Source organism: Pituophis catenifer, unplaced genomic scaffold (assembly GCF_029215685.1).
Source record: "Pituophis catenifer annectens isolate HBS135680 unplaced genomic scaffold, rPitCat1.0.hap2 SCAF_12, whole genome shotgun sequence".
NCBI lineage: Eukaryota > Metazoa > Chordata > Lepidosauria > Squamata > Colubridae > Pituophis > Pituophis catenifer.
The window spans coordinates 3,193,663-3,265,458 of NW_027256892.1; the positions used below are offsets into that span (position 1 = coordinate 3,193,663).

At 41.8% G+C, this 71,796-nt stretch overlaps 2 protein-coding genes across 3 annotated transcripts; one reads left to right on the top strand and one right to left on the bottom strand.

Moving 5' to 3' along the window:
• The first annotated feature begins 29,289 nt into the window (after positions 1 to 29,289).
• On the top strand, positions 29,290 to 39,177 carry NEFM (neurofilament medium chain). Of its 2 annotated transcripts, XM_070952200.1 has the most exons (4): positions 29,290 to 30,378; positions 34,666 to 34,790; positions 37,031 to 37,650; positions 37,831 to 39,177. In XM_070952200.1, the coding sequence occupies exons 1-4, from the start codon at positions 29,290 to 29,292 to the stop codon at positions 38,739 to 38,741; spliced, it is 2,745 nt and encodes a 914-aa protein (XP_070808301.1). In that variant the 3' UTR covers positions 38,742 to 39,177. The 2 variants fall into 2 exon arrangements, with proteins under 2 accessions (XP_070808301.1, XP_070808300.1); XM_070952199.1 differs by having other exon boundaries at positions 37,031 to 39,177.
• Positions 39,178 to 49,936: 10,759 nt separating this feature from the next.
• On the bottom strand, positions 49,937 to 57,828 carry NEFL (neurofilament light chain). Its single transcript, XM_070952285.1, has 4 exons — positions 56,720 to 57,828; positions 53,262 to 53,386; positions 51,988 to 52,301; positions 49,937 to 50,509 (listed from the first exon to the last, which is right to left on the bottom strand). Exons 1-4 carry the CDS (start codon positions 57,791 to 57,793, stop codon positions 50,346 to 50,348), a joined length of 1,677 nt encoding a protein of 558 aa, XP_070808386.1. The 5' UTR covers positions 57,794 to 57,828; the 3' UTR covers positions 49,937 to 50,345.
• Positions 57,829 to 71,796: the final 13,968 nt, after the last annotated feature.

A 71,796-nucleotide genomic window follows, 5' to 3' on the forward strand; every position in this document is an offset into this window, starting at 1 on the left:
GCCCAAAGAATTAAGGATATAGAAGCACAAAATGATATAGCTATTCTTAGCAAGGTGAATTGGCTGAGCAAATACAAACGTACTTTTCACGCTATTTGAAGCTACAACTGCCATAACATCTTAGGGAGATATTTACGCAAGCGAGATTCGAACAGCTTGACACAATGGTCAGATATGGGAGATTCCATTTTATACCCTACAATGAGTGTCTCTGCATTTGCGGAGCGACAGAGGTAGAAGATCTAGCTTACATCTTATTTGACTGTTGCTTGTATAAGGTGGTGAGAAACAGGTACCTTGGTCTATATACCAAATGAATGACCCATTGGGATCCCCATTTCAAAACAACCTACTTTATGTGCAGCCAGAATCTGAAAATAACATTTAACACACCACAGTACTTAAACAAAATGGTTTGGTTGAGATCTGCATACGTGGGACTGATTGGGGTAGATTGTAAGGGTGACACCGAAATATAATTTTCTGTCATTTTGTTCTATTTTACATATTTAAGTATTAAATTATGTTGTATCTTATCCTTTAACTATTGTGTTTTACCCTACTCTTATTTTAAATTGTTTGTATAGGATTTTATTGGTGATATGTGTCTGAATCTTGTGCTTTGATATGGCCTATAGGCTAATCAATAAATCTATCATCTATCTATCTATCTATCTATCTATCTATCTATCTTTCTATCTATCTATCTATCTATCTATCTATCTATCTATTTATCTATCTTCAGAAAGAATAATGGAAGATCTATTTGTCAACAGGCAAGTGGGATAAACAAATGACAACATGTATATGATGACATCATCATACAAATGACTTTGGATGCAAAGACATACATTAATTCAGAAGATTTTAAAGACCAAAGTACAATTACACCAGAAGATTTTCTTTTGGAATTAATGGACAGGCCTCTAGAAAAGAGTCATGGTATGTTGTTTTTGTACCCGATAACTACAACATGATCATTATATGCTCAAAATTAAAATGGCTTGACACTATTTACAATGGAGGAATGGTTGGTGAAGAGGATGGTATTTCAGAGATGGCTAAATTGATTTCTTTGATTAGAGAAAAAAGACAACATCTACATTTATGGCTGTCTGGAAAGCCCTTGTAGACTTTTTGCATGAAAAAAGTAGAGTTACAATTTGTGGTTTTGATAATTAGAAAAAAAAATAGATATAGGAAAAGGTGAACGTTTTGTAATCATAGAGTGAGAAATAACTTTGTAATCATATTTGCTGGGATGGGAGTACCAGACCATCTTATTTGTCCCTTGAGAAACCTATATGCAGGTCAAGAAGCAACAGTGAGAATTGGACTCGGAACCACTGATTGGTTCAAAATTGGGAAAGGAGTTTGGCAAGGCTGTATACTGTCGCCCTGCCTATTTAACTTATATGCAGAGCACATCAAGAGAAAGGCAGGGCCTTTCTCAAAAGTTGGAATTAAGATTGCCGGGAGAAATACCAACAACCTCAGATATGCGGATAATACCACTCTAATGGCAGAAAGCAAAAAGGAACTAAAGAACCTCTTGATGCTCTTGATACTATGAATCAAATACAGATTGCATAGTGACAGTTGCAAATTAGCAAAGAGGAACTAAAGAGCCTCTTGATGCAGGTGAAGGAGGAGAGTGCAAAAGTTGGCTTGAAACTCAACATTAAGAAAACTAAGATGGCATCCAGCCCTCTTAATTCCTGGCAAATAGGTGGGGAAGAAATGGAGGTAGTGACAGATTTTATTTTCCTGGGCTCCAAGATCACTGCAGATGGGGACTACAGCCAAGAAATTAAAAGACACTTGCTCCTGTGGAGGAAAGCTATGGCAAAGTTAGACAGCATTCTAAAAAGCAGAGACATCACCCTGCCAACAAAAGTGCATATAATCAAGGCTATGGTGTTCCCAGTTGCAATGTATGGCTGTGAAAGTTGGACCCTAAGAAAGGCTGAGTGCCAAAGAATTGAGGCCTTTGAATGATGGTGCTGGAGAAGACTCCTGCAAGTCCCTTGGACTGCAAGGTGATCAAACTGATCAGTCCTAGAGGAGATCAACCCTGACTGCTCTTTAGAAGGCCAGATCCTGAAGAGGACACTCAAATACTTTGGCCACCTAATGAGAAGGAAGGACTCACTGGAGAAGAACCTAATGCTGGGAAAGAGTGAGGACAAAAGAAGAAGGGGACGACAGAAAACGAGGTGGCTGGATGGAATCACTGAAGCAGTAGACGTGAGCTTAAATGGACTCCAGAGGATGGTAGAGGACAGGAAGGCCTGGAGGAACGTTGTCCATGTGGTCGCGATGGATCGGACATTACTTCGCAACTAACAACAACAACAGTCTTTTCTCACACACAAAAAGCTCACAAATCTGGTTTTGGGAAGCTAATTTATTTTTAGAGGAGAACAAGTCAAAGGATGACTTCATTTTTAGTCCACAGACAGTGCCAAGAAAAGTTGTAGGTTACTGTAACATTATACGTATGCCTGCTTTTTGAGAAAGAAATTGGAAGGAAGCAAAAGGAGGTTCTACACAATCAACTTTGCCAACAACTTCTTCACACTGTAGTGAGAAGAAGACATTTTGAATTTCTCCATTCGAGAAAATGAGCAGATCAGTATGTAATATCAAAGAAGGAAGGAAGGAAGGAAGGAAGGAAGGAAGGAAGGAAGGAAGGAAGGAAGGAAGGAAGGAAGGAGGGAAGGATAAATAGCCACCTTCAAAGATTGCCTTCGGATGGATTTGAAGACATCATAGAAACAATGAAAATAAAATCCATCAGATCAGATGGATGTCAGATTGAGAAACATAATCTAATTTGTGTAATTTAAATGTAGTCTGGAGTCCCAGAAGGGAGGGGCTCCATTCCAGAGGACCAAGAGACATAGAAGTTTAGATAGTTTAGTTGAGCAGAAGAGTGTCAACATAGCTCTTCCATACAACTCTGAGAGTATATCTTTAACATAGTTGCTTTAGTTTGCCAAGATTTCTTAATAAGGAATCTGCTTAGAGGGAACTCTGCATGCCTGCCTTGGCTTTGGTGGACCAGAATAAAATGCAATTGAGTAATTTCTGGCTCTGTGTAAAATAGCCATGAAACTATTGTCCTTGCATGTTGTATAAACAAAAGCTATAACAAGGTTTATTTGTTTGAGCGTAACATGTTACGTGAATTCAGTAATTGCATTTGTTAACCTTAGGTTTAGCATTAACCCAGTGATGATGAATAGAGTCCCTCAACAATTGGCTCTTTGTTGAAGCCTTTCGTTGAATAATTATGTTATTTTGAAGAGAAACTGAGGGGGCTGAGAAAAACAAAGCCAGCTTTTGCCTTATTAAAGAAGTTGAAAGCTGGAACAGGAAAAGCCATATCAGCAGGTTGTACAAATGCCTTTTTAAGCATTTATGACTACAGTGGCAACAGCAACAGCAACTTTATTGAGCAAAAGTGAATAAAGAGTGCAAATTTACATTCCTAGATTTGCTCTTCTTTCCAAAGCTGTTTGTTGTAATAAATCAGTAATCAGTAATAAAACTGATGTCAATTTTATGGGATCTTTTTTTTTTTAGAAATAACTTCATTAAAATTTTAAACAAGAAAGATAAAAATTAACAAATTAATGTTTGGGAATAAAAAGAAAGAAAGACAAAAGTGCAGAAAAAAGGAAAGAATATAAATAAGTAACTTCCTTTTTTTTTTTTTTACAGCGGTTATAAATTCAACTCTTGTTCTATGGTTACAGCATGGCTTCCATTTTTTCTGTAGTCTATTTTTGTCTAATCATCAAAGCCATATATCTTGAGTGGTGCGGTGGCCTAGAGGTGGCGCTCTCGCCTCACACTCAGGAGGCTGTGAGTTCGATCCTAGGTAGAGGCAGATATTTCTCTCTCTCTCTGGGCACGATGAGAATATATCTGCTGAATATAACTCCACATTGATGACAGGAAGGGCATCCGGCCAGTAAACACTCAGCTCCATTCAGTTGCCCAGACTCCACCCCGCAACAGATTATGGGGTCATTAAAAGAAGAAGATGATGATGATGATAATCAAAACCACATATCATAAGTTCACTTTGCTTCTGTTTCATGCAAAAAGTCTATAAGGGGTCTCCAGACAGCATTAAACTTACTTAATGTCTTTCCTGTGATCCATTTGGCCACCTCAATAAATCCCATTGTCTCCATCATCCATTCCTTATTGTGTAATATCAAGTGTTTCCCCCTTTGTGCACATAATAATCTCACTGCGATTATTATGTACAGTATAAAAACAAAGTACCATGATTTTCTCCCCGACTGTTTATCGATCAATCCCAGTGGAAGAGCCTCTGGTTTCAATTGTATACTTTTCTGGATTAGTGTATATGGTTAAAAACTTTTTCAGCTTTCTCACATGTCCATCCAGCATGATAACATGTCCCCTCTTCTTGTTCACCTTTTCAACATAAACTCAAAGTACCTTTATACATTGTAGACAATTTTTCCAGTGACATATTCCAATGACATAGCGTTTTATAAAAATTCTTTTGAAGATAGCAATAGCAATAGCACTTAGACTTATATATTGCTTCACAGTTCTTTACAGCCCTCTCTAAGCAGTTTACAGAGTCGGCCTATTATCCCCAACAATCTGGGTCCTCATTTAACCCACCTCGGAAGGATGGAAGGCTGAGTCAACCTTGAGCCCTGTGAGATTCAATCTGCCAACCTGCTGGTAGCCGGTGATCAGCAGAAGTAGCCTGCAGTACTGCACTCTAACCACTATGCCGCCGTGGCTCTTTGACAGGTAGCATAGACCTCGCCAGGGTTATTTATGACCTGGAATTCCACCCTCCCTCTGCATATTAGGCACTTGGCAAGCCTGCATTTACAGCTGTTTGCAGCATCTCATAGTCAAATGTCCACGTTTTATGATGTCCATCTACTCATGATTCAAATTTCTTGTGATTTTAGCCCCATGTACTCCTATGTTTCCAACAGGGGAGTCCAACAAATTATTCACTTCCCACTTACAAAGAAACTTGCCCTGTGCCTCACAATTCATATTTAAGTTTTATTTTTCTTGGGATGTCAATAGACCATGTCATCATTTTCTGTAGAGCATTCTAAATGTTACTGCTGCAGGGATGGCTCCCTATTTGGCATTCATGCAGGTGGGTGTAAGTTCAAATGCTAAATATACCGTCAGCTGAATTTGCTTTTCATCTCTAGAGATCAATTCCAGAACTCGACACAAGAAAGCAATGATACATTCAAGTAGCATCAACAAATATCAGTCATAAGAAGCTTGCTTTTACATTCTTTTGAGGATAATTATTCACTGCAGATACCTTTCCTTTGTCCATATATTTAGAATTTAGAATAGAATAGAGCTGGAAGGGACCTTGGAGGTCTTCTAGTCCAGCCCCCTGCTCAAACAGGAGAGCCTATACCATCTCAGATAAATGACTGTCCAGACTCTTCTTAAAAACCTCTAATATGAATGTACATGGTATGCAAATGAATTCCTCAACCTATTAATGGTATCTCACAAGTTCTGTTTGACTGAATTCATCAGATGGAAGGCTTGAGCTGGTCAGAATCGAACTCTACACTATGGGCAGAATTAGCCTGCAATACTTCATTCTAACCACTACATCACCATGGCTCTTCAGATAGCAAACCAGATTTGTGGTATCATGCAAATGTCCAAAATGTCCATATTTTAATAAAATATTATATAGTTATAGTATCGAAACTTGGTGGAGGAATAGAAATACTTACACATTAGGCCTGTGAAAATATTAAAATGGTTTGATTCCAACACAATTAAATATCAGAATAGAATTTGGTTCCTAAACTACAGTTAGTTGCCACTCCAGTCTGACTTTCATGGAGCCATAGTGGTGACTGGTATTATTATTATTATTATTATATGAGGACCACTTGCAGATTTCTGAACCAAAATATGTACGTGAGCCTGAAAAATCTTCATAGAGCCTTTGACAACATTTTCAATTGATAAAGGTGGTCCCAGATATTATAGCATTAACTAGAGATTTAATATGGAGGGATATAGAGTTGAAAGAATTAAGGGAAATAGGTGATCCTACAGAAACATATTGGTTTTAAAAGGATATTTAAAAAATTGCTAAGAGGATTCAAAATCCCTTTTTTAAAAAATTGATAGAACTATGGAATAAATGGAGATACCAGTTAATGCCAGGAATTTCTCCTTTAACACTAGTGGTGGAAGTGGAGAAATTCCCTAAGATTGAATTGGAAGAATGGATTAGTAAACTAAAAGAAAATCAGATATATAAATGGGAAGATTGGAAGAACAAGATAAAGAATATAACACAACTAAAGAACATTTTCTCAGATATTAAATTAAATTGGTTGAATTTAATACAATTAGAAAAATGAATAAAATGAAAGAAAGATTTGAGGAGAAATATAGACAGTTAACAAAATTTGAAATGATTATAAAAGAATGTGAGATGAATGAAGAATATATATGTAAAGGAAAATATATAGAAAATTAACTGAATTAGAAGAGGGGGCAAAAGGTTTAAAATTAATTTGGGAATCAGATTTAGGAGAAATAAATGATAATGACTGGAAAAATATTTGGAATAGACCAGTATATAAGAATATGTCAGTTAGAGTTAAGGAAAAAGGATATAAAATGATATGAAGGTGGTACCTAACACCACATAAATTAAATCAAATAGATGTTAAATATACAAATATTTGTTGGAGGTGCGAGAAAGAGGTTGAACATATATATATGTGGTGGGATTGTGATAGTGCACAAAAATATTGGACATGGTGTTACGGGAAATTAGAGCACTTTTGAATTGCATTACTATTGCTGGTGGAAAAACAGGATATAAATGAAACAAAAAAGGAATTGATTGTAAATTTGATAATGGCAGCTAGATTAGCGATGGCTAAATATTGGGGATGAAATTGGGATATTCAAAGAAATGAGTGGTATAATGAAATTTGGAGTATGACAACAAATGATAAATTAAAAACATAAATTTTTAAAAGGAATAATTAAAATAAACAATTATAATGAAATATGGAGGGGAAGTTTATAAAAACAGTATTGGTGGAAGGCAAAGGGAATAAACCTACTCAAAAATATATGCTGTTTTGGAGGGGATAAGGGCACAATTTGAATATATTGTATATTTTTTAGTTGTTATAGAAGAAGAAATATGAGGGAAAAAATGGTCTTGAGGGGGCGGTGCTGTAATATTTGTATTTTTTTCCTTTTTTTCTATTTAGATTTATATATATTATGTTTGTATTATTTGTATTCAAAATTAAAAAAAACATTATTAAAAATGCCTGGTTTAGCTCAGCAGACAGAAGCACTGTAATTTAACACCAGCTGTCTGCAATTAAAGTAAGATCGAATCTCGCCAGGCTCAAGGCTGACTCAGCCTTCCATCCTTTCTAAGGTAGGTAAATTGAGGACCCAGTTTGTGGGGGCAATAAGCTGACTTTGTATAAATATACAAAAGTATGAAGGCTATTGCTTAACGCACTATAAGCCACCCTGAGTCTCCGGAGAAGGGTGGCATATAAATCAAATTTAAAAAAAAAAAGACAACATTTTCAATTGAGATGAAAAACAGCCTTTCGTTTGTAGCCTTGCTAAGAGTTCTCCCCTTGTGAACTAAATCTTATGAATTACCAGCTGGACTGTAGGTCATCAGCTTATTCAAAAGCAAGTATTTTTTCCCTCTATTGCAGGCTTGAATTATAAACCCAAGAGACCTTCAGGCAGTGATGGAGTAGCAGAAAGGCAAAATAGCAGAACAAGCTGGTTTAAGCAGCTCCGAGGAAGAAAAGAAAAAGAAAGAAAAGAAAAGCTATTATTAAATAAAGATGATGAGATATCCCACCCTTCCTATTCCCATCTCCTTCCTTCCTCCCTCTCTCCCTCCTTCCCTCCCACTTCCTTCCTTCCTGTTCCCATTTATCTCTCTCTGTTCTTCCTTCCTTCCTATTCCCAACCCCTTCCTTCCTTCCTTCCTTCCTTCCTCCCTCTCTCCCTCCTTCCCTCCCACTTCCTTCCTTCCTATTCCCAACCCCTTCCCTCCTTCCTTCCTTCCTTCCTTCCTTCCTTCCTTCCTTCCTCCCTCTCTCCCTCCTTCCCTCCCACTTCCTTCCTTCCTGTTCCCAATTTTCTCTCTCTGCCCTTCCTTCCTTCCTTCCTTCCTTCCTTCCTTCCTTCCTTCCTTCCTTCCTTCTCCCAACTCCTTCTCTTTCCTTTCTTCTTCCCTCCCTCCTTCCCTCCCATTTCCTTCCTTTCTGTTCCCATCTTTCTCCCTTCCTTCCTTCCATCTATCCTATTCCTATCTCCTTCCATCCTTCAATTCTTCTTCCCTCCTTCTCTCCTTCCCTCCCATTTCTTTCCTTTCTATTCCCATCTTTCTCCCTTGCTTCCTTCCTTCCATCTATCCTATTCCCATCTCCTGCCTTCCTTCAATTCTTCTTCCCTCCCTCCCTCCATGAAGGAGAAGAAAATGAAATGTAAAAGAGTAAAATTTATGATTTCATAACTACAAGGCTGATTTCATGGTTTACAGTTGGGCTCCAGCTGCACACGGTTACTGGTCCCTGACTGTAATAAGTCTTGGCTCTCGGGTGGAAATATGGCCTTAATTAGAAAGATGTTCAGCAGTCTGGTGCCAGGAACAAAGATTCATTTCTATAGTATCACTGCCCACTAATGGACAGTCAGATTCATTCATTTTCCACAAATCAATTAGACACTTCCTCTGGAAGAGCAATTAACCTAGATATAAATGAAATCTGAAGGAGGCTATATTTCCTAGCCTGGGTCTATCTTTAAGAAATATGATTTTTTTTTTTCCATATATAAAGCAATAGTTAGATGGAGAGATCGGAGGTTGAAAGATGGTATTATTAGGTATTATTAGATGACTGGTACTTGAATGATATATTCAAAGTCACATATGACATGTGACTTTGAACAACCAAATAATGAAGGTCGGCAGTTCAGCGGTTCGAATCCCTAGTGCCGCGTAACAGAGTGAGCTCCCGTTACTTGTCCCAGCTTCTGCCAACCTAGCAGTTCAAAAGCACATAAAAATGCAAGTAAAAAAATAGGGACCACCTTTGGTGGGAAGGTAACAGCGTTCCATGCGCCTTTGGCATTTAGTCATGCTGGCGACATGACCACGGAGACATCTTCAGACAGCACTGGCTCTTCGGCTTTGAAACGGAGATGAGCACCACCCCCTAGATTCGGGAATGGCTAGCACCTTTTATGCCTTAATATAAACAAGTGTATTAACTCTAGGATTAGTAATGGTGGCCTGACTAGAAGTTAGAATAGAGGTAGAAATCAGAAATAGGGAGAATATTAGTAGATATATTTTTATATAATAAAATATAAGTAATAAGTGATTAATTACTTATATAAATATAATAAACAAACAAACAAACAAACAAACAAATAAATAAATAAATAAATAAATAAATAAATAAATAAAATTAGATGGAAAGATTAGAGATTGAAAGATGGTATTACTATGTATGCTTAATAATATCATTGGCATTAAAATGAACATTAAAATATTGAATAACTACTCTAAAACAATCTTGTATATCAACACTGGGATTATATAAAACTGATTAATGTAACAACTACCATGTTTTCCCTTATATTTTTTTGGACCCCGAAATAAGCACTTGGCCTTATTTTCAGGGAGGTCTTATTATTTTGGGGCGCATGGAGGAAACCAGAGGAAATGGCGAGGACCAGTTGCACATGTGTTTAAATATTCTGGGGGAGGGCTTATTTTCAGGGGGAGCTTATTTTAGGGCATGCGCGCAAAAACCCAATTCGGCTTATTATTAGGGGATGTCTTATTTTCAGGGAAACAGGGTATTATTATTATTATTATTATTATTATTATTATTATTATCATCATCATCATCATCATCATCATCATCATCATCTTCATCATCATTGCTGTTTGTATCAAAATGAATTATACCCAGAGGCCACACAGTTTATATATTGATATTGATGTATATTTAAAAATAAAAATCCAATAAAACTTTTATAAAACAAGAAATATGGTTTTTTTTAATGGAGATCAGTATTCCATTTTATGTCTCCAGCCTCTTGCCTTCTTCTGAAATTCTGTTTTCCCTTGTAATAGGAGTTGTTACCTTCAACTAGGAGAACTGCACCTTTAGTAGGTCTCCTCTACCAATCGCCACTTAATTTGTCTGTGCAACCATAGGGAAACTGCAAAGTATTAGTAGCTGGGGACTGTAAAGAAATGGATTAGGATGGCGAAGGCCACAGTGGTTTGATGGGCAATATTATGCATAGAGGACAGCTGTTTTTTTTGTTTTGTTTTTTCTAACTTTGGGAGGTCCCCTCCCTGGTTTCTTTACTATGTTAAACTTATTTATTTATTTACTTATTTGTTTATTTATTTATTTATTTATTTATGAGATTTATATGCCGCCCTATCTCCAGCCGGACTCAGGGCAGCTCACAACAGTTAAAAAACATTTAATAAAAAGTTAAAAAATTAAATCCAACTCTCATAATTTAACAGTTAAAAGTACAATTAAGACTAACGAGTTAAAATTAAATTAGAATTAAAACCCCATCAGTCCAGGCTGGCCAAACAAAACAGCCACGTTTTCAGGTCGTGGCGGAAAGAACAGAGGTCGGGGGCCACCCGGAGCTCCAGAGGCAGTTGATTCCAAAGGGTAGGTGCGCTCACAGAGAAAGCCCTCCCCCTGAGGGTCGCCAGCCGACACTGTCTGGCCGATGGCACCCTGAGGAGGCCCTCTCTGTGGGAATACACCGGACGATGGGAAGCTGTTGGTCCCCCAAATATCCCAGGCCTAAACCATTTAACTGTCAGGCACAAAGGATCAGGACCATATGCAGTTCAGAAAGATTTATTGCTCAAGCCTGTAAGAAGAATCTAGTTAATTAAGTTCAGTACTAAATTGACACCAGATGAGGGTCAATAGAATTCAAGAGCATTGGACTTGGACCATTTGTGGCAATGTAAGGACTCTAAACTGATGATGCACTTAACTCCACCCACCAGCTCTGCTTGCTCTTTTCCTACATTGATATTTATGCTACCAATTTCTGGTGCTCCCTGTCTGAATCAGTGAAAACTAAGATCTAACAGTTTAGGAAAGGGGATCTGAAACAGCACACGGCAACAGGAAGGGCATCCGGCCAGTAAATACTCAGCTCCATTCAGTTGACCAGACTCCACCCCGCAAGGGATTATGGGATCGTTAAAAAGGAGATGAATGAATGATGAATGATCTTAAACAGCACATACAAAAAGGATTTGTTGGCTACAACTTGCCTACTCCTTCTTTTGAGATTAGTTACAAAGAGGAGAATGGATTGGTAGATTAGTGGGGAAAACTTCTACAAAAGTAATGATCAGGGTGAATAGGAGAGAGAGGAGAGGTTTCTGATTTGGATATGAATCCAGAATTAGGAAAGCTTGTAAAAGGGTTGTCCTACTTCTACACTCTTAACTTATTTAAATAATAGAATGCCTATCATTTTCTATTAATGCTGTTTAAATATCATTGGACCAAAACAATACAATATGAAAAGATTTATAACCACATAATAAAAAAGATTAATAACCACGTAATAAAAAAGATTTATAACCACATAATAAAACGGAGGGGCAAAAAGAGAACGCATAACTTTGTTCAGTCAAGGGCTGTACTTGGTAGCACTGCAGTCAAAGTACATTTGAGATAAAATAATTATTTACATTGATTATATTGATTCCCTACTGGTTGGACTCACATAAGATAGAAAATCATAAAAGCAGCTGAAACATCAAACTATATTATGGTTTAATCTTATAATTCACTCTATTTGCAAAGAGAACAATTAGGTTTCAAAAACTCCCAAACGCAGTCCTATTGTAGCCTCAGTTGTTGCAATGTACAGCTTATCCCTTCTGCACTTATATAAACTTATATAATGTATAAGAAGCTGTAATGATTAAGGCATCAGACTAGAAGCCAGGAGACTCTGAGTTCTAGTCCCATTTTAGGCATGAAGCCAGGATCTTGGGCCAGTCATTCTCTGTCAGCCTTAGGAAGCAGGCAATAGCAAGCCATTTAGGAGAAAATGGTAGGTGCACATTGAGTCAGGAGTCAATTTTGGCTTGAAGGCACTAAATTTATATGTATTTATATACGTTCTCTCCTTTTTTTATTACATTAAGTGGCACCATCCCAAGTTGGGAGAGCCATTGACATTTTGGAAGGTTACATAATGCACCTTTGAATTAACAGCTAAAGCATTTAAGATGTCTTTAAAAACCTTCAAAAATATCTCCGCAAGATGAGAGAGAGAGAGAGAGAGAGAGACAGAGACAGAGAGAGACAGAGACAGAGACAGAGAGACAGAGACAGAGACAGAGACAGAGACAGAGACAGAGACAGATAATAAATAGATATGAAGGAGGGAGGGAGGGGAGAGAAAGTAGATGATAGATAGATAGATAGATAGATAGATAGATAGATAGATAGATAGACAGACAGACAGACAGACAGACAGACAGACAGACAGAGGGTGGGAGGGAGGGAGGGAGGGAGGGAGAGAGAAAGTAGATGATAGATAGATAGATAGATAGATAGATAGATAGATAGATAGATAGATAGAAGATGATAGATGATAGATGATAGATGATTGATAGATAGATGATAGATAGATAGATAGATAGATAGATAGATAGATAGATAGATAGAGAGATAGAGAGATAGATAGAGAGATAGATAGAGAGATAGATAGAGAGATAGATAGATAAATAGATAGAAGATGATAGATGATAGATGATTGATAGATAGATGATAGATAGATAGATAGATAGATAGATAGATAGATAGATAGATAGATAGATAGATTGGAGGGTGGGTGGGAGGGAGGGAGAGGGAGAGAGAGAGGGAGAGGGAGAGGGAGAGGGAGAGGGAGAGAGAGAGAGAGGAGGGATGATAAATAGGCACATAGTAAGTTGCATCAATCTAAAAATGAAAGGACAGTTCTCTGTCTTTCAAATGATCCTGTCAATATTACTTGTCTTACTGCCAATATTAACAAAGCCAATTTTTTCTTGCTGACTGATGTTGGTGAATTAATGACCGTCTCAGCATTTTCATGCAGCACCTGCCAAGGTCATCCTCAGCCGTAAGGCAAGGCCTCTTATGGTGGCTGCAAGATCCTTTGCCACTCTTGAGATTATGGATAGGAAAAAATGGGAGAAGGCTACCTGATTTATCGTTTCAAGTAACATGGCCAACATTCTGACACATACCATATGCAAAAGAGTTCCAAATCTGTGTTAGACAAAAAAAATTAAATAGGCAGCCCGGGTTTTCGCAGCTGGCTAGATCAGACAAAAATGGAAGTGAGGTAATTTGTGACTCAGCATGTTGTAAGAAGAAGGATTCATGTTAAGCCATAACGAGGTTTAACATGGCACACGTCTTAATGACTGTGCCACAATTGTGTTTGCTCAAGTCAATCATAGCATGTTGCATGAATCCAGCCAAAGAATTAAACACCCTTGAATTGATCTTGATTCTTGAAGACTTCATGGATACATCCATACTGTGTTTCCCCAAAAATAAGACCCTGTCTTATATTTTTTGAACCCCAAAATAAGTGCTAGGCCTTATTTTTGGGGAGGTCTTTTTATTTTATTTTATTTTATTTTATTTTATTTTATTTTATTTTATTTTATTTTATTTTATTTTATTTTATTTTATTTTATTATTTTATTTTATTTTATTTTATTTTATTTTATTTTATTTTATTTTATTTTATTTTATTTTTATTTATTTATTTATTTATTTATTTATTTATTTATTAGTTCAATTTATATGCCACCCTCCTCCGAAGACTCAGGGCAGCTTACAATGCACTTATGGCAATAGCCTTCATTCTTTTGTATATACCTGCTTATTAGGGCTTTTGGCCCCCCCATAAGCGGTGTTTCTACAAAGTCAGCTTATTGCCCCCACAATCCGGGTCCTCAATTTACCTACCTTGGAAGGATGGAAGGCTGAGTCAACCATGAGCCTGGTGAGATTTGAACTCGCACTAATTGCAGGCAGCTGGCAGCTAAGGGCTACATAACAGCACTTAGTCTGCTGCACCACCAAGGCTCTTCTTTTGGGGCGCGTGGAGCAAGATGGGGCTCCTCTTGCCATTTTACCCGATTTCCAGCTCTGCGTTTAAATATTTTCAGGGAGGGCTTATTTTCAGGGGGCGAGGCTTATTTTAGCGCATGCGCTCAAAAGCCCGATTGGGCTTATTATCAGGGGATGTCTTATTTTCGGGGAAACAAGATATCATTTTCTTTTTTAATTAAAAGGAAGTGAGTTCCCATTGCCTTCTTACAGGCTGTTTCTGGACTTTCCTATTTTAATTTACAGTCTGGCAATTTTTGATCCGAGTACCAGGCAGTCCTTCTGCCTAGCACTTTTGATCAGCCAAGGTCAGGCAGGGGTGGCCACTTACTGAAGCTCTGCCAAAAGAAACGCCTCACCTCCTTGACAATGTCTTTTCATTCCCAATATTAAATAATCCTTCAGTCATCATGGTAATTGGTTTCAGTATGAGAAAGGGGGAAAGAGAGCATTAGACTTAATGTTATTGTTTCAGCTGGATCCTCATTGCTCCATCACTATGGAATGGAAGGCAATGAATGGCCCTCCACCATCTCCAAAAGGAAAGAGGGCATTGTGAACAAACCTTGGTGACCGTTTGCCCAACGTATCGACTGAACCCAGAAAATGAGTTACTTCAATAATTTGGTTAAGTGTATTTCCTGGACGTCTTAAATGAAACTATCTGGTACAAGCCACACTGAGGTCAGGGGCATCAGAGCACCATCACTCAACTGCCAAAAATTACGTCAAGTCAGCTTGTGTGAATTACATTTGCATGAAGACATCGTGATGCACGTGACCTCCCTGTGGATGTAGCTATAGGACAGTGGTCAGCAACCTGCGGCTCTGGAGCCGCATGTGGCTCTTTCATCCCTCTGCTGCGTCTCTCTGTTGCTGGTTGGTGCCACAATTTGGAGAGGCTTCCGGTTAAGGGGAGGAAAGCATGGCATTCCAGAAGGAGACTCTATGGCAAGGGGTGGGTTTTCTGGTCAGCTCCACAATTGATAGGGCTTTTGGTTAGGACAAGTAGAGGAAAAAGAACACCACTAGGAGGAGACTGTATGGTGGGGGAACCGGACTTCCGGTCAGCTCCAGAATTGAACGGGGTGGGGGTTCCGGTTAAGACCTTTGTGGTTCTTTGAGGGTTTAAGGTTGCCGATCCCTGCTATAGGAGATGAGCAGGCTAAGCCTGAGGGTGGAATTAAATGCCTCATCAGTTTAGAATCATTGCACAACAAGAAGAAACCCAAGTCCAGCCTCCTGTGAATTCCGCTGACTTTTTTCTATTTTACTTTGACTTGACCATTAGAAGACCAGATTCTTGCGTCTAGGTGGTTGAATAAACTCTTAATGCTTTGAACTCAACTCCTGTTCCCGATTTATTGCCCGACAGCAGCCCTGTTTTCCAATGAAAACTCCATGCATGTACTTGCATGCAACATTTCAACTCAAGTATGAAAGGATAAACTTGTGTTCTGGAATCACAATACCATCCTTTTGGCATCGTGGTGGCTAGTAATGGACAGCTCTGTTGCAGGAGCCTTTATTTTTAACTCTGAAATGATTTTATGACAGTGATATGGCAGGCAGCACTGTTCCTCCTTCATGCTTATTCACTTTCCCTAGCAGCAAATATTCCTGATCGCTCTCTCTCTCTCTCTCTCTCTCTCTCTCTCTCTCTCTCTCTTTTTTTTTTTTTTAAGAGCCATACGGGAGAAAATACATTCGGTCTTTCACTCAGATTCCATTGAAATGTGGGAGGGTAAGGCATACGTGGATTGACGGAGAGATAACTGTGCAGTGAATTAGAAGTTGCCCAAATGGCTACTTCACGCAGGGCATCATCAGCAGAATCCCCCATCAAAGTTGTGTTCTGTTGCTTTCCCACTTTAGGATGGATGGAGAATGCAGACAGTTCTATCAATCTGAGTAAAAAATGCACCCTGATGCATTTTTTCTGTGTATCAAAGATGACTCTATTCTTCTTCTTCTTCATAGTAGGACTAACTTGGAGCGTGAGAAAGAAGCGGAAAACTGTCCTGAACCAAGCAATGAATTTGCAAACTTCTCTCTCCCTCTCTTTCTCCTTCTCTCTCTCTTTTCCCCCATTTACGTACGTATGTATGTATGTATGTATGTATGTATGTATGTATGTATGTAATTTATATGCCGCCCTTCTCCCGAAGGACTCAGGGCGGCTTACAAGAAAAGAGACAAAAAAATTACATAAACATCAAAGTCAATTTAAAGTTAGTTACAATTAATTAAAAATTTCATTAAAAATTATTAAAAATCACCCCTACGGATTCAGCCCATTTGGTGAAAAAGCCACGTCTTCAATTCACGGCGGAAGGAGAGGAGGTCAGAGGTTGTCCTGAGGCTGGTGGGCAGCCCATTCCAGAGGGTCAGTGCTCCCACAGAGAACGCTCTCCCCCTGGGGGCCGCCAGCCGACATTGTCTGGCTGACGGCACCCTGAGGAGACCCGCTCTGTGTGTTTCCCCCCTCTTCCCCCTCTCTTTCTCCCTTTCTCCCTCTCTCTTTCCCCATTTCCCTCCCTCTCTCTCCCTCTCTCTCTTCCCCCATTTCCCTCCCTCCCTCCCTCTCCCTCTCCCTCTCTTTTTCCCCCATTTCCCTCCCCCCCTCTCTCTCTTCCCCCATTTCCCTCCCTCTCCCTCCCTCTCTCTTTTCCCCCATTTCCCTCCCCCTCTCTCCCTCTCTCTTCCCCCATTTCCCTCCCTCCCTCCCTCCCTCTCCCTCTCTTTTTCCCCCATTTCCCTCCCCCTCTCTCCCTCTCTCTCTTCCCCATTTCCCTCCCTCCCTCCCTCTCCCTCTCTCTCTTTTTCCCCCATTTCCCTCCCCCTCTCTCCATCTCTCTCTCCAATGCTATTTCCTTCTCTTTCCTTCCCTTCCCCCCTTATTAAATTGTGCAGTTTTTTTGCTAAACACTATATGTTGTTGCATATCTTCACCACCAGAGGACACTTTAGACATGTCTTTGCAAGGACGAGAATTATTTTCTGTTCAGCTCCTTCAGTTTTTGGTACCAGCCAATAGTTTAATCTGCCCTGACATCGTAGATTTTAGATCATTTCAGCTGCATGCTGTCCCACGATCTTGATTACTCCCTTTTTTTCATTTTGCAAATGGACAAATACCTGCAAATGCAAAACAAACAAGCATACCTGGGGGGAGGAGGGAGAGCAAGCCTAGCTAGAAAGCTCCTTAGATTTCTGCATCAAACGAAAGCATCATAATCAATTTGATTAGGTGAATCCAATCTTGGCAATGCTCCAAGGGTTATATTAATAACCCTAATATATCTCTGAGGCATGATAAGGACATTTTGCATTTTAGAACAATCCAAGAGGTAAAACTTACCGCAAACCGTTGTTGTAAAGATAAAAAAAAGAAAATCATGTTTCGGGGTATAGCTGGTTTCAAATATAATAGGTTAGAGATAAGGAAGCATATGGATAGGGAGATATTTTCTACTGACCGATGTCTGAACTGAATTTGAATTTCCTGTTCCAAATTTCACTTACTTGAAGTAGCAACCAACTTCAGAAGACTTACAAGAACTTGGCTGCAAGAACAATGTCCACAAGTTGTCAGCCAATAGCGTAGTGTTTGGTCATTATAGTTTCACCACCATCAGCAGTCTAGATGTGATGATCTTAAGCTTCAGATAACTCACCCTATCTTCATGCTGTTGGCCTACAGCAACTTAACACAAGCTTATGGTTTATACAATGTCAGATTGCTTGCCCAACACTACCTCCACCAACAGTTAAGGAATTTCATAGCAAGTCCTTCACACTATTCAATAAATGAAAATGGACATATGGGGATTGAACCTGGATTGTTCTACTTATAGAGCAATTTTTACTGCTTAACTAAGTCTCCCTTTGTTGTGGCTCCGTTGCCTGAGCCTGGGCTATCGACAGATGCAGACTCTGAGAGTGAGGGGGAGGAGTTGGCAAGGCCTCCCTCTCCAGGACCCTCCTCTCTGGCAATGCCTCTGGAGGACACCGAAGGCCAAATGATAGGCTCAGAGCCAAGCATGTCTCCGCAGCCACAGGTGGACAGCAATGAAGAAGATAAGTGCTGGCTGGACCCGCAACAGAGGCGCAGGGAGAAGCGTGCACAGCAGAAGGGAAGGCGTGCCAGAGATTAGCTGAGTCACTGGACCACATCCCACAGGGTATAAATGTGGGTGTAGTGGCTGGTTCAGTTTGTGACGAGCAAAAACTGGAAACACTCCATGATCTCTGCGTTACTGGACTTTGCCTGCTTTATCGGACTGCATTTGGATTAATCCTTGTATTGTTGAAACTCTGCCTGTTTTATTGGAATGCTTGCAGTCTAATCTTTGTTTTGTGTGAGTAAAGTCTGAATTGACAGCTAGCCACTGGATTGCTGCCAGCTTTATCTTCAAAGAGTTTTGTCATGTGGCTTATTAACTCCGGGCCATCTGTGGGGGTGCGTGAGTGGAACGGGGACAGAACACCCTTCCTCTGCCAGCTTCTCCAATGTGGGGCTCACCAATGTATCGGATTATGTCTATCACTATTCCAAGCCAGCAAATATGATTGACAGGATACCAACAGATAATGGGGGCTCTGCCCTAGGATTAGGAGGTCCTATGGTATACGTCAGGGGTCAGCAACCTGCGGCTCTGGAGCTGCATGTGGTTCTTTCACCTCTCTGCTGTGGCTCCCCGTCACTCAAAATTTGCGTCAATATGCCAATGTGCAACACCCACTAGCATGTGATTTATTGAGGTTTTCAACCCCCGGTAGGCCAACCATGGATAAATCCAAGAAAAGAAAAGTTTCAGAAGAAAATAGAAGATTCAATTCAACTACATATGCTAGTTTTGTGGCCGCTCAAGAAATAGTCAGGCACAGGGAGGGTTTTGTGGCTCCCGGTGTTTTCTTTTCTGTGGGAAATGGGTCCAAATGGCTCTTTGAGTGTTTAAGGTTGCAGACCCCTGGTATAAATTCTCCTGCTTGAGCTGGGGGCTGGACTAGAAGACCTCCAAGGTCCCTTCCAACTCTTTTCTGATTGATTGAAGGACTCTATGTTGGGGAAAGTTTTTCTAAACTATAGTTCTGCTTCCCTGCAGCATCGACTTGTACAATATTTGCCCAACATATATTTTTCATTCTTTTTTTTTTCATATTTTTTTATGTTAAATATATATCATATATTTCAATTTTTCTTCAGGAGCTCAAGGCAGATATTCGTTGAGTTTCCATCACTGGGGATACCCGCGCCAGAATCTCCCCAGTCTCTTCAACATCTTCACAATTACATGGCTGCACACGAAGACCTGCTCAGATAAATAGCAGAAGTAAAAAAAAATATATTCTAATCCCAAATCAGTCAACATAATAACAACTGCACAAGATCATCCACAAATCAGAGGATAAAACGTTGATGCTAGGACTGTGCAGACATCAATGGAGAAAGTCAATTCAACATGGGGGTTTGATGGAATCATCTCATTGAAGCAAGCTCATGAAATGAGCAGAACCTTTTGAAGACCAAAATAATTTGCATGACTTGAAAGCTCTTTGGAAATTTGATTTCATTTCTTTTCTGCTGTTTGTGGTATTCTTATGATAGGCTAATGGGGTCTAGGGGGCATAAAATTTAGTATTTTATGTACCCAGAGGTCTCAGGAGACAAAATCAGTTTTGATCCTATTCCATTTGTTTAAACTTGGTCAAATAAACCGTTTCATTGTCTAAAAAGTTTGGGGTTCGACATTCACCTACCCTATCTTAAAACCTCTATAATTAGGGTAGATATGCAAAGGTGCTTTTTTTTTTTCAAGAGGCAACTGGACTTTCTGGAAGGACTTTCTCCAGAAAGTCCAGTTGCCTCTTGAAAACAAAGCACCTTTGGGACAACCATGACCTGGAGGACAGAGAACCCCCATAGATAGATCTGCAAGTTTAATTATTTTGTCTCTATTCTTTAAACAGAAAAGGATACCAAATTTAGGATCTCAGTATTGGTGACTATAGACCAGGGGTGACATGCTCCTGGTTCGGACCGGATTGCCCGATTGGTAGAGATGGCTGTAGGTAGTTCGGAGAACTGGTAGCAAAAATCCCTGTGCCCCACCCCACCTCACCCATGCCCAGCTGAGCCACACAATCATCAGAGGCTTTTTTTTAAAAAAATTTAAAAGCATTTTTTCTACAACCTCTTCGGCCGAAAAAAATGCTTTTAAAAGTAAAAAAAAAGCTTCTGTTGATCACACGGCTCAGCTGGGATCGTCAAAGGCTTTTAAAAGCATTTTTTCTACAACCTCTTCATGCCAGCTGAGTCACCTAATCAGCAGAGGCTTTTTTCTTTTAAAAGCCTCTGACGATCCTAGCTGAGTTGCCTAATCGGCAGAGGCTTTTTTTCTTTTAAAAGGCTCTGACGATCCCAGCTGAGTTGCCTGATCGGCAGAGGCTTTTAAAAGAAAAAAAGCCTCTGCCGATTAGGCAACTCAGCTGGGATCGTCAGAGCCTTTTGAAAGCATTTTTTACAACCTCTGCGCCAAAGAGGTTGTAGAAAAAATGTCTTTAAAAGTAAAAAAAAAAAATTGGCCACACCCACCCAGTCACATTACCCCCACCACCAAGCCACGCCCACAGAACCGGTAGTAACAAATTTTAGATTTCACCACTGCTATAGCCTTCCAGAAGAAGAAATGGCAGAAGACATCTCCACAAAAAGTGGAACTGACAATCATGGAGGAACAAAGAGCTAGGAAGTAGCTATTTGATGATTCCTCTCTGGACAAAGAGAGAGTTTGAGATCACCCACAAGTGCTCCAGACAGTTGTTCCTTGTGTGGAGATTACAAGACAGCAGTCTCCAGTGGGTTTAGAGATCTGGGATACAAGGAAATAGCCATCTTGCTGAAAGGACATTAAGTTTGCATTCTTTATTTTCTAATCACTTTCGGAAATTGCTTGTTAGCTGCATTTCCTCTATTAAAAACCTCTGTATCAACAAATTTGATAACACTGGGTGAGTCTCCTTCAGTTCTTAATTAAATTTAGTTTTAACTACAACAACTTTATTAAAATGTTCGGAGGAATAAACAGTTAAACCTTTGATGTTAGAAAGTTAAACATGGACTAAGGCTCCAGATAAACGTAATAAGATAAGGCTTTAAAATTGGATAGTAGAGGGAAGTAAAGATTACAAGGAGAAGAACACATAATTTCAAGTTACAATTACAGAGCGAAGCAAAATCTTCTAATGCTGAATATAATTAAGGATATTTTTGAATAATGAATTCAGAAGTTAATTTTAAAAGTGTCAACAGTGACATCTGTCTTGATGGAGAGACTGTGTAAAAGACGTTATGGAAGAGGAGCAAATTTTATCTGACAAGTTCAAGATTGAGTTGAAAGTGAATTTACAAAGGACAGGCTACAAGAATAACATGGAAAAAGATATTACATTGAATATACAAAAAAAATCGACTGATGACTTAATGATTGAAAGGAATGTCTATGGAGATTCTCAGTCATCCAGGTCATGATTGCCTCAACAGTGCTTTTTCAAAAGGCAACTGGACTATGTTTTTTCCATTGAAGAAGATGTTTCTCTTCTCATTCAAGAAGCTTCATCAGTTCTGATTGGATGGTTGGGTTGCCAGTTGCCTTTTGAAAAAGCAACTTTGAGAATTAAAGGGGATATATGAACAATAAACCAAGAGAGTGACCTAAATAATTTTCTTATATTGAATTTACAAAAGGGACTTGTTGAAGTTATGAAGAATCTTGTGAGAAGGAACCAAGAGGAAATGTTCTGCAACTTTATTTTATTGGACTAAAAGCTAACCTTTAATAGTCTTTTGTTGACATCAAGACTGAAATGATTATTTTATAGATTTGTTTATAGGTTAGAGATGGATTATGGGAAGAAGATATCTGCTGTATTTAAGAACAGGTGATAAAGGCAGGATGCAAATAAATAAATAAATAAATAAATAAATAAATAAATAAATAAATAAATAAATAAATAAATAAATAAATAAATAGTTACCATAATTATTTTCACTTTTGCTGAATGTGAGAAATCACTTCTATATATTTCTTTTGTTCTCTTTAGTTTTTTACTTTTCTTTCTCTCTCTCTCTTTTTTCTTTCCTTTCCTGCATCTTCTATTTTATCTTTATATTCTAATACCTTTTAAAATTTGAATTAATTTTTACTGTTGCAATTATAATTTTTAATCTTTATTTACTATTTATTTAGCTCCACTTTTTTCAACTTGGCGGTCCCTGGGTCTGTTACTGTACACTGTCTGCAAAACCAGTCAAACAAATTAATTAAGAAAACAGCCACAATCACGATCTAAACCACCTTTTTTATATATAATTATAATGTGCTTCTTCCTTGGTGGGGTCTGTAGAATGTACTGCAATGACTGATGCAATATTATTATACTAGACAGCATCAGAGTGGAGAAATTTATTTTCAAATATTAAAGTAGCATTGTCACTACATATGTATATCACAATTTGACTGCACAAAAGAGCTTTTGATTTTCAAAATAATGGCCCTACAATCATGGCCATTATCCCTTCTTTGATTTTTATATAATCAAATAATTGAGGTGGACCCTGAGCACAGAAATACATAATCCTGCCAATATTCTAAAGTTGACATGGGCAATGACTGCAGAGAGAAATGTTACAATCCCTTCCATCGCAAGTCTTGGGGTAGCATGAAGGAGTTGAAGGAACAACTCAACTGCATGAATATTGGAAAACAATTATGTAGAAGTTAGAGTTGACTAATTCAAAGGATGAGGGGAATTTTGAAATGTCACTTTTTTGTGTGTGGACTTACCCAAGTTCTCAAAGAAATTAATGCCTTTGTACACAAAATTCTACACTTTGGGAGTTTTGAAAATGCATCCAACAAAAAATAGTTTATTTTTAAGGAAAAATGTGCACAAAGGAAGCATATTTTAGGAGAATTTTGTTCCCTTGTCATTGTGCAATGAAAAGTGACCATATTACCTGGAGAAACATTGGAATTGTATTCTAATACATCCAGAGGTTGAGGAAAGTTGTTAAAAGAAAATGGGAAAATGAAACCAAGATGGCTTCTTCTGGATCGATAGATTGGATCCATTTTAACAGTTCAGTCCTATACATCTCAAGTAGATCCTTCTGAGTTAAGTGAGTTTTATTTTTGAGATGTGAGTCTGCAGAATTATTCATGGTTAAAATAGCTCCGTAGAAATCAATGCGTCTTGATCATGATTAACTTTCATCTTATTAAGTTCAGCAGCCTTCCTTTAAATAATATTTTATTAAACACAGTTGAAGTAATAGTCAACTATAAAATATTCTCGATCTTCAAGAGGAATTTTCTGCAAACCTGCATAGTTTTTTTAAAGTCCCATTGTAGTCAATGGAATATCTGCAGCTCGACTGTATGCAGAAGCAGAGATGAGATGAGATGAAACAGAATGGAGAAGAAAGTTAAAAGATATGTGAACACTGACTACCAATTTATTTACTACTAATTTATTTTAATCTACACATCACCTTCATTGAAATGTAAGAACCAGAAATATTTGTCCATTCAGTTGCCAGAATTCTTGAGAATTAAATCCTTGGAAATGAATATCTGGTTATTATTATTTTTTTTCCATTGAAACAGTTCAATTGCACACATACATTCCCCTTTACTAATAAATCATAATTCACTTACTTGGAAGCAGCTTTATTGCTTTCCGTAACATCACTCTAAAGAAGGAAGAATAGAAACAGCAGGCAGTGATATTTTCAAATAATGTGGTTTTTTTTTAAAGGAGAGATGGAATGCCAGAATATTTGCATTGAAATCATTAGACAAGAAAAGGCTTCAGGTATTAATTAAATAAAACCATGTTAGATAAGCATTATTTAATGAATAAGCTGGATAGATGCTGAGGAATACAGACCTCACACTAATTAATGAAAAAAGAAAATCTTACAATATTGCTTTCCATAATCTACTATTAAGGTTCCACCCTCTTTTGCTATACAATGCTTCTTCTTCTGCATTTTTAGACTAACTAATGTCCAGAATAACAGTCCATTGTTCAAAATCATGGCATTTTTTAATTACCTAAAACAACTTAGACCTAATCATAGAACTAACTGCAACATTTTTTTTAAAAAAAAGGTGCATTTATCTACCAGTAAACCAAAAATATTATGCTTTATGTCACTTTGAACTAATATTATAAACTCAGGAAGCCTAAAATCCACACTCACTGGGGATGGGGTTGTTATTAACATGAAAATTACATCTAATTTTGAATATTCTAGCAAGTAAATATCTGGTATTATTGTTGCCTTAAATGAGATTTGATGATGAATGGTGATTTTAATAAGAACTTTGTCTTAATAAAAATTCATACCCATACATTTTTATTTAGTGGAATTTAATGCTATATAATAAACTTGCATATAACACCTATCCTATCCCAAACAATGTGTGCTTACACCAGGGTAAATAGCACAAGTTTTAATGGGATGGGATTGTAAACTGAGGCAGCATTATGCTTGATCTTCTGTGTCGTGCAGAGACAGAAATAGAAAGAGAGAAAGGCAAATTAAAGAGTTAGGTTTTCCCACTTGGTGCTAGAACAAGACACCCTTCTGCCTAGAGCAAAATTCAAATTATCAGAGGCAGTTCTCTGCCTCTTTTATTTAGGTTAACACTTTGAGAAATCTTGCTACATCTCCCTGGCATTCAAATTTTTTGTCTTTGATCGCTCGTCCTCCCTCCCTGAGTAACCTTTAGGGAGGTCGTTTTCCCCTGCTGCATGGCAGGAGGAACCAATGCATTGCAAAAGAAGCTGGAAAAGATGATGAACTTTGAATGAATGAGAAAGGCTGCATGCTTTTTTAAAATAATTTCTTCCGGTCACACACAGTCCAGGAGGTTAAACCAGAAGTCTAAGCATGCAGAGGTATCATCTCAGGAAACCTCTCAGTGTCTCCTGCCCCAGTTTTCCTTTTACAAAGACTGCAGTGCTGCAGTTCTATGGCACCGCCATATTTATGAGCCAACAATGGTCTGATGTCTTTGCCCATGGCTTTCAAAGTTGTCTCTTGCTCTTCCAACCCTGGATAAGGTGAGGAATAACACTATAAAGCAAAAAAAAAAAGTCTTTTTTTTTTTTTTTTGCTTTGCATCAAGTAAAAGTGGTGGGGACAATTAGCAAAGTTCACAATCATATAGCAAGTTTATTGGCTCTATTAAACCCAGAACAGAAGGTTTTTTGGGGGGGTGGGGGTGGGGGGGTAGCTGCATTCTGTTGTACATTTAGTTGGGAGTGGGACTTCTTGTATGCAGTAGAACTTACTTCATAATTAAAAAATACCTGAATCATTTCAACATGTGAAATTGTTTTCTCCTTTGAGCCTTTTGGAGGTTAACAAAACCTTTTAATTTGTTTCAAGATGGTGATAGCTTACTTCCCCTAGATATAGCTTATGTTTAGATTGTCACTCCATTTAAAAAAAAAAAAAAAAAAAAACTCTGGAGAATGATTCCATCGAATGCAAAGAAATGACTCTGAAAAAAACTGAGTGCTGATTTTTGCCTAACCTATTACCATTTGCAAGTGCTGCAGACAACTTCTGCAGGGGAAAAAAAAAATAAACCCTACTTAAATTTAGTGGAACTTACTATCAGAGGGAGCATGGATAAAATTTCCAACCCAAATGGGGGAAGATGTTTGTACATGACTAAGAAATGTGGACAGGTGATTGATGCATAGATGGCATTCATGGAACAGGTGGGGACAGATATAAAAATGATTCAGCATTTTTTTTCCCCAAGTATTATTATCCTGTCAAATGTGCAACCTGCTGTGCTGAATTACTCCCTTCTTTCTCCTCCTTAAGCCACCGTGGTTCCCCTGAGTGGTTTGTATTATCATAAAGCAGCCACTCCTTTTTTTTTTTTTTTTTTAAATTTGATTTATATGCCGCCCTTCTCCGGAGACTCAGGGCGGCTTACAATGCGCTAAGCAATAGCCTTCATTCTTTTGTATATTTATACAAAGTCAGCTTATTGCCCCCACAACTGGGTCCTCAATTTACCTACCTTAGAAAGGATGGAAGGCTGAGTCAACCTTGAGCCTTGGCGAGATTCGAACCTGCAGTAATTGCAGGCAGCTGTTCTTAATAACAGGGTGCTTTAGACCACTGTACTACCAAGGCTCTTATTAAATCTTTTGAATTCCCCTCCCCCAACGGACAGAATGCTTGACCTTTCAATGTCAAGTCCTTGAGAAACAACACCTTTAACTCTCAAGGATTTCTTTTAAAGCTTTTTTTTTTCTTTTAAAGAATCTATTATGGGGTTCGGGGGGGGGGAATCTTAACTGGGACTCAGAAGGTTCCCGTCTCCTGCTATCTCTCAAGCGCTGCATTGCAGATGGAAAAGTAACTCCAGTCCTGCAGATACTCGCAGACACCCGGCAAGACTCTATTTTTTGCTCGAAGCTCCTGTCCAGAGGCCCGAAATCACGCCTTTTCACACGCACCATAGACACGCGAAGTATTCTTTCACTTTCTGCTTTTCCACCAGCGGTCCTTTCTTCTCGCGGAGCTGGCCTTGGTGCTGAAACCGCCATGGCTGCCCCAAAGCGACACCCACGCGCGCCTTACCTGAACTCATCCGAGCCAGACCCTTTCCCCAAAACCTAAGCACCAGAGGCCTGCTTGCCGGGATGTTCTCCTTGGGAGGAGGTTCAGCCGCAGCGAATCGCCCATCCCGCCACCGCCCTCTCCATCCCGCCACCTCCAGAGCGTTGGGAGGAGGGGAAGGCTGCGAACTGGGCCAGCTGCTCCATGGAGCTCCGCTGCAGCTGCGGCGCCTACGGGAAAGCGAGAGGGGAGGGGAGGAGGGGAAAGGCCGAGGAAGAATCAAGAAAAAAGCATTTTAAAAAAAAAATTAACCAAGGGGAATCCACGGGGATAATAATAATAGTGATAAAAGCAACGGGAAGAGGGGCGAAAGAGGAAGACTTGGGTTATGAATGCAGTCCCGTGTGCATACTGGGATTTATTTATTTATTAGTTTGATTTATATGCCGCCCTTCTCCGGAGACTCAGGGCGGCTTACAATGCTTTTAAGCAATAGCCTTCATACTTTTATTTATTTATTTATTTATTTATTTTTCAAACTTCTATACCGCCCTTCTCCTTTCGGACTCAGGGCGGTGAACAGCCAAGATAAAAAACATTTATGCACAAAAGTTAAAAATTTGTATATACCTGCTTAGTAGGGGCTTTTGCCGCCCCCCCCCCCCCAAAGCGGTGTTCTATTTTATACAAAGTCAGTTTATTGCCCCCAACAAACCGGGTCCTCATTTTACCTACCTCGGAAGGATGGAAGGCTGAGTCAACCTTGGTGAGAATTGAACTCGCAGTAATTGCAGGCAGCTGGCAGCTAAATACTACTTTAACAGTAGTTTAGTCCACTGCACCACCAGGCCCCTGGTGGGATAATAAAGCATAAAGCCACGAAACTTTGGAAGGAAGGTGACTTCGTATTGCAAGCCTGGATAGCTCTGCGGACAAGGCACTGTAATTTAACACCAGCTGTCTGCAATTAAAGTAAGTTCGAATCTTGCCAGGCTCAGGGTTGACTCAGCCTTCCATCCTTTCTAAGGTAGGTAAATTGAGGACCCAGTTTGTGGGGGCAATAAGCTGACTTTGTATACAATATACAAAAGTATGAAGGCTATTGCTTAACGCACTGTAAGCCGCCCTGAGTCTCCGGAGAAAGGCGGCATATAAATCAAATTAAAAACAAAAACAAAAACTGGGCCATTAAAGCTGTAAGCGCCATTCAAGAGAGGAGAGAGAAAATACAGGCCGAAGTGGGGGGTGGGGGCTGGAAATCTAAATTCTATGCCAAGGTCTTAGCAGATACACCAAGTTGACTCAATTTATTATTTACTGTTTATAAAAAAAAAATAAAAAATCATTATATGTATATGAAATCTTAATCTGTTCACCGCCCTGAGTCCTTCGGGAGAAGGGCTGTATAGAAATTCAATAAATAAATAAGAAAAAAGAAAGAAAAAGAAAGAAAGAAAGGAAGGAAGGAAGGAAGAAAGAAAGAAAGAAAGAAAGAAAGAAAGAAAGAAAGAAAGAAAGAAAGAAAGAAAGAAAGAAAGAAAGAAAGAAAGAAAGAAAGAAAGGTAAGTTCCTGAGTCTCCGGAGAAGGGCGGCATATAAATCAAATTAAAATAAAAAGAAAGAAAGAAAGAAAGAAAGAAAGAAAGAGAGAGAGAGAGAGAGAGAGAGAGAGAGAGAGGAAGGAAGGAAGGAAGGAAGAGAGGAAGGAAGGAAAGAAAGAAAGAAAGAAAGAAAGAAAGAAAGAAAGAAAGAGAGAGAGAGAGAGAGAGAGAGAGAGAGAGAGAGTAAGTTCCTGAGTCTCCAGAGAAGGGTGGCATATAAATCAAATTAAAATAAAAAGAAAGAAAGAAAGGAAGGAAGGAAGGAGAAGAAGGAAGGAAGGAAGGAAGGAAGGAAGAAGAAAGAAAGAAAGAAAGAAAGAAAGAAAGAAAGAAAGAAAGAAAGAAAGAAAGAAAGAAAGAAAGAGTAAGTTCCTGAGTCTCCGGAGAAGGGCGGCATATAAATCAAATTAAAATAAAAAGAAAGAAAGAAAGAAAGAAAGAAAGAAAGAAAGAAAGAAAGAAAGAAAAGAAAGAAAGAAAGAAAGAAAGAAAGAAAGAAAGAAAGAAAGAAAGGCTTATATGAATGGGGCAGACATGGATATCTGGAACCGGGCTGAAATTCTTGGCCGGGGAGAAAGCGAGAGGGGAAAGGCGTGGCTTGGCCGCGGAGGGTGGGACTTCGAGGCCCTTGGCTACGCCTTCCCCAGCACGCGCGATACCGGCCAGCCCGCCCCCTCCGGAGCCAATGTGCGGCTCCGATATAAAAGGCGCCGCTTTTCCAGAGCCGTCCGCTGCCGGGAAAACCCGCCCGAGGCGCCTCTTCTCTAAGTCTTCCAAGATGAGCTACACGCTGGAGCCGCTGAGCAACCCGTCTTACCGGCGGATGGCCGAGAGCCGCACCACCTTCAGCCGGGCCAGCGGGTCGCCGTCGAGCGGCTTCCGTTCTCAGTCCTGGTCCCGGAGCTCGCCCAGCCCGGCCTCGTCGGCTTATAAGCGCAATGTAGGGCCGGGGCGGACTTCCTACGGCTCGACGGTGCTGAGCTCCACCGAGAGCCTCGAGCTGAGCCAGTCGTCGCTCTTCAACGGCGGAGGCGGCGGCGGAGGAGGAGGAGGCGGGACGGTGGAGCTGAAGTTGAGCCGCTCCAACGAGAAGGAGCAGCTGCAGGGGCTCAACGACCGCTTCGCCGGCTACATCGAGAAGGTGCACTCCCTGGAGCAGCAGAACAAGGAGCTGGAGGCCGAGCTGGCCGCCCTGCGGCAGAAGCAGGTGGGCCGTTCGCAGCTGGGCGTCGCCCTGGAGCACGAGCTCCGCGAGCTCCGCGTTGCCTTGGAGCAGGTCAACCACGAGAAGGCGGCGCTGCAGCTCGACTCGGAGCACTTGGAGGAGGACATCCAGCGCCTGAAGGAGCGCTTCGAGGACGAGGCGCGGCTCCACGAGGATGCCGAGGCCATCACCCGCGCCCTGCGGAAGGACATGGAGGAGGCGTCCATGGTCAAGGTGGAGCTGGACAAGAAGGTGCAGTCTCTGCTGGACGAGGTGGCTTTCCTGCGGGGCAACCACGAGGAAGAGGTGGGCGATCTGCTGGCCCAGATCCAAGCCTCGCACGTCCCCGTCGAGCGCAAGGACTACCTGAAGACCGACCTCTCGGCCGCCCTCAAGGAGATCCGCTCCCAGCTCGAGTGCCACTCCGACCAGAACATGCTCCAGGCCGAGGAATGGTTCAAGTGCCGCTACTCCAAGCTCACCGAAGCCGCCGAGCAGAACAAAGAAGCCATCCGCTCGGCCAAGGAAGAGATCTCCGAGTACCGGCGGCAGCTCCAGGTCAAGAGCATCGAACTGGAATCCGTCCGCGGCACGAAGGAGTCCTTGGAGCGCCAGCTCAACGACATTGAGGACCGCCACAACCAGGATCTCTCCTCTTACCATGTAAGCAGGGGGCTCGGATAGATGATCTCAGGCAGGCTGGGAGTGGGGGGGGAACTCTTCCTGGATCGGGGTCTTTGGAGCTTGTAGAACCCCGCTGGGGATTGCCACAAGGGGGAGGGGTGGAATGAAGGAGGAGGGATCCTCCTATGCGTGGATAAATGAAGATTAGATCAAAGGGGGCGTGGCGGGGGAGTGGAACTGGGAAATGACAAAGCAGTAGGTCTTTATGCCAACTGGAGGAGAAGAAAGATCCCATCCTGTCTATGTTAAACTATGATGATATGAAACTGTGATAATGGATCGATGGACCCACCTTCATGAGAAAGAAGTTAACATGGGGGTGGGGGTTCAGCTTTAACGTTAGGGCTTTGGGAGTGGATCTAGGGCAGGAAGAGCCCCCACCCCCCACAGTCAAATGGGGATTTTGCCAGCTTTCAGGCATAATGGAATTGGGAGGGGCAGGCAAGGAGGGGGGAGGGTAAGCTCTCTCTCCCTCCCTCATTAGCTCAACCATCCCTACTAAATGGGAGAGCCCTTATGACGTCCCAGTTGCAAGTCTGGGACTTGGCAGTTTGAGCCAAAGTGGAATCCATAAGTGTATAGCTCCAAGGAAAATCCCATTTATAAAATGGGAGTGCCCAGACAAAAATTTCTCTTTAGGGAAATTTGGGAATAGATCACATGTCGCAATACTTCTGTGAGATGCCTCTTGCTTTTCCATTCTTCCTGGCCTCCTTCCAATGTCTTTTTTTGGGGGGGGGCAGTTTCCACCAATAGGAAGTGTGAGTGTGCCAGCCCAAGGATTTCTGTCAGTGGTGCAGAGAGAGGAGACCCTTGTACAGCTTCTTGAGGGATGCCACAAAAGGGAGGGGGGAAATGGAGCAAGGAGGAAGAAGACATTCTTGTATTATGTAGAACCTCAAGAGATGCTCTTCTTGTAACCGAGAATGGGGCGATTGGAACAGGAAATGGCACTTCAAAACTCATGACAAAAATAAGGTGCACGAGTCCTTTTTTTAAAAAAAAAAAGTCATACTTTTATTTCAGGCCATTCAACAATGCACACGTTGAGAAGAATATGCAAGTGATCTCCATCCAAATAGAATTCGTGCTGGATCAGAAGATACTTGGGATAAAAAGAAATGCAATTCTTGGGGTTTTCTCTCTCAAAATGCAGCTGCTAAAAAGGGATTGGTGAACGAAAATTGGTTCCAGCAATCCATTTCCAAATACTATTAGCCCAGAGGGAAAAATGTATGGAAAGAAAGCTGTGGAACTGACTTCAAAGTTAATTCAACTTCCTATTTCTTTCTAAGGGTTACTAATATTGATCCAAGCCCCACCTTCCACAGGATCAGTTTTAAAAATAGGAGAGATTCATTATGCAAAAGGAATAAAATTTAATAATGTTCAGTGGCTCTCCTTAATTGCTAATAAGCTTAATCAAGCCTGCCTCTCTAACAGTATCCAAAAAATGGACATTTTTTGCCCATTTGGGGAGAAAAAGAAAAGCACTTGTGAATGGTGTTCTTTTAAGTTGTCAGCACTGATAATTACTTCATGTTTTATGCTTGGGCATCAAATATGATTCTGTGTCGGGGTTGCAAATCATCTGGGTTGTAAGCCATGTCCTACAAGGTGGGTTTAAAAAAAAAAAAACTCCATTAACAGTTTTAAAGGAAGGAAGAGTTGAAATAAGCAACAAATCAAGAATGCTCTATTCTTGTATTTATTTTTTCTACAGACCCAAAGAGGCTATAAAATGGGGAAAGGGGGAAATAAAAGGATTGGAGGGAACAATTTGCATTGTAAAGCTTTGCTTTAAGCATACCTGCCATAGAAAAACCAACATTTCTAGAGTGGCAGAGTTATCTTCCTTATTGCTTCCCAAAAATCCATCTGCAGGCTGATGACTCAGCAGGAATCGGAAGAGACAGTTGCAAGATAGCTCATTACGACTGAAAATGACAGTCATTGTGCTGTGCAGTGGGTGTTCTTTTTTGAACGAAAGAGTAACATTTGCTTTTAGAAGGCAACTGCCTGCAATGCAGAAGGTATACCTGCTCAGCCAATCTCTAAGCAGACTCAGTGAAAAAATCCATGTTGCTATTTTTTATTTCAGATCCAGTTAATCATCTCCAGTCAGGCTGTTTGGAAAGCAGACACTGCAAATCTCAATGACTTTTCCCTGAATTAACTTTTAGGAAGAAGATAAAAAGAAAAATCCAGAAAGAAGTCCATCGGTCTTATCCTGTCCAACCCACTCCAAGGTTCTGCAATGCAGAACTTTCCAGCATCAAAAGTCATAAAGTTGTCTGGCTGGCATCAGAAGGAAGCTTTTTTCTTTTTTAAAAAAATTCCTCTTGGGTGACATTGAGCATTACAAAAAGAAATGTAATCTTTTAAACCTAGGCTAAACCTCAGTCAGCAAGCAGATCAGATAGGCTCTGTTTCTGGGGATAGTTTAACATCCGGCTTACCGGTATTTTAGAAATTGATGCAGTGTCATCTCCCTTGCAGCTGCAAAATTGGTCATTGCAGAAATGCCTAATAGAAACAGTGACGGAATGTATACCTGCAGTGTCCAATGCAGAGCAAAGGTTTCAACACTTAATAGCACCAGCTTTCTTTATATGCCGAAAATTCATTTTGTAATGCAAACTTAAAAGCCATGTCACGTTCATTGGGGATTTCCCAGGGAAAATCTCTTGCACTGCTGGAATTATCTGAACACCATGAAGAGCCTGGTTGCAGAGATTTCCCAAACTATTTGCCCAAATGTTTTTCTAGTAAAAATCTTACAGACATGGAAAATATGTCTCGTGCGTTAAGTACCGTATTGTTTGCATGAGTTCTGAAGACTTAATATTAACCTGTATTAAATTCCTTGGGATTTGATTAGGATATAATTACTACTTCTGCTGCATCATCCAGCTTGCCAAAACTGAACTGCAGAGAGCAGAAGGAAAGATTGCTGGTGATATCCACTCTGCTCAATTACCTTTTCTTGCTGTCATTGAAATGCTATTCCAGAGGATCTTTGGATAAAGATCCTTTTCAGAAGGCTGAACGAATATTGGAAAAAGAGTAACTTCTCACTATTCAGGTCAAAGCCGACTTTTTTTTTTTTTAAGCATCTTGGCTAAGCATTTTAGCTGCAGCACATAAATAATCTTAAATACTTTGCTGCAGAACATCAGTTTGGTCTAGTGGTTAAGTCACCCAGCTAGAGACCAGGCAGAAATGGGTGACTTTGGGCCAATTACTCACTCTCAGCCCTAGGAGGCAGGCAATGGCAAACCACTTCCAAAATTTTGCCAACAAAACTTCAGGGACTAAACTAGGCAAGTCAGTGCTGACTCAGAGAAGTGTATATACTGTACACAGTACAAATAAGTTACAGGCATTTTTGTTGTTAGAAAAGATATAGTTTTTTCAAGATGCCACTTTTTTTTTTTTATTTATTATTAAATTTTTATAGCGCCCCTCTCCCGAAGGACTCGGGGCAGTGAACAGCCAAGATTAAAAAACATACAATATAAACATTAAAATACATTTAAAACAAAATTAAATCCAAAATGGCTCCCCAATTTAAAACGCCTTACCCATAACCCTATAATTAAAACAAATTTAAAATTTCCACATTAAAAGGGGGAAGATTTAGGCCACTTTCTTGCCCAAATGAGATGATTCTAATTCTCAAACCGCCAACATTTATTTCCACAAAAATGGCATGATTTATAAAAGAAAACTAAATCCAAGATAACCATCAGAATGTTGATATTTTTAAGTTCAGCCTTTTTTTTTTTTTTTAAGCCTGGAGCCTTCAACAGACCGCAATTCCCATCTGCCTTAGCCAGCTTGGCCAACTACAGGACTTGATGGGAATTGTCCTCCAAAGCATTTAGAGAGTGCCAGGTTGGAAAAGAACTTTTCGATTTTTAGAAATAGTTCTTAAAAAAATTTTAATAAAAGGGATACTCCAGCAAGGATTTTTTTCTACAAACGAATAATAGCATCCTAGGATTTTCTTCAATCTATTGCTTCTTAACTTTGAAAATCTCAGCTGTTAAAAAAAAACAAACCATTAGTTCTTAAGAGTAATTCTGGTCAAGATTGTGAATTCATTATCCTTTAATTCTACTTTCAATCTGGTTGTTTTTATCTCTGTTTCTAGTTTGTCATCTTCCCCACTTCATTTTCTCCTTCAATTCCCCCGCCCCCGTATCCAACTGTGCCTGAGATTTTTGTACCCATCCTCAAGAACCATCTATGTCTTGGTTGCAGGATACCATCCAACAGCTTGAAAATGAGCTGAGAGGTACCAAGTGGGAGATGGCCCGTCATTTGAGGGAATACCAAGACCTCCTGAATGTCAAGATGGCTCTCGATATTGAAATTGCTGCTTACAGGTATGGAAAACGCAATGCAGATATAACCAGACAGGCATTTCTATGGCAGACATTTTTAGCTGCAGCACAACTCGATTGCAACAGAGGATACACTGTGGCTGCTAGCAGGGAGTTTTGCTGGCATTTTAGCACTCTTTGAATTGATACCTGGCCAACTAATCATGATTTTTGCCTTCTTAAGTAACTTTGTTTTCTGTGTAAGTAGAAGTAGAAATGTTCCATCAAAGTTCCTTTGATGGAACATTTCTTGGCTTGAAAGAGATCAACTGTGATTTTCAATGGACTATGCTTTTGTCCTAAGTGTAATTATTAATTATTTCCTGCTGAAATCAACCAAAATTATATTTGAGTAGCAGCGTCTTGCTTTGGAACTACCATATTAACACAGTCCTTGCTGAAATGAGTAGACTCGTAGTGGCTGCTGTTTCTTGAATTTCATTTTTTCCCTTTCTCGTTTTGTTGCTTACAAAATGTAGCTGTTGCAGCCCAGAATGGAAGGTTTTCTTCTTTTAAACACCTTTAGAAACTCCCAAAGGAAAAATATTAAACTTTCAAAGTTTTTTTTTTGTTTTCATTTTTAATTTCACAGTATCGTAGCTATCATTATGTCATTGCTATTGAACTATTATTATTATTATTAGGATTAGGATTATTATTATTAGGATTATTTGGGATTTTTCCAAAAATCAGAATAAACAAGCTCCAGGAGATTGTTAATCTTGGAGACTATTTTGACCACAAGTTTCCAAACAAATAGTGCAATTGGCCCTTGTTGTCTACATTAAACATTTATATCTGATTACAAATAAAGGATTTTTTTTTTATTTTGATAGTTGGATCTGCTACTGGATACTGTATTCCTGTATTTTTTTTTTATCCAAGAAGAGATTTTAATTCTATAATAATAAGTCATAATAATAAATATTTAAACTTCCTTGGGTTTAAATATTTCCAACATAGATCTGTTTTGAAAGTGTTAGAATGTGCTAATGTGCATGTATGCAAAGGAAATTGCTCTTAAGAAAAATCATACCTTTCATCTTAAATGATTCAAAATTTTTGTTCACTTCAATGACAAAAGGATTAATTTAGCACATGGAGTACTATTTGCAAACAGTAGTTAGAAATTCCAGTCATTGGCATTCAGAGTTGCTAACTAACTGTTCACGAGGAAAATAGCAACAATTGTAGGTATTATTAGTTTACTACAGAAATTGGCATTCAAAGTTGCTAACTAACTGTTCACGAGGAAAATAGCAACAATTGTAGGTATTATGAGTTTACTACAAAAAGGAAAAAAAATGTGTAAAGGGCACAGTTCAGCTATATTTTAAGCGTACTGTCACTGATATAAAAAAACTGTAGATTGGTCAGTGGGCCTAATCTGCATTCCAGTTCATGCAACAGCTTTTTAAACCAATGCAAGGTTCTTTAAAAGCTATACAATACTTATAAAATACTCACTACTTCTAAAAGTAGACTCCTCTTTATATTCGTGAATGATCTCTCAGAAATATACATAATCTGGAAAATGGAGATATAAATTATGCAGATGTAAGCTGGTGGTTGTTTCCTCTATATAATAGAGTAATAATAAAAAAAGTAAACTAAGTAATAATTTTAATTAGCAATTTTATAATGTTTGTGTGTCTATATTTTTCTTGACTGTACACCGCCTTGAGTCCTACGGGAGAAAGGCGGTATAGAAATATAATAAATAAATAAATAAATAAATAAATATATTTCTTAATCCTGAGAGGAGGATGTGAATTGGAAGTTACTGACCAATCATATCTCTTCCACTCATATAAGCAAAGTGGTTCAGAAAGAGAATATTAAGGAGCGTAAAATGCCACTGCTCTCTTTATTAAAGAGAGAATACCTATTTCAGCTTCTTACAGAGATGTCCATCTGTCTTTGGATGTATACAGGAGGGTGTATACAAGGAGCAGTGGTGGTGCAGTGGTTAGAATGCAGTATTGCAGGCTAATTCTGCTGACTGCCAAGGCTTTGATTCTCACCGGCTCAAGGTTGACTCAGCCTTCCATCCTTCTGATGTTGGTAAAATACATTGTTGGGGTCAATATGCTGCCTCTGTAAACCACTTAGAGAGGGCTGTAAAGTGAGTGTGAAGTGGTATATAAATCTAAGTGCTGTTGCTATATGCACACATATGCATGCACACCTTTGTCTTGAGATATTAGTGATGCCTATTCACAGTTTCCCTCTTATTTCTGTAGGAAACTTCTTGAGGGTGAAGAAACAAGATTTAGTGCCTTTTCTGGAAGCATCACTGGGCCAACATTCACACATAGGCAACCTTCCATAACAATATCAACCACCAAAATACAGAAATCAAAAGCTGAACCACCAAAATTAAAGGTCCAACACAAGTTTGTAGAAGAAATAATTGAAGAGACCAAAGTAGAGGATGAGAAAACTGAACTGGATGAAGCTCTTGAAGCCATGGCTGAAGAACTGGCTGCAGAAACTCTAGCAGGTGAAGAAAAAGAGGAAGAAATTCTAGAAGAGGAAATTATAGCAGAGGAAAAGGCTGAAGTTGCAGCTGCAGCCCCAGAAGAGGAAGGGGAAGAAGAAGAAGAAGGGGAAGAAGATGATGAAGGTGCAAAATCTGATGAGGCACAAGAAGGATCAGAAAAAGAAGAAGAAAAAAGTGAAAAGGGAGAAGGTGAAGAAGAAGGTGAAGAAGAAGCAGGTGAAGGAGAAGCTGAGGCAGTTGAACCTGAAGTAGCAGAAGAGGCTGAAGGAGATGTAGAAGAAGTCATTGCACCAGAGAAGGTAGAAAAGGTGAAAACATCTCCTCCCAAATCACCCCCCAAATCACCTGTGACAGAAGAAAGTAAAGAAGACGAAGGGGGTGATCAAGAGGGCAAGGCAGCAGAAGAAGAAGAAACAGAAAAAGCAGAATCCCCAGCAAAAATAGCATCTCCTGAAAAACCGAGCACTCCAGACAAAGGATCTCCAGAAAAAGCAGGAAGCCCAGAAAAGGCTGGGACTCCAGAGAAGGCTGGGACTCCAGAGAAAGCAGCCTCCCCAGAGAAGGCTGGGACTCCAGAAAAAGCAGGGACTCCAGAGAAGGCAGCTTCTCCAGAGAAGGCAGCCTCTCCAGTGAAAGCAGGGACTCCAGAAAAAGCAGGGACTCCAGAGAAGGCTGGAACTCCAGAAAAAGCAGGGACTCCAGAGAAGGCAGCCTCTCCAGAGAAGGCAGGGACTCCAGAGAAGGCAGCCTCTCCAGAAAAAGCAGGGACTCCAGAGAAAGCAGCCTCACCAGAGAAGGCAGGGACTCCAGAGAAGGTTGGAGCTCCAGAAAAACCAGGTACTCCAGAGAAGGCAGGGACTCCAGAGAAGGCTGCATCTCCAGAGAAAGCAGGGACTCCAGAGAAGGCTTCATCTCCAGAGAAAGCAGGGACTCCAGAGAAGGCAGCCACTCCAGAGAAGGCAGGGATTCCAGAGAAGGCTGCTTCTCCTGAAAAGCCAAGCTCACCAGTGAAAGATGTGGAAGAGGTCATCTCCACCACCAAGGCAACCACCGTTGGTGCAGAAAAAGAATCAAAAGAAAAAGCTTCCAAGGAATCCACTAAAGAAGACATAGCAGTCAACGGGGAGGTTGACGATAAGGGGGAGGAAGAAGACGACTCAAAGCAAGAAGAAGATAAAGGCGTCATCACCAACGGTCTGGATGTGAGCCCCTCTGAGGAGGAGGAGAAGAAGGGGAAGAGTGAAGAGAAAGTCGTGGTGACAAAAAAAGTCGAGAAGTTCACCAGCGAGGATGACGGCACCACCACCTACATCACCAAGTCTGTCACCGTCACCCAGAAGACGGAAGAACACGACGACACCATGGCCGAGAAACTGGTGTCCACCAAGACGGTGGAGAAGGTGACTTCTTCACACGCCATAGTCAAAGAAATCAAGGAAAACGGTGACTAAAGTCAATCATTTCTCCCTTCTCTAAAGAGCTTGGATCGGTGCAAAAGGTTAAGCCATACGACAGCTGCAAAAAAAAAAATTGCATGAAAGTGGCGGCTTCTCAGCAGAACGAGTTCTCTCATGGCATCTCCAAAAGGACTGTTGGTTTTCCTTTCTTCTGATATACTTATGATTTCTGTGCCATACCAGACCCAGGGGTTGGGGAGGGGATGCATGTAAGCCCGGTGCACTCCCTCTGCAGAACTTTGGGGATTTATTTATTTATTTATTTTTGAAAATCATGCATGAGCTGTTTACTCTTCCAGGGGAAGTTGCTGAATTTTTCCTAAGCTGCTGTTTGGACGCTTCTGAGGAATGTCTTCAGATGTATTATGCAAAGAAATAAACTGAGCCAAATAAACAATAACAAAAGTATGAATTTAAAAAAAAATAAAAATACCCTGAATTTCTCCTAGCCTTAAGCTACTTAACAATTATGTTTACCTCACTGGTGCAATTAAGATGGACTTCTGTCCGTGAGAGAGCCTACGTTGACATGCACAGTATGCAGCCTTTTGTTGTTTGATGTTAAGCAGTCACAGCTGTTTGTGCTCAATAAAGGTCATATTGGAAATGAAATTGGTTGGCTGGAATCTTTGCTTTCTCTCCGAGGTCAAAACATTTTAAGGGTTTAGCTTAGCTTAGCTTAGCTTAGTTTAGTTTAGCGTCGTTGCACATGGTACAACGAAATTAAATGCCGTCTTCAGTGTACGTTATAACTATAAAAATAAAAACACAAACATACATACAAACAAACATTTGCATTCTAGATAATTGAAATTGAAAACCCGATATTGCACTATACCGTAGAATTCAATATCGTTATTGCCCTGGGAGAGAAGCTGTTTTTCAGCCTATTTGCCCTTGTTTTTATTATCCTGTACCGTCTGCCAGATGGTAATAGTTCAAAAAAAAAAAGGTTGCCCAGGATGAGATGGATCTTTAAGAATGTTTTGAACTTTCTTAAGGCAACGGGAGCTATAAAGCTCTTCCAAAGAGGGGAAAGGGCAACGAATGATCCTCTGGGCAATGACGTTGACCCTCTGGAGTGTTGTCCTATCTGCCACTGTGCAATTGGAAATCCATACACAGGTGCAGTAAGTTAAAATACTCTCTATGTTGCAGCGGTAGAAGGTTACCAGCAGTTTTTCATTCAGTTGTTGTTTCCTGAGAAGTCTCAGGTAGTATAAACTCTGTTGGGCCCTTTTGGCCAGGGCTGCAATGTGGAAGAATCCCCAGCTCAGGTCCTCTTTTATGATAACACCCAAAAACTTAAAACTGGCCACTTAAAACTGGCTCGGTAAGGTCTTTGCGGTTATCTAAGAGCAGAGAACTTGAAAAACTAAATTGCAGAAGTACGTTCAAAATTGCACCCTCCCAATTCACACACATCTGCAGGAATATTTAGTGCTCAACTCACTGGCATTTTGCAGCGACAAAAGCCCAAATTAAAAGTAAAAGTAACACAACCCAGTAGCTCTTGGAATTAAATGTCTTCATTGCAACTTGGAGTTTTGGGGTTCATAGATGGGAAGGAAATCCCTGCAACAGGAAATGTAATTCTCTGCTTGTCCTCAACCCGGCCCAAATATTAGGGATATTTTTTTCTGACCCAGCTTTCCAAACATGGCAAACCCTCTCAAGTTAACTCAAAAATTCCTTTATTAGGAGCACCAGCAGCCCCGGCAAAAAGTTTCTCTCTCAACATCGGCTAACATGAGCCGAGGTGGCGCAGTGGTTAGAATGCAGTACTGCAGCTACTTCAGCTGACTGCTAGTTCAGCAGATCAGCGGATCAAATCTCACCGGCTCAAGGTTGACTCAGCCTCCCATCCTTCCGAGGTGGGTAAAATGAGGACCCAGATTGTTAGGGGGCAATATGCTATTTAGTATACTGTCTTTGGTGTAAGCCGCCCAGAGTCCTCAGAGAGTGGGCGGCATAGAAATATGAATAATAAAATAAAATAAAAGTCCGTCAAGTGGGAAGATGAATAGTTGTTTGCCACATAAATCAGCAGGAAAAACCTTAAAGTCACATAATACATATTCACATTAAAGTTACAGTACACATATATGGCCTGGACAACTTGTTAGGCCCAAACCATATCCTAACAATAATAAATAATTTTATTTCTATACCGCCCTTCTCCTGAAGGACTCAGGGCGGTGTACAGCCTATTAAAAAGACAAAAATATGCAGACATCAATTAAAAATAATTAAAAGTATTAAATAATTCCGGCCCGAATTAAAACCCAAAAATTTAAAACACCCAATTTAAAATCATGGGAGGTTAGCTCTAAAATAATATATAATTTGGCCCTGAGAGATTTCTTCCTTCTGCTGTTAGGTCACAATAGTTGAATTACAAATGAAATAATCATTTGAGTCAGGGGTGGGTTCTACTTACCTTTCCTACCGGTTTGCAACGGGATCACTTCTGATGACGTCAGGGTCAGTGAGCGGAGCCTCCCACTAGTTTTACTACTGGTTCTATAGAACTGGTCCGAACCGGGGACAACTTACCACTGATTTAAGTCCATAGCCAAAATATTGCTTTACAAAGGATTCTGAATTTGGTTCTTTTTTTAAGCACAGGTGCACCTTGGAGTGAATAATTGAGCCCACTAGAAAATAGATAAGCTTGCAAGGCATCCTGAACCAAATCCTTTTAATGGTGAAGGGGAATTTGAACAACTTTGCACACAATGCGAACCAGTCTTTGTATTCTAACATTGGATAACTTGAAGGGAAAGAGAATACAAGTTCCAATAAGGATAGGATGTTTCACAATGACCCCCCCCCCAAGATGTACACGTTGCTAAGATGTTACAAAAAGGATTTAATTTCGACGGAAACTATAATTGTAATCCAGCCATTCTAATGCGTGGAACTGCAATTCCCATGATATTGGTGGGATTTGATACCTTAATATGGGGTTTTGTTGGAAACAAGATGTTTTAGAAGAAAATAAGCACCCAATTTACTGCCAAACTTTAGATCAGTGTTTCTCAACCTTGGCCGCTGGACGATGTGTGGACTTCAACTCCCAGAATTCCCCAGCCAGCTGGCTGGGGAATTCTAGGAGTTGAAGTCCACACATCGTCCAGCGACCAAGGTTGAGAAACACTGCTTTAGATGGTTTCCCTCTTTAATCACTTCTTCAACCTCTGAGATACTTTGGGTGGGGAGGAAAAATGACTCAGCATTAACTAGCTGTTCAATAATATCAATACATTAAATGCCAGCTGAAGTATTAATGAGATGCTCCGACTCAAAGAACATAAAATGATCCAGGAGATAAGAAGACCTTCTATAAAAGAACACCAAAACCCAAGAGAGTTTTTTGACAAGTTGACAGTTCTGTGTCACCATGGACAAACCAGAACCCATCCTAGGAACTTAACTTTTCTGGACATTCAGCATGAGTCCTAAATAGGATTAATAATGCATATTCCTATTCTAAACATCATGATTTAAGAAGAATGGAGCTATATTGGCTCAAACGTCTATCTGATACCGCATCCTGCTTGCCTGTTGGCCAACTGAACAATTCTAGGAAGCCCACCAATAGCAGCTAAATGCAATAGAATAGTTCCACTGTGTTACCAACTGTCCTTGAGGACTATCTTGCACTTAGTCAACAGGCTTAATTGGTTACTGAATTAACCAATTTTCTGGCATTGTTGAAGTAAGAATTTCCACAAGGACAACCTACCAGAATGATTATTCAACAAGCCTAACGTGATGTTCAAATACATGATGTTCAACCACTAGAACCACTAGAATAGGTGAAATAAGTTATGGAATGTCTATGGAGATTCTCGGTCATCCAGATCATGGTTGTCCCAAAGGTGCTTTTTCAAAAGGCAAATGGACTTTTTTGTTTTTCTTTGAAGATGTTTCACTTCTCATCCAAGAAGCTTCTTCAGCTCTGACTGGATGGTGAGGAATGGAAAGATTTATATTCCTTGCAGAAAGCTGGTCATTTGCGTACCTTAGGGAGTCATTGAGGCCACTTGGAGGTTTATCTCTGTCCTCAGGGATAGTACAAATGGGTATGGAATTGCTGAAAAGACTGTATTGTAGACTGGAAGTACATGTTCTGCCCCAGCTCTGGATTCCCAAGGATTGTGACGCACACCAACGGTCCTTATCAAAGTTATAACATACCAAGAATAAACAAAGTCCAGCAAAGTTTGGCAACCAACACAGAAAACAAAATATGATAAGACACTCACTCTCCAAAATGCTCTGTAATAATTACATGTTGTTTCCAGCAAGAAATTACTAACTGCGTGCGACTTAAATAGGCTAAGGGAGTGGCCAATTATCCTCAAAACTTACTCTTGAGGAGACCTCCTCCTCCTGAGTAGCCACTCCTGCCTTTTGGCAGCCCTGCGTGCTCGAGCATTGAGGAGAGGCTCCTCCACTTCACTCTCTCCACTTGAAGGAGCCTCTGGAGGTTCTGAAGGCCCAGGCTGAGTCTCTGCCTCTGGCATCACATCCTCTTCAGCCTCCTCACTGTCTGACGCGAGCACCGGCCTCCTCGTCATTGGGATCAGCCACGATCCGCGCAGGCCACTGGCGGGCCACAACAGTACATGATGTTATATCCTTCTCCCTCTGTTGAGAGAGAGCTGTTCAGTTTTGACAAAGATGGCCTCTTTGACCCCTCTTTCAAACCAGCAGTCCCCTCTGTCCAAAATATAGACTTTGCTGTCTTCAAAAGAGTGGCCTTTGTCTTTTAAATGCAGATGGACTGCTGAATCTTGTCCTGATCGCTTTGTTCTCCATTTGGCAGTTCCAAGAAAACTCCACACCCATTTGCACTACTCCGGTGACCCTGAAGACACAGACAAGCCTCCAAGTGGCCTCAATGACTCTCTAAAAGTATGCAAATGACCAGCTGTCTGCAAGGAATATAAATCTTATATAATATAATATATAATATATATTATATATATATTATATATAGCCGCCCTGAGTCTTCGGAGAGGGGCGGCATATAATTTTTTTTTTATTTGATTTATATGCCGCCCTTCTCTGGAGACTCAGGGCAGCTTACAGTGCGTTAAGCAATAGCCTTCATACTTTTGTATATTTTTACAAAGTCAGCTTATTGCCCCCACAAACTGGGTCCTCAATTTACCTACCTTAGAAAGGATGGAAGGCTGAGTCAACCTTGAGCCTGGCGAGATTCGAACTTACTTTAATTGCAGACAGCTGGAGTTAAATTACAATGCATTAGTCTGCTGAGCTATCCAGGCTCCTAATTAATTACTTAATTAATTAATCTTTCCATTCCAACCATCCAGTCAGAGATGAAGAAGTTTCTTGGATGAGAAACGAAACATCTTCAAAGAAAAACAAAGTCCAGTTGCTTCCTGAAAAAACACTTTTGGGAGAAGTTATGGAATGCACTGGAACTAAGATTTTCAGATGTTATTCTGGTATTATGGCAATATCTGTCTTATATGTTTTTCCTCTGCAGTTTTCATATATTATCGGCCTCTAGATAGCTCGAAACTGCACCATTTATTTTTCAGCAGTTGAGAAAGATTCAGGACTACCAAAAAAAAAGGAATCTGATTGACTACTCTGGTATACAAAAATTGGGGGGAAATGCCAACCTTGCATCTTGCCTCCCACAAAAGGCTTGCACATTAATCAATAAAATTAAACTATCTTTCATACCAATTGAGCCGTCCTTGGGAACAATTGTTCAGAAAACAGAAAATGAATAGTAAGCAAATAATTCATTTTTATTTGTTATTGATTCATTCAATTTGTATGTCTGCCTATCTCAGCAATTGAGATGAGTGACAAACAACCACACAATTTGCTAGATCCCAAAGGTGCTTTTCCAAAACTGGACTTTCTTTTTTTTTTCCTTGAAAACATTTTGCTTCTCATCCAAGAAGCTTCTTCAGTTCTCAAGGAAAAAAACCCAAGAAAGTCCAGTGGCCTTTTGAAAAAGCACCTTTAGGATAACCATGACTTGGATGATTGAGAATCTCCGTAGACATTTAGCCAATCTTGTTAGATGTTCATCCTGCCTTTTGTCTAAGAGCTAAAATCCATCTAGATCAGGGGTCTCCAACCTTGGCAAATTTAAGCCTGGTGGACTTCAGCTCCCAGAATTCCCCAGCCAGCTTTGCTCCCTCCCCCCTCCCATTTGCTAAGTAGAGAGCCGAGGTGGCGCAGTGGTTAGAGTGCAGTACTGCAGCTACTTCAGCTGACTGCTAGTTCAGCAGATCAGCAGATCAAATCTCATCAACTCAAGGTTGACTCAGCCTTCCTGTTCTGTACCCGTACCACACACACACACCCCACAGACGGCCTGGAGTTAATAAGCCACACGACAAAACTCTTTGATGATAAAGCTGGCAGCAACCCAGTGGCTAGCTGCCAATTCACACTTTACTCACACAAAACAAAGATTAGACCACAGCATTCCAATAAAACAGGCAGAGTGTCAATAATACAAGGATTAGTCCAAATGCAGTCCGATAAAGCAGGCAAAGTCCAGTAACGCAGAGATCATGGAGTATTTCCAGTTTTTGCTCGTCACAAACTGAACCGGCCACCACACCCACATTTATACCCTGTGGGGTGTGGTCCAGTGACTCAGCTAATCTCTGGCATGCCTTCCCCTCTGCTGTGCACGCTTCTCCCTGCGCCTCTGTTGAGGGTCCAGCCAGCACTTATCTTCCTCGTCACTGTCCACCTGTGGCTGCGGGGACATGCTTGGCTCTGAGCCTATCGTTTGGCCTTCGGTGTCCTTCAGAGGCATTGCCAGAGAGGAGGGTCCTGGAGAGGGAGGCCTTGCCAACTCCTCCCCTTCACTCTCAGAGTCTGCATCTGTCGATAGCCCAGGCTCAGGCAACGGAGCCACAACACTTCCATCCTTCCGAGGTGGGTAAAATGAGGACCCAGATTGTTGGGGGCAATATGCTAATGAAATATGTTAATATGCAATATGTTATATGTTATATGCTAACTTTGTAAACCGCTTAGAAAGGGCTGTAAAGCACTTTGAAGCGGTATAGGAGTCTAACTAATAAATAAATAAAAATAAATAAGTAGCCCTCTGAATAGCCAACAGAGTTGTCCCATGCTCTGTTCCCTTTTTTTAATTGCTGTTGCTGGTTTCCTCCTCTCTTTTGTTGCTATGCGTCAAAAGAAACCTGGTCCAACTCCAGAGTTCATAAAACATAATGGATATTCCTAGTGAATAATACTTGCATCAGGGGAAAACTAATCCTGGGTTATCCTCTGTTTGAGATGCTTAGCTTTCCTTCAGTTTATAGTACTGATTCCACAAAAGTCACAGGGAGCTTGTAAATGAAACAGGGAAGGAAGAATTTTTTAATATATTTGATACAGGGAAGGTGGTTTCTCCCATGCGCTATTTGCACTGAATTCAAGGGGAACATGCTGCTAAATAAAGAATCTGTTCTTTCAAGCAAATGAATGCAAGAACTGGATTTTGGGAAGATATGAACAAATTACAAGAGTCGATTGAAAATTGGTTAGCATTTACAGTATTGACTTTCTAAGCCAATATTTAGTGTTGTTTTTCAGTGATTGGTCAATATGTTGTGACTCCGACTCCCGAGCCTGTCCTCATGGAGGAAGAGGACTCAGAAGGTGAGGGGGAGGAACTGACAAGGCCTCCCTCTCCAGGACCCTCCTCTCTGGCAATGCCTCAGGTTCCATCCGAAGGCCAGGAGGAGGGCATTTTGGAGCACCCATTGTTAGAGAGTGATAATGATGAATCCTGGCTTGATCCCAGGCAGCGTCGGAGGGAGAAGCGTGCGCAGCAAAGGAAGAGGCATGGGAGGGCCAGGGATTGAGCTGAGTCACTGAGCCACACCCCACAAGGGATAAAAGGGGGTGTGATTGCTCGGCAGGCTTTATGACAGACAAAAGTTTAAACTCTAAAGAGTCACATCATGAATCCTGCACTTCGGCTCAGATATATTTTGGACTAAACTCTTGTGGATAATTTGTCGCTCTGGAAACGGACTGCAGATAAGGCCTCTCCTGCTTTTTGGGACTACTAATTGGACTTGGCAGGCGTTTTACAGTTAGCTGCCAGAACTCTCATCTGCAGGAATTCTGGTCTGTTTATACAATAAATTATTGGCAGACGTCTTTGATATTGCATTTGTCTGTGTGAGGACGGGGGACAGAACACAATAGCTTAAGCAGTAAGATTCTGCTAAGCATTTGGGTGTTTGTTTCCGCCCTCACTAAACACAACCATTATGGCCAACAGCAAGACATTAGGATCTCTATGTCAGGGTTCCAAGTAACACACCCAACAGAATCAAAACTCCAAGGCAGGCATGTTCCTCAAAGTATAGATTTATTAGGCATGTCTTATTGGCACATCTGGGGAAACCCGACTCTAAACCCCCCTCGGGTTTCCCTCTAGTTAAAGGTATTGTTTTCTTTTCCCTGCTCATGTAGTCCATCACATGGTCCAATCCAATCATCATCCAATGGTCAATTGGTCTCAAATCCCACCTCCACAGCTTGACTCATCTCCGCTGTGGCAGCCCTGAAGGTGCCGAGGGAAAACGGCTCCAGGGCTGACACTCTAGTCCAGTGATGGCTAACCTTTTTGCCATCGCGTGCCAAAAGTGGGGGAAGTGCGGGGGAGTTGCACGCACGTGTGCCCACATCCATAATTCTATGTGGCCCACCCTCATGCATGTGTGCTCAACCCCCCCCGCACTTCCCCCGCTTTTGGCACATGATGGCCTGGTGGGCCCAGTAGGCCTGCTTTTTGCCCTCCCAGGCTCCAGAGCCTTTCTAGAAGCCTAGGGAGGGCAAAAACAACCTCCCCCCCTCCCAGAGGCCCTCCAGAGGCCGGAAACAGCCTGTTAGCTGATTTCTAGTGGGCCCAGAAGGCCCGAAAATCAGCTGGCCGGCATGCACATGTGTGCCAGAGCTGAGCTCATGTGCCCACTGATATGGCTCCACGTGCCACAGGTTCGCCATCATGGCTCTAGTCCAATGATGGTGAATGTATGGCATGCATGCCAAAAGTGGCACACAGAGCCATCTCTGTGGGCACATGTGCCATCGCCAGCTGCTCTTCTGGTTTCTAGCCATTTTCAGGCTGCTTTTAGGCCATTTTTGGGGGCACTTTTCAGGCCATTTTTTGGGCATTTTTCAGGCCATTTTTCAGCCCAAAAAGGCCAAAAACCAGGCATGTACACACTGGCAGGCTCTGGCATACACACATGCACGCACATTCCGATTTGGGCACTCGGTGCCGAAAAGGTTCGCCATCACTGCTCTAGTCCAATAATTGGGGAAACCTTAAATTGTCTGACCCTGAGTTAAACATAAGACATCTGGAAGTTCTGTATAAGTGGTTTGCTTTTAGCAAACATCACTATAATCGAATTCGAAACTTAAATCAAGCTGTTGGCTTGATTTTCTCACAGGGTAATGTGATTTGATTTCCTCTACTTTAGAGCACAAATGTTCGGCCTTGGAAACCTTAAGAACTGGGTACTTCAATTTCCAGCATTCTAGGCGCTAAAGTCCACAGAAGGGTTGGGATTCAGCCGGTTCGGACTGCTTCAGGCTAACTGGATGCTAATTTTACATCTGGTTCTACCCAACCGATAGGACTGGCTGGCCCGGCCCGGCCCCGCCCACCCCATCCCTCCCAGGAGTCTCCATGAGGCCCGTTTTGGATGCCAGGTAAATGCAGCACCTGCACAGAGGCTCTGGGAGGGTGAAAAACGGGCCTCCCGGAAGTTCCGGAAGTCTGGAAATGGGCCCATTTCCAGCCTCCAGAGGGCCTCCGGAATCCAGGGGAGGCCATTTGCGCCCTCCCAGAGGCTCGAGGAAAGCCTCCAGAGCTTGGGGAGGGTGAAAACGCCCCCCCCCCATGCCGCTGTGGTGCAGAAGGCCAAGGAGGCCACGCCCACCATGGCCACGCCCACCCAGCAACTGGGCAGAGAACCGGTTGCTAAAATTTTGGAATCCCACCACTGGTCCACAGGTCTTAAAGTTGCCAAGGATGGACACCCCTACTTTAAAGCTTAGGAGTGAAAACGATCAAATCACCTTAAAGAAAAAAATATTAAAGAAACCTAAAACAGGGTATGTTTAATGAAAGTGGCGGCTGACTATTAGAAAGCCAGGCCTCTGTTCTTTTTTCCTTCTTCCCTCATTGCTATTTCCCTACGGGTAGTCCTCAACTTGCAACTGTTCATTTAGTGACCATTCAAAATTACAGTTGCACTACAAAAAAAGTGATTTACGACGGGTCGTATGACAGTTATAACCAGGGGTGGGTTCTAAATTTTTTTACTACCGGTTCTGTGGGCGTGGCTTATTTTGTGGGTGTGGCTTGGAGGTCATGTGACTAGGTGGGCGTGGCTAGCTGGTCAGAGTCATTTCTGGAAGGTCCTCACACTTACGACCCGACTCATTTGTTTGCTTTTAACACTGATCAGCTGTAGGGCGGCCGTTTGAAGCCCCGCGGCAAGAGTTTAAACAGTTTTTTTCCCTCTAGTCATCAGCTGGGACTCAGGAGGCAGCAATAGATTGGAGGTGGGACCAAATAAAAAGGTAAGAATAACATGGGGGGATGGGGGGGGTGGGAGGGCGGGGGGGGGAGAACTGGTTCAGTGACATCATATCGTCACTGCTACCGGCTCGGCTGAACCGGACCGAACCGAACCGGGAGGAACCCACCACTGGACTGAATACAGTCTTCAAGCTTATTACTTCAGGCTGAGTTAACCTCACTGTTGGAGACTATTCCCAGTTTTGTTTTTCTGAAGATACTAAAGACTGTATCTGGGGAAATTATTATAGTTGGGTTTTAATATTTATATCTTGTCTTTCCAGCTCAGGTTGGCAAACAAGAGCATCCCTTTAATCTATTTATCCTAACAATCCTCTCGAGATAGGTTCTGTGAAAGATCTTGACCCAAACTCTTCCCACAAGTTTGGTGGGCAAATAGAATCCTGTCTTTCTTTGCTTCTGGTTCATCCCTTATGGAAAGCCATCAATGGAACCATGTGGTCCGTATCTCAATCACAACCTCATTTGATATGGGATATATTAGAAATATTTCAGGCACCCCTTTTGGAATTAGTCAAGAAATACTTAAAACTGAAAGTTGTATATGCAGCTCTGTAACTTTATTGATCAGCTTGATTGCACAGATTTCATTGTTTTTCCCATTCATGGTTTCCAGAACAAGTCTAACCTGAGACATATTTTCCCCCACCCCACTGATAAATTCCATATCTCTTAATTTATTAATTTCCCCTTAGACATTAAGGTTTTAAATCAGCCCAATTGCACATTGATGTGGGATTCATAAGAATATACCATGCATGGTTTGGCAGTAAGCCAGCCTGACACTCTGCAAGCATTCGGGTTACTTTGCATCAAAAAAAAGAAGAGAGAAAAAGATTGGATAAATAATTAAATTATTTAAACACAAGAACATATTTGGAATTTAAATACACGGTGTAGCAATTCTAGCTCGCTATCTGGGAAACCAGCACACACGTTGATTCAGATCAATCCTTCTTCTGCTGCTTTGGAGTTTCCTCTCCACTAGATTTTTCTTGTTCATCTTCCTCTTCCTTTTTATCTCCCTCGTCTGCTTCCTCTTCTTCTTCTCCTTCCTCTCCTTCACCTTCTCCACCTTCCTCCTCACCCTCTTCAGTTTCTTCTTTAGCTTCTAAATAAAAAGAGTGATAAAGACAAAGTTTGGGATGTAAGATTACAGCATGTGATGGTCTGGTTGCCATTATAGAATAATTTGAGAATAGCCAGGAGCAAACTTGGTTCAAACCCATTGAAAATATATGCAATATAATATCTTTTTAAAAGGTTTATGAATCTCTTAAAAATCAACACGCTCAAGCCAATTTTGTTCACAATCTAAGTTAAAACTGGGTTGTAATACACAGAATTCTTTCTAGCTTCTAAACTGCACAGATTACGTGGAATGGGATTTGTCCTGGTGAGATCAATAGGCGAGACACCATTTAAGAATCTTTGAATCCAAAGTTAGAAATGTTGGCTATCATTGGATATTTGTACTTGGAAAAGGCAAGATATCAACAAATAAAACTTCTTTGATCTGTAGCAGAATTCTTCAAAAAGTGACTAATTCAATGCTTGCTTTCATTGATCAAAGCAATGGTAGTACATGACCAAAAAATACATATTCAGCAAAGAAGAAGAAGGAAAATAGAATATGCAAATCCAAGTGATGTTCAGTGTTTATTTAGGCTTCAAAAACCCTTTTATCCTCATAGTTTCAATAATTCATAGTAGTGTCATTTGCTCCTTTGATTAATTCTAGCCAAATGAGCAGGATTATGCATGCCAATCAATAGCAATCTACACAATAAATCTTGGCATGCATTTTGAAGAGAAAAATAAAACTACCCGTTAAAACTACCCAATTTAAAGATTTCAATCATTTGGCATTTTTGCTTGATTATCTCACCTTCTGTTTTAAATCAATGCGTGAGAGATTTATCAAATAGAAATGCAAAAGAAAGAAAAAAAGATCATGGCCTTAAGAAATTTATCACTGAATTCAGAGGTAGACCACAACCTTAAAGAGGATGCCAAACCTTGAATTCAAGCTTCATCCATCCCAAAGTTTGGGGAAAGTGTTAATCCCACCATATGTGTAGTTAGAGTAAAGGTAAAGGTAAAGGTTCCCCTTGAACATATGTGCTAGTCGTTCCCAACTCTAGGGGGTGGTGCTCATCTCCATTTCAAAGCCGAAGGGCCAGCGCTGTCTGAAGATGTCTCCATGGTCATGTGGCCAGCATGATTCAACACCAAAGGTGCACAGAATGCTGTTACCTTCCCACCAAAGGTGGTCCCTATTTTTTCTACTTGCATTTTTTTACGTGCTTTCAAACTGCTAGGTTGGCAGAAGCTGGGACAAGTAACGGGAGCTCACCCCGGTATGTGGCACTAGGGATTCGAACTGCTGAACTGCTGACCTTTCGATCAACAAGCTCAGCATCTTAGCCACTGAGCCACCACATCCATGTAGTTAGAGTAGACACGGTAAAATAAATGGGTAAAATTCCCTAGCGCTATGCACCCTTGATTTCAAATATTTAGTTTGTTTGGTGTGTGACTGTAACTCAATAAATTTCAGAATATATATTTTCCCCTGCCCAAAAGTACCTTCTTCTTCCTCTCCTTCTTCTCCTTCTTCACCTTCCCCCTCGGCTTCCCCCTCTTCCTCTCCTTCTGAAGGGGGAGTTTCTTTGGCTTCTTCCATTTTAGTTGCTTCAATCGTCTCCTCGACATCTATCTGTTCTTCTTGCACATGGCTTGAATAATAGGCAGGGAAGGAACGAGCTGACATTAAGTAGGAGCTGCTCTGTAAACCACTGTAGGCCGATCTCCCAAAGGTCGAACCGCTCTGCGTGTAGCCACTGCTTATGTTTCCCACGCTTGTGAAACTGAGTCGAGTCTCTTCACCTTCCAGCAGTTTTCTAGAAGACAAAAGGCACACTTCTTCACTGCCATCATTATTTCACTCCTTCGTTCATTGTTCATTCATTTTCTATACCCACCCAACTCAACCAAGTAACTCCGAACGGCTTACAATTCTAAAACAACTTAAAAGATGATGGATCAATCAAAACATCCACAGCATAAATAAGTCACTCATGCTCTCGTTACTTCCCGCCTGGACTACTGAAATGCTCTCTACATGGGGCTCCCCTTGAGGAGCACCCAGGGGCTCCAGCTGGTCCAGAACACGGCTGCGCAGGTGGTTATGGGAGCGGCGTGGCACTCCCATGTGACCCTCCTCCTGCGCGAGCTGCACTGGCTCCCGGTGGTCTTCCGGGTGTGCTTCAAGGTTTTGGTTACCACCTTTAGAGCGCTCCGTGGCATCGGACCGGGGTATTTACAAGACCACCTTCTGCTACCAATAGCCTCTCACTGACCAATAGTACACTCCCATAGAGAGGGGCTTCTCAGGGTGCCGTCGGCCAAACAGTGTCGACTGGCGGCCCCCAGGGGGAGAGCCTTCTCTGTGGGGGCACCTACCATCTGGAACGAGCCAATATACAGCTTGTCATCACACATTAAGCATATTAAAAGTTTTCTCTGAATGGGATTTATAAATTATTTTCAAACTATTGGAGAAGAAAAAGACTGGGAAACAAAACTTACACTCCCAGTATATACTGGCTTAACGAGGATAATTAAAAGTCAACTAAAGCAGGGGTCTCCAACCTTGGCAACTTTAAGTCTGGAGGACTTCAACTCCCTCCAGGCTTAAAGTTATCAAGGTTGGAGACCCCTGAACTAAAGGAATCTTATGAACCCAAGAAATGGGTGAATTCAGAAACAAGTTAACAAAGCCAATAGGAAAGGTGTGTTTTCCCAAAGTGAAATGAAGTGAATTTGTGCTTCTCAGCTCATTCCTTTCTTTAGGAATTTACCTATATGCTGCAATTTCGATATCCAGAGCCATTTTCACATTCAGGAGATCCTGGTATTCCTTCAGATACCGAGCCATTTCACTTTTTGTGGTTCTCAGTTCATTTTCTAGTTTATTCACTGTATCCTATTTGGAGGGAAAAAAATGCAACAGTTAAGTGTATAATCTCACTTAGATCTTCAAAGCTCAAATATTTTTTTACTGGTTTTTGCCATGGTAAGGAACAGTTTAGTTCCACTTAACAGTAACAGAGTTGGAAGGGACCTTGGAGGTCATCTAGTCCAACCCCCTGCTCACGCAGGAGACCTGTACTAGGGATTCGAACCGCCAACCTTTCTGATCAACAAGCTGTGTCTTAGCCACTGAGCCACATAGAAGACTTCAGTGGAAGGGTTCATCTGGAATATCCGAGCCTCGTGTCCCTATATTACTGATTTCGTTCCTAGATATGCTGTTTAAGCTCCCTTAAGGACTCTGATCCTTAGACCAAAATATACTTCTCAAAAGCCATAGTTTCTGGTTCAGTATTTAGTAAATACTTCAGTCTTTAGTAAATATTTAGTAAAAACATGGTAAATAATTGAGGCAAGCTAGAAGAATACCAATTTATTCCTATACAAAACATATGCCCAAATTAAGCTACAGTCAAAGTAATTTTCCCAAATTCAATGAGATGAGTTCATCTTTCTTAACTTAAGCACTGATGAATGTAATGGATCTATTTTAAGCCAGAATCCAATCTATAGTCATAAATCATCATTTTCTTTAACAGGGCTGTTAAAATACCTGTGTTAAGAATCAAGCTAACCTTCAATTCAAACTCATAAATTATTTAAGATGACAGGCAGAGCTAATGCCAGATATGTCCACTTAAAAGTGCCATTTATCAAATTGATCGGAATTTTTCGCATCAGTATTTATAATACTGAAGGTTTATAAAAAAAAATTTATCTATAACCAGACCATGTCAAGACAAAGTACTTCTTCTTAATAATTACATCCATACAATATACTTAGAAAATAAGATATAAGACCTAATGGTAATACTTAGAAAATATGCCCATTTTGATTAATGTTAATTTTGGTTAGATGTTTGAAACTTAGCAAGTTGTACAAACTAGCTATTAAAAGTTCAGCATGTGTGAGTACAGCTAAGCATACCTCTCAGTCATATTCTAATTTGAGCTGTTGGTAAGTTCATATTAATCAGAATTAATTGGAAAGGTGTTTCAGTTGAAGTGAGTTTTATAACTGAGCTTAATCTGCATAGATTAAAAGGCACGAACTGTCAGTATGTTATATAGTTGTCATTCATATATAACTATTCCAGAACATAGCTTTGTTGGACTTATGCATAATAGTTCCCTTTCCATTTAGAAGGATACAGCTACTGCATATATGGCTGTCATGGCTAATGACAAGTAGCCATCCATTTCAACACCTCGGATGCTGGACAGCTCCCATGTTAATTTGGGTGTGGCAGAGGTGGGCAGAGACTTCTGGAACATGTTGGTGCATTGCACCATTGCCTGCCTGGAAGCTGCTGCAGTGTTGTCTGTTGCATTCAAAGGTCACAAAACAGCTTTGGCAGGATATGACACAGCTATTGGAACCACCAAGCAAGTTGGACCTCATATGCGTAACTTTAAAGCAACTAAACAGCTTTACTACAATCAACCCTTCTACATATTTTCTCTGGTTTTACTAACTCTCAACTCCGAGTCACCTAGGACAAAGTTTTTGAAGGATTTTATCTATAGTGAATATTGCCACCTAATTGGATGTGCGTGGTGAAACTCCTTTTTTTTTCTTTTCTGCCCAGTGGATTATAAGGAGTCCAGCTATATTCCAACTCTGCACTAAATATTTTCTAAAATGTAGCTCTGCAGTAAAGTACAGAAATGGTTTTGGGAAAAATCTGCTCTCTGTGAATTCTTCTGCACAATCACAATCATTTCCCAAAAATTGAGAGCTTGAAAAGATTTCAGAACTAAGCCGCTAGAAATCTCCTCTCCTTAACCCTCGCCCCGCCACCTTTAAGATTAGAGGTGGGCAGTTCACTCAAGTTTAACTCGCTTGTGGTCTGTGACACAACTCAGAAGCGAGTCCTGCTAGCCAACAAGGGAGCATATTTTTGCTCTCTTGCTTTTTGCATCAACGCTGATGCAAAGGAAGAAGACAAGTGCTTCCATTTGGACAGCTCCCTAAAAGCTACCGCTGCACAAGCGATTCCATCTTTTCCCCTTTTGTCAGAAAAGAAAAATAAGAATGGAAAGCTGCAATGGGGCGATTACCATTCCTTATTCCTTGGGAGGGGAGGAATCTCAGCGCAACACCGGATCAAACCAAGGTTTGCGCCTCCCCCAAAGCAAGGTTTATCTTTTGCTGCCTCAGTTACACACCGAAGCGGAATGAAAGCTGCGCCTTCGGTCGCGGGAGCGAAACAAAGGCGCAGCTGTCAATCATGCTTTCGGTTGCAGGGATTCCCCAAATTTTGATGGGGGGGAGGGAATCTGAAAGCAATGGGATGGGGGGAGGTGGAGGAAGGTGGATGGGAAGTTCAGGAATTCCCCCCCCCCGCGTCGGCTTTTGGAGAGCAACCGAGCGGCTGGGGACTGCTGCGTCAGTCGCGGAGACGCGGCTTCTAGATTTAACAGTAACAGACTTGGAAGGGACCTTGGAGGTCATCTAGTCCAACCCCTTGCTCTCAGACAACAGCTTCCCCACCACCACCCGGTGGCCGCGAAAAGAGAGGGGGGGAGGGAGGGAGGGAGAGGGAGGGAGAGAGGCCTGGTGGCTCAGCAAACTAAAAGCATTGTGATTAACACCAGCTGTCTGCAATTACTGCAAGTTCGAATCTCACCAGGCTCAAGGTTGACTCAGCCTTCCATCCTTTCTGAGGTAGGTAAAATGAGGACCCAGGTTTGTGGGGGGCAATAAGCTGACTTTGTATAAATATACAAAAGTATGAAGGCTATTGCTTAACGCATTGTAAGCCGCCCTGAGTCTCCGGAGAAGGGCGGCATATAAATCAAATTAAGAGAGAGAGAGAGAGAGAGAGAGAGAGAGAGGGAGGGAGGGAGAGGGAGGGAGGGAGAGAGAGAGAACGAGAGAGAGGGAGAGAGGGAGAGGGGGGAATGGAGAGGGAGAGAGAGATGGAGGGAGGGAGAGGGAAAGAGGGAGGGAGGGAGGGAGAGAGAGATGGAGGGAGGGAGAGAGGGAGGGAGAGGGGGGGATGGAGAGGGAGAGAGAGATGGAGGGAGGGAGAGGGAGAGAGGGAGGGAGGGAGAGAGAGAGGGAGAGGGAGGGAGAGAGAGAGAGAGAAGGAGGGAGAGAGGGAGAGGGAGAGAGAGAGGGGGAGAGGGAGGGAGGAAGAGAGGGAGGGAGAGGGAGAGAGAGAGACAGACAGACAGACAGACAGACAGACAGCAGCCCCATCCCCCCCGGAGCCCGCCCCACCTGTAGGGCGGCGAGATCGGCATTCTGCTTCTCCTCCAGGTCCTGCAGCTGCTTCTCGAGGGCTTCGTTCATGCCCCGGGTGGCCTCGATCTCCAGGGTCCTGGCCTTGAGGAGGCGCCGGCTCTCGGAGACCTCGTCCTTGGCGGCTCGGACGGCGTCGGTGTTCTTGGCGGCGCTCTCGGTGAGGACGGTGAAGCGGCTGCGGAACCACTCCTCGGCGTTCTGCATGTTGCGAGCCGCCAGCTTCTCGTACTGGGAGCGGATGTCGCGCAGGGCGGAGGAGAGGTCGGGCTTGGCCGAGACGTCCATCTCGACGGAGAGGTGAGCGTACTGGATCTGGGCCTGGAGCTCGGCCAGCTCCTCCTCGTGGACCTTCTTGAGGAAAGCCAGCTCGTCCAGGAGGCTGTCGATGCGCTTCTCCAGCTCGGCCCGGGCCAGGGCCGCCTCGTCGGCGCTTTTGCGCACCTCCAGCAAGCGGCCCTCGGCATCCTCGCGGCTGAGCACCTCTTCCTCGTAGCGCGCCTGCAAGGCGCGCAGCGTCTCCTCCAGGTTCTCGCGCTCGCCTTGCAGCGCCTGCTTCTCGTGGGCGGCTTCCTCGGTGGCCAGGCGCAGCTCGCGGATCTCCTGCTCGTAGAGGGAGCGGAAGCGGGAAGGCTCGCTGTGCTTCTGCCGCAGCACCAGCAGCTCCGCTTCCAGCACTTTGTTCTGCTGCTCCAGCTCGTGGACGCGCTCGATGAAGCAGGCGAAGCGGTCGTTGAGGTCCTGGAGCTGCGCTTTCTCCTGGCTGCGGATGGCCTTCAGGTCGTTGCTGATGGCCGCCACCTGAGTCAGGTCCAGGCTTTCCACCGAGGGAGGCAGCAGCAAGGAGGAGGAAGACGAGGTGTAGCTACGTCGGACCGAGGCGGAGGAGACGGGAGCCGAGAGGCTGGAGTAAGTCGAGCGAGCCACTCCATAGCCACCCCCGACGGCACCTCCGCCGGTCCGGAGAGAGCTGGAGAGATGGACTCGGGGGCTGCTCTCCACGAAGCGCCGCTTGTAGGACGGGAAGTAAGTCTCGTAGCCGAAGGTACTCATGGCAGCGGCTCGCTCTGGTCCTGCTGGGCAGGGGAAGGGGAAGGAAGGAGGGAGGAAAGCGAAGCTGCCACCTGGCCAGAGGGAGACCGCTCTGCGGCTGGGCACTGCCGCCTGCTCCTATTTATACCGCTGGGGGAGCCTGTGACGCAGCTGAGACCACCAACCCCTCCCCTCCCCTCCAAGCCCCCTGGCCAAGCAGCGCTGCGCAAGGAAGGAAGAAAGGAAGGAAGGAAAGGAAGGAAGGAGGAGTCATTGGCTCTCCTGGAAGAGCCTCTCCTTTCCTCCTTCACACGCCTCCCTTCCCCCCCCCCCACCACCACCCTCCACTAGATCAAGCAGCTCCACCCCCACCCACCCCCTCCACTAGATCAAGCAGCTCCACCCGTTCCTCCATGAGCCAGGTTTTTCGTTAGAGGGTGAAAGATGCGCTTTGCACTCCCCCGCAAATCCGGTCGGTCAAAGGGGTGAAATCCAGCAGGTTCTGAAGAACCGGTAGCGGGGATTTGGAGTAGTTCGGAGAACCGGCAAATGCCACCTCTGGCTGGCCGCAGGAGTGGGGAGGGAATGGGGATTTTTGCAATATCCTTCCCCCTGGAGTGGGGTGCAAATGGGGATTTTGCAATATCCTTTTTTTTAAAAAAAAAAATTTGATTTATATGCCGCCCTTCTCCGGAGACTCAGGGCGGCTTACAATGCGTCAAACAATAGCCTTCATACTTTTGTATATTTATACAAAGTCAGCTTATTGCCCCCACAAACTGGGTCCTCATTTCACCTACCTTAGAAAGGATGGAAGGCTGAGTCAACCTTGAGCCTGGGGAGATTCGAACCTGCAGAAATTGCATGCAGCTGTGTTAATTACAGGGTGCCTTAAACCACTGTACTACCAAGGCTCTGCCTTCCCCTGCAGTGGGGAGGGAACGGAGATTTTGCAATGTCCTTCCCCCTGGAGTGGGGTGGGAACGGAGATTCTGCAGTATCCTTCCCCCTGGAGTGGGGTGGGAATGGGGATTTTGCAGTATCCTTCCCCCTGGAGTAGGGTGGGAATGGGGATTCTGCAGTATCCTTCCCCTGGAGTGGGAAGGGAATGGGGCTTTTGCAGTATCCTTCCCCTGCCACGCCCACCAAGCCACGCCCACAGAACCGGTAGTAAAAAAATGTGGATTTCACCATCGGGTCGGTTGCCTTTCTGGGCAACCCTTACAGCCAGCTGTGCCAGGCAGCTGTCCTTTCTTCCAGGAAGATGGGTTCCCGGCCGGTCTTTTCTCCATCCCTCTTCCCTTCCCTCCACTCAAAAGGTTGGTACAGGTAGTCCTCGACTTAACAACAGTTCGTTAAGAGACCAAAGTTATGACACTAAAAAAAAAAGTGACTTATGACCGTTTTTCACTCTTACGACGGTTTCAGCGTTCCCATGGCCACGTGATCAAAATTCAGGCACTTGGTAACTGGCATGTATTTCTGATCAATCTCCTGGGATCATGTGTTCACCTTTTGTGACACGCAGAGTCAATGGGGGAGCCAGATTTGCTTCATGACCGTGTTGCTAACTTTACAACTGCAGTGAGTCACTTAACAACGGTGGCAAGAAAGGTCGTAAAATGAGGCAAAACTCACTTAACAACTGTCTCGCTTAGCAATAGAAATGCGGGGCTCAGTTGTGGGTCATAAGTCAAGGCCTACTTAGCATCCTGTGGTCAGAGAACACACTCGGCCCCCTTGAACTCTTTGGAGTCCCTTTCCCAGGATTCCTTGCCCCAAAGATTCATAGGGCTCACCTTAAATTTTCAGGAACCTCCCTCTACAAATAGTCCCTGATTTACAGCCATTCACTTAGTGACTGTGAACAGTTACAACAGCATGAATAACGTGACATTACAGTGGTACCTCTGTACTTGATTGCTTCAAAATTCATCAAATTTGGTACTCAACGCTTTTTGAGGCTGGTGTTTGTTTAGTACCTGACATATTGTATTTGTACCTTATGACTATCATTAAGTGTTGTACCTTATGATTCTTGATGAACGTATCTTTTCTTTTATGTACACTGAGAGCTTATGCACCAAGACAAATTCCTTGTGTGTCCAATCACACTTGGCCAATAAAGAATTCTATTCTATTCTATTCTATTCTATTCTATTCTATTCTATTCTATTCTATTCTATTCTATTCTATTCTATTCTATTCTATTCTATTCTACTCTACTCTACTCTACTCTACTCTACTCTATTGCAATAGTAGGAGGGTGATGGCTATGGAGAACAGACAGGAAGTTGGCCATGCTGGAAAGATCAATGACATAGGAAAAGGGACAGACAGTTACGTCACGTGGTTTGTTTGGGACTCGTCCTTTTAAAGACTCATCACACCTCCCGGTACCAATTATGAGCCTCGGTGGTGCAGCGGACCAAGTGCTGTTAAGTGCTAGCACTTAGCTGCCAGCTGCCTGCAATTAGTGTGAGTTCAAATCTCACCAGGCTCAAGGTTGATTCAGCCTTCCATCCTTCCGAGGTAGGTAAATTGAGGACCCGGATTGTGGGGGCAATAAGCTGACTTTGTAGAAACACCGCTTATGGGGGGCTAAAAGCCCTAATAAGCAGGTATATACAAAAGAATGAAGGCTATTGCTATAATGCATTATAAGCCGCCCTGAGTCTTCGGAGAAGGGCGGCATATAAATTGGATTAATTAATTAATTAATTAATTAATTAATTAATTAACATTGTGTACACAGGTGCCATTGTATGACCATTCCTTGCACTTATGATCATTGCAGCATCTCCACAGTCACGTGATCAGAATTCAGGTTCTTGGCGATGGGCATGCATTTAGAATGGTTGCAGAATCCTGGAGTCACGTGATTGCATTTTGCCTCCTTCCCAGCCAGATTCCAACCCACAAAATCAAGGGGAGGAGCCAAATGTGCTCAACCAACTCACTTAACAACCGTGGCAAATAAACATTGTAAAACTGGATGCCTTAACAACCGCATTGTTTAGCAATTAGAAATTCTGGTTCCAAATTATGGTCATAAGTCAAGGACTACCAGTAGTTCATGGCTGCTTCTGATCCATGCCAGAAGGAAGAGGCCCTTCTTTTGTCACTATTCATTAACTAAATTATATGGGTGTCTTATTCAGAGGGGTCCCAAGCTGTGACAGTGAAATAACTTTTTTTTCCCTCCAATTGTGAGTATTTAATCAATGAAATTGCTTGCCTGCTGGAGTTGTGATGCTCCATTGCTGGAGGTTTTTCAAGAAGAGATATTGAACAATGTCTGGGATGGCATAATGTAGGCAGGGGGTTGGACTAGAAGACCTCTTAAGGACCCTTCAAGTCCTAAAATTCTATGATCTATGTGTCAGCATTCTAATGCTGCCATAAAGAGAAGACGAAGAGGCTTGACTTTTCACCTACTTATTTTCTCTGTAGATAATATCCCCTAGGAGATGGGAGGGGAGGGGGGACATTCCTGTGGGTTGAAGTCAGGAGGGGGGGAGACTGACTTGGAAGATGGCCAATGAGACGCTGAGAATTGGAGAACGGAAAGGGAAGGGTTTGGGGGTCAGAGGGTTAGTATTGGCTACGACAGAGTTGGGGCCAGATTGTTGTACTCAATAAATGGAAGATTTCAGCAAAGATTAATTGTCTGGAAATGCAATTTATTTGAGATGACATCGAAACCTGATACTATGATTCTATGTCCATTGGAAATGGAACAGAGTCCAAACAGAGTCTCTTGGTTTATGAAAAAAACAGTGTGGGATAGAGGTTTGAATGTTGGCCTGAAACTAGGAAGGTAGAAATTAAGGGCATTTTTCTGTTGGAACTTAGTTCCTAATGTCCGAATTCTTGGCAGTTTTCTTAGTAACATTATCAAAGTGACTTGCAATTGGCATCCAGAACTTTCTTTTTTTTTCATCCAGTATTAAGGACGTAAATACCAATCCATCTTTCAGGTTTATTAAGCTAAAATTGGAGGTGACTTTAACCTAACCTAAAGGTCTCCAACCAGCTGCAGCCATGTTTTATCTTCTCAGCTTAGTCAATATGGACACTTGTTGATCTGTCCCAAGACAGATGGATGGACCTTGTAACAAGGCTGCTTTCATAGGTTCTAAGTTTTTGAAACTTAGTTCCTAATGACCGAATTCTTGGCAGTTTTCTTAGTAACATTATCAAAGTGACTTGCAATTGGCATCCAGAACTTTCTTTTTTTTCCATCCAGTATTAAGGACGTAAATACCAATCCATCTTTCAGATTTATTACGATAAAATTGGAGGTGACTTTAACCTAACCTAAAGGTTTTATATGTATATGAAATCTTATTCTGTTCACCGCCCTGAGTCCTTCGGGAGAAGGGCGGTATAGAAATTCAAATAATAATAATAATAATAATAATAATAATAATAATAATAATAATAATAATAATAAGAAGAAGAAGAAGAAGAAGAAGAAGAAGAAGAAGAAGAAGAAGAAGAAGAAGAAGAAGAAGAAGAAGTCTCCAACCAGCTGCAGCCATGTTTTATCTTCTCATCTTAGTCAATATGGCCACTTATTGATCTGTCCCAAGACAGAAGGACGGACCTTGTAACAAGGCTGCTTTCATAGGTTTGAAAAGTGCAGCTTTTCAAGGCAGGAAAATTGTGGAAGATGAAAAGGCAAAGGCGAACAACTTTGTAAAATACCCGAGTTATTTTTTTTTTCCTGATTTGCATTGATCTCTGTTGGTCTTTACTACAGGGATAAATGCAAGTCATCTTTTCTGATTGGCATTGGTCCCTGCTTCTTTTTACTCAAGTTTAGGCTGAGAAAAAAAACTTTTCCCCAACTCATGGTCACTGTTGAGCAGAAATTAAGCTCTCAAGTCTGACTAGCATCCTGTTCTCATTTCCTTCCACCCCATCATTAGTCCCTCTCAGTTTTTTATTTTTCTATTACCCCTCATATTCTTTTAAAAATGGGTATACAAAGAACATGAAATTTGAATTAATGAAAGCATAAGTGCCCTCCTCATTTAACCTGCTGTGCCCCCACAGGCCATATATGCAGTTGAAATAGGCTGACCTCATTCACTCAACATGCTAAATGTTGAGTGGCTGTTTTGCCCAACTTGCTCTACCTCCAACTATCTAGCTCCATTTGAGCCTAATCTAGCATAGGAGCCTGGATTGCTCTGCGGACAAGGCACTGTAATTTAACACCAGCTCTCTGCAATTAAAGTAAGTTCGAATCTTGCCAGGCTCAAGGTTGACTCAGCCTTCCATCCTTTCTAAGGTAGGTAAATTGAGGACCCAGTTTGTGGGGGCAATAAGCTGACTTTGTATAAAATATACAAAAGTATGAAGGCTATTGCTTAACGCATTGTAAGCCGCCCTGAGTCTCCGGAGAAGGGCGGCATATAAATCAAATTAAAAAAAAAATACGGTGCAAAGCAGGGGTGAAATGTAAAATTTGTTACTACTGGTTCTGTGGGTGTGGCTTGGTGGGGGGGGGTAATGTGACTGGGGTGGGCGTGGCCAACTTTTTTTAAAAAAAACTTTTCAAAGCATTTTTTTCTAATGCTTTGAAAAGCCTCTCTGCCGATCAGGCAACTCAGCTGGGATCGTCAGAGACTTTTCAAAGCATTTTTTTTTTACCACCTCTTCGGCCAAGAGGTTGCAGAAAAAAACGCTTTGAAAAGCCTCTGACGATCCCAGCTGAGCCACGCGATTATCAGAGGCTTTTTTTTTTTAACTTTTAAAAGCATTTTTTCATCGGAAGAGGTTGTAGAAAAAATGCTTTGAAAAGTAAAAAAAAAAAAAAAAGCCTCTGATGATCGTGCAGCTCAGCTGGGCATGGGGGGGAGGGGTGTGCAGGGATTTTTGCTACCGGTTCTCCAAACCACCCACTGCCATCGCTACCGGATCGGGCAATCCGGTCCGAACTGGGACCATTTCACCCCTGATTCAAAGGTATTTCCATCTGAAGAACAGAACAGAATTACAGAGTTGGAAGGGACCTTGGAGGTCTTCTACTCCAACTCCCTGCTCAACCTTATACTATTCCAGACAAGTGGCTGTCCAGTCTCTTCTTAAAAGCCTCCAGTGATGGAGCATTCACAACTTCTGAAGGTAAGCCGTTCCACTGATTCATTGTTCTCACTGTCAGGAAATTTCTCCTTAGTTCTAGGTTGCTTCTCTCCCTGATTAATTTCCATTCATTGTTTCTGGTCTTGCCTTCTGGTCTTCCTGAGATCTTGAGCCACAATACTTTTGTTGACTCACTAGCCAAATCTCCATCTTCCTAGCAATACTGGTCAAGATTATTGTCTTCCCACAGATAGATGAGCCACTGCTGATTTACAACATGTATTTGCTTTTTGCAGTGGTCAAAATTTTTTACTACCGGTTCTGTGGGTGTGACTTGGTGGGCATGGAAGGGGAAGGTTACTGCAAAATCCCCATTCCCTCCCCACTCCTGCGGGAAGGATATTGCAAAATCCCCATTCTCTCCCCACTCCTGGGGAAGGATATTGCAAAATCCCCATTTCCCTCCCCATTCCTGGGGGAAGGATATTGCAAAATCCCCATTCCCTCCCCATTCCTGGGGGAAGGATATTGCAAAATCTCCATTTTCTCCCCACTCTAGGGCAAGGATACTGCAAAATCCCCATTCCCTCCCCACTCCTGGGAGAAGGATATTGCAAAATCCCCATTCCCTCCCCATTCCTGGGGGAAGGATATTGCAAAATCTCCATTTTCTCCCCACTCTAGGGCAAGGATACTGCAAAATCCCCATTCCCTCCCCACTCCTGGGGGAAGGATATTGCAAAATCCCCATTCCCTCCCCACTCCTGGGGGAAGGATATTGCAAAATTTCCATTCTCTCCCCACTCTAGGGCAAGGATACTGCAAAATCCCCATTCCCTCCCCACTCCTGGGGAAGGATATTGCAAAATCCTCATTCCCTCCCCACTCTAGGGTAAGGATACTGCAAAATCCCCATTCCCTCCCCACTCCTGGGGGAAGGATATTGCAAAATCTCCATTCCCTCCCCACTCTGGGGCCAGCCAGAGGTGGTATTTGCCGGTTCTCTGAACTACTCCAAATTTCCGCTACCGGTTCTCCAGAACCTGTCAGAACGTGCTGAATAGTACTCCTGGCTTTTTGAATTAAAAGCTTTACTTGCCCACACATTCGTGCATCTATTCATCCCTATTTAACTCGAAGCATCAGCTGGTTAGGCTTGAGTGGAGTTCCATCAATATTAAGTTGGGATGCTCCCTGTCTACCTTTTCCCATAGAACTGTAGCTCCCATAACTTCCAACAAGAGTTGATTCATTCCTCCTCAATTTAAATAGCAAGGAAATAAGTATTCCTGGTAGGCAGCTGCTAAGAGAACGTGCTGTGTTTCCTCTGAGACACTTCTACAGGCATGATATTATACATCCATGCGAATTATTTATAGTGATCACACACGTTGACAAGGGACTGAATCAGGGGTGGGTTCTAATTTTTTTTTACTACCGGTTCTGTGGGCGTGGCTTATTTTGTGGGTGTGGCTTGGAGGTCATGTGACTAGGTGGGCGTGGCTAGCTGGTCAGAGTCATTTCTGGAAGGTCCTCGCACTTACGACCAGTCCTCGCACTTATGACCCAACTCATTTGTTTGCTTTTAACACTGATCGGCTGTAGGACGGCCCTTTGAAGCCCTGCGGCAAGAGTTTAAACAGTTTTTTTTCCCTCTAGTCATCAGCTGGGACTCAGGACGCAGCAATAGATTGGGGGTGGGACCAAATAAAAGGTAAGAATAACGTGGGTGGGGTTGGGGGGGAGAACCGGTTCGGTGACATCATATCGTCACCGCTACCGGCTCGGCCGAACCGGACCGTACCGAACCGGGAGGAACCCACCACTGGACTGAATACAGTCTTCAAGCTTATTCATGAAACCTCTTAGTGTGCAAGCTAAGTAGAACAGGAATGAAAAATGCATGAACATACAACAGCAGAGAAAATAGCTAAAAATGTTAACAGGGAATATTTTAGGCCTTCAACCAAGTAGCTCAACTCTGATCTTGTAAAAAGAGTGTAAAGCCTGCCCCCTTCAGGTTTATCTTGGCCACTAGTTTTCAGGTTGTAATCTTGCTACGATTTGCTTTCTTCTAGAGGAGATAAATGCAAAGCCATCATTACGAGGCAGTGTTAGCAGATAAATGCAAACATGAATTGCAAATCGAAGATGAGACGACTGTAATCTACTAGCACAAAATGGCATTACCTTTCTGATGCATTCCAAAAGCTCTCATTCTAATTAGGCTTAGGAAAAGAGGCAGGTTAAAATGAGGATAAAATCTGTTGTAACAACATCCTCCTTTGCTCCCCTGACTTATCACATTGCTGTTTTCCAACATGCAATGTGTCTTCCTTCAGCAGTGTAGTGTTTAGCGAAGAACAGTGGCTGACATCAGGGGTGAAATGCTCTCGATTCAGACCGGATCACCCGATCCGGTAGCGATAGCAGCGGGTGGTTAAGAGAACCGGTAGCAAAAATCCCTGCACCCCCCCACCCCATGCCTAGCTGAGCCGCGCGATCATCAGAGGCTTTTTTTTTTTTTTACTTTTAAAAGCATTTTTTCTACAACCTCTTCTGACGAAAAAATGCTTTTAAAAGTTTGTTTAAAAAGCCTCTGATGATCGTGTGGCTCAGCTGGGATCGTCAGAGGCTTTTCAAAGCATTTTTTTCTGCAACCTCTTGGCTGAAGAGGTGGTTAAAAAAAAATGCTTTGAAAAGTCTCTGACGATCCCAGCTGAGTTGCCTGATCGGCAGAGAGGCATTTTTTTAAAAGCCTCTCTGATGATCCCAGCTGAGTTGCCTGATCGGCAGAGGCTTTTCAAAGCATTAGAAAAAATGCAAAATCCCCATTCACATTTCACCCGTGGCTGACACGCTGTAATAAATCTCATATTTTTGTAGGAAAAACAAATAAGTCTGCTAATTAGCTCAACTAACAAGGCCTTCAAATTCTTCCACGAAACAAAGAAATTAGGAAGGTGCTGAGTGCCTCGCTAAGCTATTTATCCAGCTAGCATGATGGGCAATTACCTGGTAGGTGCCTACATGCGGCTCTTTGGGCTACAGGTATTTTTTGACTCCTTGAAACTTCCTAGAATCACCCACTGCCAAATCACCAAAGTAGTGAAAGTTGATTTCCCACCGATTTTTGAAACAATGTGCTAACCTTTCTGGAAAGCTTTATCTACTTTAAAAAGATAAGGTGACCAATCTTACCAACTTTGTAACATTAATAGCCCCCTCTTGTATCTCTACGACTATTGAAACAGTAGGTAGGTAGATAGGTAGATAGGTAGCTAGGGTAAATGCATAGTATAGATTAGGTAGGTGGGTGGGTAGGTGGGTGGATGGATGGATGCAGGGTTGGACTGCTGGGGGTTCACAGGTTTGGGAGAACCTCTAGCTAAGATTCTGTGCAGTTCGGAGAACCCCCAAATCCCACTCCTGGCTGGCCCCACCCACCCCACCCCACCCCACCCCACCCAGGAGTCCCCATGGCGCCCATTTTGGATGCAGGTAAGTGCAGAGCACGTGTGGAGATTCGGGGAGAGCGGGAGGCCTACCGGAAGTTCAGGAGGGCCTCTGGAGCCTGGGGAGGCCATTTTTGCCCTCCCAGAGGCTTGAAACCCTCCGGAGCCCGTGGAGGGCAAAAACATCTTGGTTGTTTGCTTGCAGATCCAACTAGGAAAGATGAATTAGTGTGGGGTTTGCTTCCTGTTTATATGCAGTAGCTTGCTCTGCCAATATTGGTATGGGAGTATGGTTTTTCTCTTGGTAGTTCCTTGATTAGGATATTGTTTTCCACTTGATTGTTGTCTGGTCTTAATCTCTGCTTATCTGGTCACTGGAAAGGATGTTTCTGTTCTTTCTGTTTCCTTCTTATCTTTTTATTGTCTAGTTTCATGCCTAAGGCAGAACCAGAATTCCCAGTCTCCTAATTTCTAGTCCAGTGTCTTTAACTACTGCACCGGCCTGGCTCTCAAATATATTCCGTACATTAATTATATTAGGTTGAAAATAAATTTAGTTTTTGTCCTAGTTCCACCTTTACTTTTGGGAAAGAATAGAATAGAATAGAATAGAATAGAATAGAATAGAATAGAATAGAATAGAATAGAATAGAATAGAATAGAATAGAATAGAATAGAATAACAGAGTTGGAAGGGATCTTGAAGGTCTTCTAGTCCAACCCCCTGCCCAGGCAGGAAACCCTCCACCACTTCAGACAAATGGTTATCCAACATCTTCTTTAAAATTTCCAGTGTTGGAGCATTCACAACTTCTGCAGGCAAGTTGTTCCACTTATTCATTGTTCTAACTGTCAGGAAATTTCTCCTTAGTTCTAAATTGCTTCTCTCCTTGATTAGTTACCACCCATTGCTTCTTGTTCTACCCTCAGGTGCTTTGGAGAATAGTTTGACTCCCTCTTCTTTGGGGCAACCCCTGAGATATTGGAACATTGCTATCATGTCTCCCCTAGTCTTTATTTTCATTAAACTAGCCATGCCCAGTTCCTGCAACCGTTCTTCATATGTTTTAGCCTCCGGTCCCCTAATCATCTTTGTTGCTGTTCAATATAGCATTGAAACTGTGGTCCTTGGCTGAAGACATCTTGTGGGCTTCTATTCATGAATATGAATTATATAAGAGCAGCCACTGTGATGTAGTGAAAGGACCAAGTCAGCCTCTCTCTCTCTCCCTCCCTCCCTCCCTCTCTCCCTCCCTCCCTCTCTCTCTCTCTCTCTCTCTCTCTCATTTTTTCTGCCTCCCATCCTCCCTGCATCCTATCTCACAGAATTGGACTAGAAGACTCCAAGGGTATCTTCCAACTCTATGTTCTATATTCTAAATAGGAGACAACGTTAAAATCACCTGCTGCATATATGCCACCTTCAGAATGATGCAAATAAAATAGTTCAGTTTTGCCACACCAAAACACCGAAGACAGATTTTCTATCAGAAACCTATTCCTTCTTTCCGAAGTCTCATTTTGCTGATGCCAAACCAACGAAGCTCAGCAGCTGTCATTCCCTTACCATGCAAGCCAATTCCCAGGTCTCAGCATAATAACATCCATTTCCCACAATCAACTGAATCTGATTAGGAGAGATAACGTCTCTTTCACGGAAACTGTCATTGAAATCTTAACGGGCAAATCCTTTGTGCTTGTTTACTCTTTTGCAAGGCAAATTCTAATCGGTAAACCTCTTTTTTTTTTTTTTTTTTTGCTATTTTACCAGCATTTCTTCCGCTTTGCATTTCTAGTTCTATGAAGTTTGCTAGAAGGTTACTACTATACTACTTGTGTATATGTGAGCTTCCCGATCCCATAAAAGCAAGACACCATGCTACTGGCAATTTATAGCTTTCATCATGTCATCAGAGGGAGCACTGGAGGCTGTGAACCGCAAAGCAACACAACCCTCCCTGCTTTAATGATTAAGGGTAATGATTTTCATGCGCCATAACATTATCCCACTTACAAGTGGCAGATATTAATGATTTTAGCAAAGGCTTTGTCTTCTTGCTCTCCCCCTTTTAATTTTCACTACCCAGCGATTCTCCATTTGGAGGCTTCATTCCAGAGGTAGGGAATGTGTGGCCCTTCAGATGTTGCTGAACTACAATTCCCAACATCCTTTTCTGTGGTTGTTTTAAGTGACACCCCCCCCACACACACACCTTTGGAGATCAGAGATTTCTTCTTCTCTCATTGTGGAGGTTTTCCGTTCATGGTTTTTTTACTAGGGTTGCACAGCCAGCCAGATGTTTAGACTGGATTTAGCATTGTTTTCTATCGAGTTTTTCAATGTTGTTGTTTGCTAGCGTTAAAGGAATTGTTGCAGGATGTAAGCTGTTCCAAGTAAAGTTGCTTTTTGCAGTTGACTGATGGTGATTTTGTCAATGCCAGTGATGTTCAAGCGATGTTCCCATTGTTTGGGAATTGCATATTATTATTATTATTGTTGTTGTTGTTATTAGAGCCTTGGTGGTGCAGTAGACTAAAATGCTGTTAAGTAGCACTTAGCTGCCAGCTGCCTGCAATTACTGCGAGTTCAAATCTCACCAGGCTCAAGGTTGACTCAGCCTTCCATCCTTCCGAGGTAGGTAAAATGAGGACCCGGATTGTGGGGGCAATAAGCTGACTTTGTATAAAATAGAACACCGCTTGGGGGGGGGGCGAAAGCCCTACTAAGCAGGTATATACAAAAGTATGAAGGCTATTGCTTGACGCATTGTAAGACGCCCTGAGTCTCTGGAGAAGGGCGGCATATAAATCGAACCAATAATAATAATAATAATAATAATAATAATAATAATAATAATAATAATAATAATAATATACTTTATTCATTAAACATGAAACTCAGTCAACTGAACATTCAAAAATGCATCACAAATACCATTGACTGGTGCTAATGGTTGATATGGGTTGCTGCCAGCATCCTAGGTATCAACCAAGTACCTTCTTAAGATGTGCAATGTTCTGAGTAGCGCAGTTTTTTGCAGTTCCGCTGGTGTTATTGCAGGAAGCTGCAATTTCTTGATGCTTTTTATAAAATTCTTGGACATGGTACCAAGTGCCCCGATGACAATGGGTATCACTGTTACATGTTTCATCCATAATCGTGTAGTTTCGATGACCAGGTCGCGATAATTCATAATTTTTTTCCAGGTCTTTTTCTTTGATTCTGGCGTCTCCTGGTATAGCGATATCAATAAATTGTATGCTTCAGTTTTCAACAACTGTGATATATGGTGTGTTGTATTCCAAATGACGATCTGTCTGTATTAGAAAGTCCCACAAGATCTTCACTTTCTCATTTTCAACAACTTTTTCCACTTTATGTTCCCATGACTTTTCGGATACAGGTAACGTGTATTTTTTACATAATGACCAGTGGATTAATTTAGCAATTTGGTCATGTCTAGCTTTCTAATCAGTTTGTGCGATTTTGCTGCATTCACATATTAAATGTAAAACAGTTACAATTTTGTCATTGCAAAGTCGGCAGTTTAGATTGTCAATGGATTTTTGTATCTTTGCTTTCATGGCATTAGTTTGTAGTGCTTGTTCTTGAGCAGCAAGTATTAAACCTTCCGTTTCTTTCTTGATTGTTCCCATCTTAAGCCATGCCCATGTAAAGTTGTCATCACATTTTCCTTCAATGTTTTTCAATTGCTGTCCATGCAAAGCTTTGGTTTTCCATCCATTTGATCTGTCATCTAGCTGTTTTTCCTTATATTCTGCCTTTGTTTCTGTTGTTTTTATAATGTTCTCCGTTTTCACAGCCTGCAGCAATTTTTCTATACTTTGATTCACATAGTGATTCAAACTTTGTTTATATTATTATTATTATTATTATTATTATTATTATTATTATTATTTAATCTTTAGTGAGATTCACAGCCTTTGAGGCTGGTTAATAGCTCAGCAGCTCGAGTCCTAACCAAGGACCTAGGAACTGTTAAGGTATCGTCGGAGGATGTAAGCTGTTCTGAGTAAGGTGGTTTTTTTGTAGAGTCAAAATGTTCAAGTCCGGTAAATTTAGAATTTCTAAATAGCGGGGTAGCCCTTTGGGTATTGCTCCAAGGGCTCCAATTACAATTGGGACAACACATGATTTCTTTTTCCACAGGCGCTCAACTTCAATTTGCAAGTCCTGGTACTTTGTGATTTTTTCTTGCTGCTTATCTTCAATCCGTGCATCACCAGGTATTATTATTATTATTATTATTATTATTATTATTATTATTATTATTATTATTATTATTACTTTAAATGAACCTCATTGCTATTTTGATCCTGCTGGGCCCATTATAGGGCCACCCTACAACTGATCAGTGTTAAAAGAAAACAAATGAGTAGACCAGTGCCTGCAAAAATAAATGGGTAGACCAATGCCTACAAAAATAAATGGGTAGATCAGTACAGCTCTGCAAGC

What these genes read in the sequence shown, in the direction of transcription:
- NEFM (XM_070952199.1), top strand. Translation starts at nt 29,290, where the DNA reads ATGAGCTACACGCTGGAGCCGCTGAGCAACCCGTCTTACCGGCGGATG. An exon ending in AGGATCTCTCCTCTTACCAT is followed by an intron (nt 30,379 to 34,665) that starts GTAAGCAGGGGG and finishes TCTTGGTTGCAG; the next exon opens with GATACCATCCAACAGCTTGA. An exon ending in ATTGAAATTGCTGCTTACAG is followed by an intron (nt 34,791 to 37,030) that starts GTATGGAAAACG and finishes TTATTTCTGTAG; the next exon opens with GAAACTTCTTGAGGGTGAAG.
- NEFL (XM_070952285.1), bottom strand. Translation starts at nt 57,793, where the DNA reads ATGAGTACCTTCGGCTACGAGACTTACTTCCCGTCCTACAAGCGGCGC. An exon ending in CCGATCTCGCCGCCCTACAG is followed by an intron (nt 53,387 to 56,719) that starts GTGGGGCGGGCT and finishes CCCTCCAAATAG; the next exon opens with GATACAGTGAATAAACTAGA. An exon ending in AGAAGGAGAGGAAGAAGAAG is followed by an intron (nt 50,510 to 51,987) that starts GTACTTTTGGGC and finishes CTTTTTATTTAG; the next exon opens with AAGCTAAAGAAGAAACTGAA.